Here is a 71151-nt window from a genome sequence, read left to right as displayed (position 1 = left end):
TAGAATTACAGTAATTAAATTCACACTGAAATGGTTTTTTTTTTTTTTTTGCTGTAAAATAAATTGCATGACTATATTTAATTTCACATTTATGTATTCTTAGCCGTTTTAAAGTGAACTTGGGTAAAGTCTATGTTTTTGGCGCTGCCTCAAATACACAGCGCTGTAGCAGTTTAAAAGTTTTAAAACTTCTAATTTCAATGGTTTTTCCTTTGTTTCTATTATTCCCCCCCCCCCCATACCAAAGACAGCTAAACTCTGAAATAACCCAAATTGAATTATGTAACAATTGTTTCATATTTTATGGTTTTAAAAGAGGCCTACTTTCTACCCCAGCTTCAGAAAGCAGTCACCCAGGATAATCTCCCAATGGTCTTTAGGAATATATCATCTCAAACCATCAATCTCCTACTGGGTCCCCCCCCCCCACACACACAAAGATTCAGTGTCATTATCAGGCCGAGCTACAGATTTCAAGTAGTAACTCCCTTCCTCTTGTTGTTTTCTTTGCAGCACTTTGCCCATTAAGTACCAATTCGCCTCCTCCACACTCTTCAACTCGAGATACGTCTGCTACTTGAACTCCGGGATTCACTGATGTGTTCCATTAATTGGAGATTTCTCGTTTTGCAGAGGAAACCTCGGCCTTCCTTCTCTTTCATTAGAGCCAGTTTCATCGCGGTGCTTGATGGTGATGGACATTTTTCAGATTAGCTGACCTTCATATCAATTTTAGGAGGAAATAAATGCCACACCTTGAGTTATGGCTCGTGTTGTGGAAAAGGCCTTTTCATGGATTCGCTTCGAAACGTTCAGTGTGAAAGCCCAAACACCTACTGCTACTTTTTTTCGTGTTGATTTACACTTTAAAGAGTCCTCCTGCTCGTGGCCTGTGAGTCGCTGGGAACTCTGGTCTGGCAGGGCAGCTCTTTAGATTTAAAGCATTTACAGTACATATAAAAATTGCTGCCAACATAAAGGAAACATCACAGAGACCTTTGTGTGTCACTGTTTCCTTTAGTTTTGGTATAACAGGTTTCCAGCTTCTGGATAAAAACATTGAAAGCAGGGGTGTACTCTTCACGGGAAATTGATGAACGTACCAGTTTGCTTTTCAACATGAGAAAAGGTTTTGTTCTCACTTAACTGATGCCACTGAGTTTTAATAGCAATAATTTGACCCAAAAAAAACAATGAGACTACAATTCACAATGTCTTTAGATCACTATAAAGTACATGCTCTGTACATTGGGAGGTAAATATACTTCATATACTCTGAAAGAAGACAAGGACCACGTCTCTTCCCCCTGGAATGATTCAGTATGTGATATATTTAGAGCAAATATTCAGAATGATTGTGTATTTACAGAAATGTGCTTTACATTGATGTTGTTTTTAAACTAGTGACTGGTTACTACCTTTCGTATTTTACATTACATCGAGTTTTACTTAGAGATCTTAAGAAAATGCTAAAACAGTGTCTTACTGTAAACTATCAAAATAAAAGAAACACCATGCAATGTAGTTTTCTCCGGATGTTTCCTTTAGTTTGGGTTTTTCAGAAAAATGTCATTTTCAGCTGTCGTGACATTGTTCCATCAGGGAAAATACATTCTGTGTGATTTCTTGTGGAAAGAAGATCGAACCCGTCATCACTGTGTATCCAGACAATCTTCTGAAACAAGATGTCGTGGTTCTTCATCGTCCTCTGAGACAGTGTGAACTACCCTGAGCTGTGCGTCGGCTTTTTACCGGCCACTGCACACAACAGTGGAAAACCTTTCTCAACCTTTTCAGCTTTTCTTCCTCTTAATTAATACTTAGGAGGACAACAAAATAAATGTGTTCACTCAAAACTGCACTTAAAACTGGGAATTTAACGTTCTGGCCACTGGTTCTCTCACCTGTTATAATACTGTGCTTTCAAATGTATTACTCACTGTAGTTTTTCTTGGAAGCAGATGTCTATGGATTGGTTTCTGCTACTTTCACCCACTGGGCCTGACTATATTTACATGCACACCAATATTCCTATAATAACCAGATTAAACCAATAGTCTGAAAAAGAGACGCCCATGTAAAGAGCAGTTTCTGATCACCTAAACCTGAATAATTTCATCCTCTGAATGAGCAATAATTGCGAAACATCGACTAACGGCCGATAACCAACTGTCTGAATAGTGGAATATTCTATTGGCAACTCATGTAAACTCCACAATTGAAATGATCTCTTATCCTGAGTACGGTCAATAGTCGGAATATTGGTGTAAACATAGTCCACGGCTCCTGTTTCTCCACATAGCAGATATACACTCAGCGTGCACTTTATTAGGAACACCTTTACGCCTCCTAATTCATGCAATTGTGAATCCAGTGGAACTTTAGTAGAGACGATGTGATGCAGTCATGTCAACATGGAGCAGAATATGTGCTCACTGAGTGTATATTGTATTTTATAAATGTGTCATGGACTCTCAGCTATGGGTAGGGTTGAGTTTTGAGTTTTGTCGTGATATTTAAAAGATAATTGCATTTTCAAAATTAACTTTCATGGACATAAACACATTTGTAAAATCTTAGCATCGCTCAGCCTCGGTTTTTCCTGTTTTTCTTTACACAAACGTAATGAAACCACGTAATAACACCACGAAACTGGTTGATCAGAGAATGTCCTCAAGGTTTTAGTGCAGTCGATGAATACTCAGAGAACATTAACATCCCATACCCATCTGCAGCCACGAGCTCCTGGTGGCGGCGTGTGGTGACAGGCCAATAGAGCTGGCGAGGGCTTGTTGGAAGTGTCCGGCGATTTGTTTTTCCGCTGTGAGAAAAAAGCTCAATCACAGTTATTAGACTTTATTGTGCAGCCACAGGTTCAAAGCGCCTCCTCTTCCCTGTGGGTCGGACTCTGGGCCTGATCCGGCCGCCACCACACCACCACAAACCTCCTCCCCTCCTCCCGGGGCTCCCAGGGATAAGTGGTGTCATGGATGCTCTCCAAACTGAGGAGAGTTACACCGGCAAACCATGGGAGTTAAAAAGTTCAGCTTTTTCTGAACAGAGCGGTGCCGCACTGGGTGAAAGAGAGCTGGCGAGAAATGGAGGCAGAGATACTGTAGCTTGGTCCCTTCATGAACAGAACTTAAACTACCAGACCACAAGGATGACCTGTCTTCTTTTCACCTGGACCATGAGTGTTTCCATTATCTTTGTGGTAGATTTAGAAAATATTGATTGGTAATGGTTTTATTCATGACTGCGAATCCCAGTGTTCCCAGCAGTTTCTAGGGTAAATGTTTGGCCCCTTCGTCGGTTCCACCCCAGTTTTACAATTTAGGTTAATAGGATGGATGGAGGTTCTCATGAATACTTTGCCTGGTGAAGCTCTCATTCTTTCCGTCAGAGAAAAGCACGTCCAATTTCTTTAAACTCTGCTGTCAACCATTCACAATGTCAATTAAGAATATGAGCTAACCAACCGGTGCCCCCCCCCCCCCCTTCTCCTTCTGTCTGTCTGAGCTATTTGTCCTCGTAAAGTCCCTGAAAAACAAAGTACAGCCACTCACTTTCCTTCTCTGTCAACACTCTTCTGTTTTTTATATTGCACCCATTCTAAAGCTGTGTTCTAAATACAGGATTTATTCTCACTGTGAAAACACAAACGGATCTGAAGAATCTGAATAAGCACCAGGAAAACAAGTAAACGTGCAAAGTTAGTTATGAGGGACAAACAACTTTGATGATAGAAGAATTAAGTCAGTAATGAGCCTCAGTTGTTCTTACTTGAATATATCATAATAACAATAATTATGTTGGTAATAATCCTTCATTTCTGTGGCGCTTTTAAAAACCAAAACTACAAGGTGCTGCATGAATAAAATTTGTCATCACTGACAAGTATGGTAAAAATACAGCAAAGGTGGCTGTGGAATGATGAAGTTAAATCCAATGTGTCTAGTTTACAGGGACAAGGTCAAAGTGATAAAAAGGACAAAGTCGATATTAAAAAACACTGATGGACGTGGAAAGACATTTCCACATTTTATCTGTGGCCTGCGATCAAACAGCAGACATAAAAAACAAAGAAACTAGCCATTTGTGTGTGTGGGCTCGAGTTTGATGTGAGAGAGAAGTTACTGTTTCAGCGAGCCATGCGTGTTGTGGTGAGGGCGACTGGAAAGAGGTAACACTGTGTTTTCTGTTGAGTGAGCGTGTGAAACTGTTTCAGGCATTTGACAAGAGGTTTCCGGACACGAAAATGAAAGAAAGGGAAGTGAACACGCTGCTAAATGCAGAACCAGCTGATGGGCATGGCAACGTACAACATGAAATCACTGAGCTGCGAAGCTGCAACGAGCTCAGAGCTACAACAGCCTCCCACTGCTTGAGCTCCGTAAGCGTCCTGAGGATTATTCCACTTACATGAAGTCTGCATCTCTGTTTGGGACAAAACGCTGCTGTGAACACAACTCCAAACATCTCACCGAAGAGACGCAGTCCCAGCCCTCGCATGACAGAGGCTAGTGTGATATATGTGTTCAATAGTTTGGCATGGCCCTCGAAGGAAAAAGGTTCCACATCCCTGACACACACAGTTAAAAGTGGGATGTTTGATTAGGACCATAAAAACTGGAAATCCACAGAAGATCCGGCACCAGAGTCGTCTCCAACGGTTCAAAGTACCAGACAATATCCCCAAGACAAAAGCAGAGAGAGCAGAGCTGAGATTAAGGAAATGAGTTTACTTCAGTCTTGCAGCCACCTTCTTCATATGGGGATTTTACTATCTGCAAATGGCCTATGTTGGTAAACGTGTCAAACAAGAGAGAGAGAGTGATGATTTTAATCTGCTGGTGAAATTACTGGTTGTATATTGCTCGGAAATGTTCCAGAGTAATTTTTCCGATCATCGACAAAGCAGAAACTTTGCAAAACAAATGTAAACACAGCCAGAGAGAGAGAGAGAGAGACACAAAGTGACATGAGGTGGAAGAGAGCATGAGGAGTAATGATTAATTGAGGAGATAGTGCAGAGGAGGGAACAGAGCGAATTACCCGAAAGCTTTTCAAATGTTCGTGCCGACTCTCTGAGAACAACTGATAATAAAGGGAATTGTTTCCACTTCATAACGTCTCTGCTGCGTTCACGTCCTCTGTGTCATTCTCGCAGTTATGTCTAAATTATACTCGTACTCTAGATGATGAGTTTTGAGGAATAAAACATGTTGTGACACAGCACGGAAAACTGCTGATGAGGATGAAGATGTGCACGATCACAGCACAGGGGTGTTGTTGCTCAACTTTACATTTTGATTTGATAGAACTCCATAACCGTCCTCCGACTCGGGAAATCAATCACGCTGCATTCCGGCAACAGCGACAGTAATTGAAAGGTGACAGGAAGTGGAGGGGAGACATCTGATTCTTTTATCAGAAAATGTCCTTGTCTTTACCGATCACGATCCGTGCTGCACTCAAGCCTTTCCAACCAAAACGCCTCTTCAATAAGTGTTGGTAGAGAAACACCTTGTTCACTGTGGAATGCCACACAGATCAAGGAAGAGACTTATAGAGTTGCCTTCTCCAGGAGTTGCTGAGTGCACTTGGGATTGAGAAATAGGGAGCTACACCACAGAGGGATAGCCAGTCTTTACATTTAATAGGGCACCGTTAAACAAGCTCAGGACCCTTGAGACAAACAAGAAGAAACAGTGGAGTCAGCATATTGGACATCTTGTCCATACAACCGCACCTCTAATGAAGCCACCGGGTTACTGCAGTACGACCTTATGTTTGGGCGTGAGGCAGGTTTGCCTGTGGATCTACAACAAGAAACTTTTCTCAACAGACACGAGGAATTGTTTATGAACTTGCAGAATCCATTGGTGCCAAGCAGGCATCCAAGTAATAAGCAGATGAGTCACCAGAAGGTTTGTTTCTCAGAGGCTATTGTCTGGAGACAAACCCTTGATTCAGAACTTGGGACTACAAGAGAACAAGTTGGCTTTAAATTCTACTGTTGTGCAGAGTCAGATAAAAAAACAAATTCTTCCTTTCCTCGCTGAGAAACGAAGGCTCCGATGGGTGGACCGTTACTGATACAACCGCTTTAGTGAAGACATGTTTTTTAATTAAGCAATCCAATGACTTCAACTAATATACAGTACTTCAACTCAGCCAAGTAGCTACTGATTCACATATTAAAAAACAAAAGGGCACTAAAACGTTCTTGTCTTTCTCGTCTTGTCGCAATGCTTATCATGGAACGCCTTCGTAGACCAGACTGGATTGAGACACAGCTATGAACAGACCCATCAAAGTTATTGCGCCAACAAGAAGGAGAGCTCTTCAGTAAGAAGAAAATCACACAAATGAGTGAGAGGGAGTAATAAAGTATCTGAGGAAGCACCAGATGAGAAATCTGAGATGGGAGGATAATGAAAGACTCCGAAGATGACAGAAAATGAGATGTGGTACGATCTGTCTGTCAGAACTCCAGGGGAATCGAGTGGATGAAGATGTGTCAGAACCATTTAGGATCTGGTTGTTCTACAGAGTGAGATGACCGGCCGATCAGAGGTGACTGAGTCAGATGGGATTTAATATATTGAAGAGGAAGCAGCAGTGTAATCTATTGAGACAAGTGGAGAACCGGAGTAATAAGGGGACGAGTGAGAGGCTGAGAGTCCAAAAGACCTGCTCAGTACAAGGAGACTCTGAAACTGAGAGAAGACTCAGGACTGGTCCATTCAGATTTTAGTATTGGATGTAAAGCAGCAAGTGAGACAGGTGTCAGACACTGTGTCTATCAGGAAATGGCTTGTTTGTGTAATGTAAGGTGTGTGTGCTCTAACACCAGCATCTTTGCCTCCTCAGGAATGTAACAGCCACTGCAGCACAATATTCATGCTTATTTATTTAGTCTTTATTTAACCAGGAAGTCTCCTGAGTTCCACTTGGTTAGTTAAGGCTAATATCTGTACCATCCTCCTCCAGTGTGCATGTGCAACTGGAATACTGAACCCCGAACTGTCCCTGATGACGTACCATCGGTGCAAGTGTATTTGTGCTTGTGTGTACTTGTACAGATATCTTTGCGAGGACTATTTTAAGCTGTTTGAGGGTTAAAGGTTCAGTGTGTAGGATTCAGGTGAAAGGAATCTACAGGCAGGAAGTGAATATAAAATAATCCTAGTGATGTTTTCACTAGTGTGTTTCATTTAAATTTGTACAAATTGTTTTATTTGCTTTACCCAAGAATGGGCCCTTTATAATTAAATATAAACCTTATTACACCTTTTGAGTTTTTATGCCAACTGAATGTACCACAGGTTTTCTTTCATGTTTGGAAGGGAAGGTGAGGTGAGGGGTAATCAGCTGCATCATGCAACTTCACCGCTAGATTTCACTTAATGCTCCACACTGAACCTTTAAGACTTGGTTTTCAGGATAGTGTTAGAAATAGGTTTAAGATAGGATTAAGTCCTGGCCATGGAGATCACATGGAGATCCAGGTCACGGGTTCCCCAGCTCATCTGGAGCAACGGGTTGCACCTGGGATCTCCCTCAGCTGGGGGCATTCACCTGCGGCTGGGAGGTTCATAAGGAGGTTGGGTTTCCGTATTCAGCTGGTTGTTTGCTGTCAGAGAATCAACACCTTCAGTTGGTCCGCTGAGTTTGTGTTGTTGGTTTTGTGTTGGTCACTACCCGTTCTCTGTGACTCCAGGTCCAATTTCTCTGTTATTCTATCTTTTGTTTTTCTTGTGTTGTATGTCTATGTATAGAGGTGCTGTTCAAGTGCATGTGTGAATGGGTAAATGTTATGTAAAACTTATTGAGGTAGCTAAGACTAGAAAAGCTTGCAGTCAATTTACAATTGTCTAGCATACTTGATATTCTCTTCTTTCAAAAGTAAAACAAAGTGCAAATCTATAATCTATGTATCATAAGCAGCCAACTGGGGTATTTCAAGAGAAATCCTGGCCTGATCTAACAGCACGTCCCAGTTTTTGCTGTAATTCTCTGTGTTTGCACAGTATCACGTCCATCAAGTGCAGACTGGCGGCTGCAGTCTCCTCATTTTAAAACTAATTCCGTCAGAGACGGCGGATTCAACCAACATGTGAAGTTCATTTTAATTAGCGAGCTGGTGACAGCCGATAAAATCTGCCAGCAACACTGGTCATTACAGCCGGGAAAGTGTCTGCTGTCAAGCTGCTGTGGAGAGATACTCTGCTAGTTCTGGTCCTAACTTCACTCTGTCTGAAGCAATTCAAAAGTTTTAGAATAATAGAGTTCTAAAGTGGGAGAGATGGTCGATTTGTGTTTTTCTTATTCTTTATTCCATTTTTTTTACATGATCTCTAGTTTTAATTGTTGGCTCTCTTTCTGTCCTTCAGACACGGCCGACAGGAAACACTGAATTATAAACTATCCTCAGACGAGCCTGTTTTTCAAAATGTTTCACTGTTAAATTTGTGAACAAATCGTTGCTGAATTCCTCCAAAATGTAGCCAGATTTCCAAAATAAACTGATTTAAGCTGCAGATTGTCGACTGTCACAGAATTTAAAGCTACGATCGTGTGTTTCTGCCTGAACTACAACCTAGAAGTGGTAGTTTTATGCACACATGTTTGTACATTTTGTAACTTTGCATTTATTAACAAGAGCATATTGACTTTCATGCCCATCATAGAGAGCTGTGAGTCACCTCCCACTGACTACTTGCAGACCCACTTATGGAACCTGAGCGGCCCAAAATAGCTCCTCCTACAGGGCAACACTGCTCTAGAGTCCTGTCCGCTCGCGTCTGTGTGTGAACTCCAGTAGAAACATCTCTGCTCCATCTCGCCCTCTTTAAAACAGCGACAGCAAAACATTAAAGACCACTATGAGCCGTTATCGCTATAATTTGTGGCAGGAAAAGCTCCCAACACTAAACACACTGAAGTGTAAAGAGTTGCTGAAATGTGTAATGATTCCTCCATCCTGCTGCTTTGACCCTGTGGGGAGCAGAGTGATAAAAGAGGGGGGGAATAACCACAGGTTGCAGGTGGCAGTGGCTCAAGGTAATCTTACGGGGGCGACCGCGACAGTCCACCAATAAAATGCTCAAATTCTTCTTCTGGCTCTTTGCTAAGAGACATTGCACGTCTCGCATGTGGAAAATGAAGCGTTTGACCGAGGGCGGCCCCCACTTATCTGAGCCTGACGGAGAGCAAACAATGAGATGGAGAGAGGCAACAAGCAGAGGAGGGACAGAGGGCTGCTGCAATTTATTGGTGACAAAAATAACTTTTCGTGGACTCTCACAGTTGCTCCACAAGATTTTAGCTACTGCCACTGTGCTGCGGCTGAGACGATCTACCGGACCAATTCCAAAAGCTTTTGTAAGTTACATCGTCAAATTTAGAAGCATAGTTTGGAAAAATATCGGAATTCCCCCTTTAAACATCTTGAGGTAGTGGGTGAAGCTACATGAACACAACTTGGTGTGAATGTTTGAATTGACAGCTGCTTGATGTAACAGCTGTACGTTTATTTTTCAGAGCAACACGATCTTAAACAGTGTCCGAAACATCCTCACGTAACTAGGAGCACCACGCTAACACTGGGTCGTTCCTCCCGTTGGGTTACACAAGACATTGAAAACTTTCCTCTGATCGTGTCTTAGGACCAAATGCAAAGCGACGGCAGCAGTGGTCCTGATCATTAACGAACATAAAAAGCAGAGTTTGAAGTGAAGCTTCAGCCAGAGGGGCCACATTATGTTTGCTGTGAGGTTCGGCTCCGCGTTAACACGACTGCATCACATCGTCTCCGCAGATTTGTCAGCAGCACAATCTCTCGTGTTCTATCACGTCACAAAGCGTCTGCTGGATTCACTGAACTCACTGTCACTCTTCATGAGACGGAGAAGTAGCCATTAGAAGATGGAGAACTGTGGCCATGAAGGAATGAACGCGGTCGGCAACAATACTGACGAGACTTCATACGTTGCACCACTGCCACATGATTGGCTGATTATCTCCTCGCAGGTATTCCCATGGTATACCCCATGGTATATGCCCCATGCTTTAGTCGCTCCTCTTCTGTCCCAGCATGCATGAGCGGAGTGTCATCATTTTCTTACTTGCACCATTTTTCTCATCAGTCTGAGCTGTAGGTGCTTGACTACTTCCCTGACGAGCTGCTGAGCCACGCTAAGCCGACACCAGTCCCATTATACGCAGCACCCCGACCCGAGTCCTGCTGAGTCATGGGAGATTTCTCAGCACTTTTGGGATGGGCCTTTTTTTTTTTTTTTAACAAATCTGCGTTGAGCGCAAATAATGCCAGTGTCCTTAAAAATCCTAAGATCCGCACAAAAACCTGACATGCCCTCCATCGTTTATACAAATAACGAACGATGTGAGAACAAACCAAAACACCGATCGTTCATTGGGAAATATCAGACGGCAGCATCATTAAGCCAATAGAACAGTTTATAAAATCCTGATAACTCGTCTCCCTCTTCATCATTAGGAATAGAGCGCAGGACTAAATGACGAATTCCTGTGTATCTATTCTGTGTCCTACTTTTCTCCCACAAGCTCGTAATTTTCTTGACTTCCTTCCTCCTCGTCTCTTTCTCCCTTCTCCCGCCTGTAATTTCCTGTCACCCAGATGTTTTCTCTTTGGCATCTCTGGAAAAATAATCTGCACAATAATCTGCTTTTCATAGTATTTTAACTGAAAGCTGTGAAATGGAAATTGTTATGAATGAAGCAAACCAACACATTTAATTTAATACGTTTTTATCATCTCTGGAGTAACATTGAATATTTGTAGCTCTGTATCAAACAAGTTCACTGAACTGTGGTGTGAAATAAACCGACGGAAAACTGGACCCATTCCAAAACACGGCACCTGAACCGACCCATGCAGAGTGAAACCTGCAGCATGATGCTTCTCCAGTTCTGAAGCTCCCATGCATTAGTCTACACCCGTCATCTACCTCAAACCATTAATCCTTTACCTCCTGTTAAAACATGCCATGCTTTAATTATCTTCTAAATACTGGGGCTGATCTCGGATTTTTCTTCTTCTCCTCTATGCTACTGGTGATACTGCGCTTTCACAGCATGGACACATTAGCATATGATGCTGTGCAGTGTGTAAAATGAGTGGCTGTGACCACAGTGTGAGAACGAGCAGCCTGTGCTGTGGTGGGTCCAGTCTGAGTCCGTGCAGCTAACCAGCAGAAGCTTGTTAACACGCGTCTCTGTACTGATTGGCTGACTGTGACAGACTGTAGCTGTGATTATGTCTGTGGCCGCGGCTCCGCTGTTCTGATAGTGGAGACACACAGATTTTAATTGGTGGCCAAGCTGTGCCCGGACACAGCTGGAAACAGCTGTAATTTGTGCTATGGCGTTGAGTTCTGTGCAGGTGAAAGAACGCCTGGTGCACGGTCTCATTTTACTGGCAGTTAATTTGTGGAATAAATCATGGTTTCACATCCCCTGCAGATGTCCCTTTTCACCAATCTCTTTCACTCACAACCCAATATTTTCTACATCCTCCATTACCGCAGAGTTTATCCATCCATCCATATCGTCTACATTTGTGTTCTTCCTACAAAATATGTTGCTGACCTCCACCCTTCATATTTATTTATTTATTGCTATTAATTCAATCAGATTTGTGACCTTTTACACAGTCCCATCCATTAATCCATCTATAAATCGTATGTACATCCAAGCGATCCAGAAAGACCACTTCCATGTATCATGTATGTATCCCTCCCTCCACCCATCTGTTTGTTTTTCCTCCATTTTCTCATCCCTCTGCTCGCATAAACCTCTATTCGCCCGCTGCAATTATTTTCCCTGTTTCTGTGAAACTATGTTTCCACCCAGTGTGTGTTTGTTCCAACTTAGTGGAAGCTGAGCAGCTTATACAATCCCTGGTCTGCACTCGCATTACACTCTGAGTCCATAGGAACCAACTGGGAAGACTGGCATTCATTTGCAAGATAGACAATGGTTGCTCATCCCCAGCAAACTGATGTGTGCTTTCTGTAGAAGGAACCTTGTGCTAAACTCCATTTCTCCATCCATTTCTCTCCTCAGCTCTCTTTCACTCACCTGTCAGCAGTCTTTCCTCTTTCCCCCGTTCTCCCCCCATCCATCCCACCCTCAGTCTTCTCCCTCCATCTCATCTTGTACCTATGTTTTTATACTGGCACAGCAGCAGGTTCTTGAAAGTCTTCTTGAATGTGGCGTTGCACAGTGCGTAACAAGCCGGGTTGATCGTGGAGTTGACGTAACAGAGCCAGTAGCCGATCGCCCACACGGTGTCGGGGACGCAGGACTGGCAGAAGGTGGAGATCAGCACCATGACGTTGTATGGCGTCCATGTGATGATGAAAGCCAGCAGGATGGCAAAGATAGTCTTGGTCACCTTTAGAGACGGAGAGGAAGAGTGAGGAGAACAGAACAAAGATTTAATTTCACTGCAGGGGTATGAAAATCTATTTGCGGATAAGTCCAGAATAAACTTGTTGGCGGTAGTTAATCAATGAGTGGGCCCTGTGCCTGATGTCTTACAGTCTATTATTATTATTATTGTTCACTTAACACACTGCTTCTATCCACCTTGTAGAATAATCTCCTCACCCAGCTACAAAGGGAATGGTTAATGATGTGATTATGGTCTTTGAAGCTGATGTTGCTGGTGAAGACGCACAGTGGAGCACAGCCCCGTGTGGTCCACTGTGTTCTGTTAGCACCTGAAGAGATGTTTCCTTCAGGTTCTATATGTGATGCACTGTAACTCCCACTTTCAGGCTTTCATTTTGCAGCACTGTATTCTGTTTGTTTAGTCTCAAAATGTGCTCGTGTAAAAACATGCGCTACGATCAGAGAGAGGCGGGGAACTGGAGGGTTCAAAGTGACCAATCAGAGGAGGGGAGCATCAGCCACTATCCCTGTCTCCAAAGTCTCATTAATTCAACTTGACGAGCGCTGGACCGCCGGGTGTTGTTGAGCAGCTGCGAGCGTGTAGGGAAGGAACGGGCTTGTGCTCACACTCGTGCACGTGGAGCAGAAATGGTTGGCTACCAGCGAGTATGCCTTTCCGCTCTCAGATACTGTTCTGTGCACGTGGAGAGTAGAAATGCTCCCATCCTGAGTATGGCTTTGCACCGGCAGATACTATTGTGTGGCCTCCTTATGTGTGCGGGTGTGGTTATGTGCGCAAATTCTGAACTAAATAAATACCATAGGACTGTGCATTTCAAATATGCGAGGTACTAATGGAGTATTTTGTCAACGAAGGTGATTGAAACCAAGGTTAATGGTGGGCAAGGTGTGACAAATGTAAAAGTACAACAATATATTTGTGCTTATTCTGCGGGTGGTGGCTGCATCATCAATAAAACAGTGAGGTACTAGTGAGGGCGAGGTGGAGGCTGCGTGGACACATTCATCTCCTCTGTCTGGATGCCCTCTCGCTGTCTGGGTCTGCAGAGTTCTGATGTACATATTCATAACATTTAGAAAAACTGCCAACGTCTCCCTCCAGCAGCCGCTCAACAAGTTGACTTTTTTTGAAGTAGAACGCTTCAATTTATTCAAGGCAAAGTTAAATATGCCAAGTGACTCTCTCAGCGCGCGTCAGCACTTAAGATTAAGTGCCTGACTTTTGCAGAAACACTAAGTGAACGCTCATTAATTGTTATTGGTGGGACTGAATTTAAAATGCAGACGGTTGAATTCTCATGAAACGGGACATTTTTTAATGAATGCATGAAGTTTAAAGTCGGTGTAAAGACTTGTCCTGGATAATTAAGATTGTTGATTTAGTAAAATCCCCCAAAATACAAATATCCTCTCTCGCTGCTGAGGATTTGAATTCGACCCATGGAGACTTTCAAAACATGGCCAGTGAGCCAGAAGGAAATTTCATGAATGTCTAAAACAAAGGGGGGGGGGGAGTGGTTGAGGATGCATCCTGTTATTTTAAAGTCTCAGTGGAACGTTTGTCAATCTGAGCCGTAATTAAGTGGAATGACTGCAACTCGTCTTAGGAACCAGCTGCTTCGCGCAATCCACAGTCGGGTGGATCGAGTCCCACCTGTAAAGCAGCAGCAGCAGATGCTGCCATGCAGGGACGCTCCTCTCAGCTGTCTCTGTTCTAATGATGAATGACTTCACTCTGCTCTGTCTGTCTGATCAGTAAAGATGGAACCTGAGTATCGCTGCAGCCCGCGTCCATCATCCACTCGTCAGACTTTAGAGGAACCTGAGTTATATTTTTAGGGACCGTTTGAATTAAACAGAGAGAACTCGTGAATTAAAGCCACAGCAATGCAAACAATAAAAGTACGTTAGTGTGTCTGTCATGAAACATACTTTCTTCTCTCTGGCGGCCATCTGTCTTTTCCTCTTCACTTGGCTCCTGGCGATGCTGGCAAACTTTCTCGCCACGGTGCGAGGGCGGCTGATCGGGATCGAGTGCCTCTCGGCTCCCTCTACAGGCGGGACGATCTCGATGGCCGTGATGCACTCGTCCCCGGCCTGCTTAGTCACGATCTTAATCTTCGACCACCGCGAGCTGATACTCATTTTGGCCATTGAAGGATTGGTTGTTGTCGTGGCAACCGGGCTTGGATTTGTTGCAGCCTGTAAGGAGAATAATGTTTTGTGCATTGTAGGGCGCATGACTCATGGATTTAAACTTTGAAAAACATGTGCACCTCAACTAAAATCTATAATCCTTTATCAGAGGGAGAGAACTGCAGCACATGGTATATATTTTTTTGTCAATATTTAATCTTCAGTTCATTACTGTTAACAAAAATGACATGTTCCCCCATAACTGAAGTTAAGACTGTCAGAAAGTGAAAGTGTAAGTGAAAGTGTACTCTAAAAGGCTTTGTTGTAAATACTTGGATAAACCAGTACTGAAATCTAATTCAGCACAGTTAACACAATATATAACACAAAATATGTTGATCAGAAGGTAACAGGATGACAGACTATGGGCAGATCGAAATATAGGTGAGTTTAATTAAAGGGACATGAATTTAGTTGCACCGACCTCAGAGATCACTTTGTTGTTGGCGGCGTCTTTCGGTTCTGTCGGGGGGATGAAAGCTGTGGACGAATCATTGGAGCTCTCTTTTTCCTCCTGGATAGATCAATACATATATTGATTGATTAGCCACAGCTCAAACACTGTAAATACTGGTGTGTTCCCACTGAAGAACAAACCGAAGCAGGGATGTTGTGAGTCAACACCTGTGTGAGGCCTGGACTGGGCTGTGCTGCAGGGTGCGGCTGAGCAGCTTGCGGCTCCTCCACTCGGCCGTTCTTCACGGCCTCCACCGCGGTGGTGGTGGAGTCCAGGCTGAGTTTGGGAGTGGAGCGGGGACTGGCCTGAGGACTGGTCTCGTTGTTGTTGTTCTGCTTCAACAGGTGACTCTTCATCAAACTGGGAGCTCTGGGAAAACAAAAATCATGAAACTGAGCAAAGAACAGATTTGTTTTGTTTGCTCAAATCCCCTGCATGTTATGGAATTCTCTGCACGTGCCAAAGACACTGGCCGTTATGTTCTAGTATGATGCACACATACAAATATGAACATTTATATAATATATCTGAATATATTATCTCCTTTTTGAGTTGTAGTAAATAACTTCTTGTTTTTTTTTTTACTGCTCTCATGTCGATCTCCCTGTGTTCAGCCCATTCAGTCCAGCCATTCCTTAAAATATAACGAAGGCTGATACTGTAGTTAACTGTGTAGATCATTATAATATTATGTAGGAGCAGTTTAATAAGGTTATATGGACATTTTGGCTCATTTCTCTCCTCAAAAACAACGAGTCATCATCAGATTGCCTTGTATCCAAAGTTAGAAATAAAACAACTTTTACATCCCCCGGAATAAAACATAAGTAGCTGCATAAGGAAAATGTGATTATACTTTATTCCCTTCTTCTCTTTCTTCTCTGGTTTGTGTTTGGAGACCCTGCTCCTGGAGGCCAGGGAGATGTGGATGTACAGGACAGTCATAATAATGACAGGAAGGTAGAACGCGGCTATCGCGGTCCCAAACGTCACTGCAGGGTTAGAGAGGAACTGTGGAAACAGAGGAAGGAGAGAAATGCCTCAGTCACCGAGTCATGGGGCGGCAGTGCAATGCAGATACAGGTCCGACGCTTTATCGGTATTTCGGAATCTGTCAATGTAATGAGAACGATGACACTTTTATTTATTTACTTGAAGAGAAACTAGCAAGAGAAGATTATTCATGTTTATATTTAGTTAAATTGTCCCTGATGCCAAAAACAAAATCCATAAAAGTGTGATGCACCGTACCTGAATGTAACACTCTCCAGGGGGCACTGTCCGTTGTCCCACGATAAACTGCCAGAACAAGATGGCGGGAGCCCACAAGATGAACGACAGAATCCACGCCGCTGCAATCATCAACCCCGCCATCTTAGTGGTCCTTCTCGCCGGGTACGTGAGGGGTTTGGTCACGCAGAAGTAGCGATCAAAGCTGATGATCAACAAATTCATCACCGAGGCGTTTGACACGACGTAGTCTAAAGCCAGCCACAGGTCGCAGACCACCGGCCCGAGTGGCCAGTAGCCGACGATGATGTAGACTGTGTACAAGTTCATGCTGAACGCGCCGATGATCAGGTCGGCACAGGCTAACGAAAACAAGAAATAGTTATTGACAGTTTGCAGGTGGCGATTCACTTTGATGGACAGCATGACTAAAATATTTCCGGTGACGGTCACGAAGCTCAGAGATCCCGTCACCAGGGCGATGAAAAACATCTCCAGAGCCTTGTATGGACTTCCTGCGCCCAATCCATCGTCCACCGGAGAACAGGATGACGAGTCATTGGTGGACACGTTGCACGTTGAGTTGGAGAACAGGTCAGCTGATTGGTTGACCGATGACCCTGAGAGAAGGAAAGACAGGAGAGGATAGACTTAGGACATTTTCATTCTAACTTCAAAACTACCTCTTTGTCCATCTCTCACAAGCACCCAACACCAAACATTTTGGCCAATATACACTTTTTATGATTAACATGCATATTCTTTTAATTATAGTCACACTTGATCTTTGCTATTATGCAAAGGAGCATGTGAATGCACAGTAAGCGTTGGATTTAAATTTACCGGCAGTTGTGGGAAATGATCTGACGTTTCAGTTCTGTTTGATCGTCTGATCACGACTAAAAAGAATAAAGTGAAGCCTGTGAGCTGATTTTTAGGCAGTCGAATTGAGTTTGCCTCTGCAATTGCTGCTCAACAAATGTATGAGGAGAAACCCTGACTGTGCGAGGTCACTGGTCTGAATCCAGTTTGGAATCCTGAGTGTTTCACAGTCCTCTCTCCTCATCACGACGGCTGTGCTTCAAAATATGTTTCATACTTCAAAATATGTTTTATACTTTAACGGTGTGTTTGGACGCCACTGATGACGGTACTTATTTACTGTCTGTCTTCAGTGGCTGGATTTGTCCAGATCAAATGAGTGATTGGACACAATGGGTCAATGCTGTATTCATTATGTCTTGGTACTTCAAGGTAAGGCGGCTGTATTTGTACAGCACATTTCATTCCATCAAACGGCATCAAGGCAAAACGTAAGAGATGGAAGACGGTGGAGAGAAGAAAGAAATTGAAAAGGAAATAGAAAAGTGATGGTTACTGTGCAGCGTAGGAAATTAATTATCTGATTTAACAAAGGGCAGTGGGAACGGAAAAGAGTTTAGCCTTGATTTCAAAGACGTCGCAGACATCAGTTTTTTCTGTGGATGTTGTGACTCCAGGTTTAGTTTGGCCTCTGGAGACAGAAGACTTTCCCTCGCACGATCTGAAAGGTCGCATCCATAACCATCCATAACCCAACATGACATTGTTTTAATTGATTTTTTGACAGACAGAGATCCAGTGTATAAATCCCCGAATCGACGAGTTGTTCAATCAAATATACTCCTGGCACACGAGCAGATATGAGCGTGCTCTTCCACTTCAGGCATTTTGCTGATACTTTGCCAGTTTGTTTGCCTCAGTCACTGTCGGTGTAGGTTTTTGTTCTGTTGCTCGTTTAACAGTATTTACAGTCGTGTTGTTTTGCTGGGAGCAGTGGGAGCAGTTAGGTAGTGAAAATAAAATAAAAACTAATTGTGAATCTGCTTTAATTCTAATGTATTTTTATTAATCAAGCAGCTTAGTCATGACTCACGGGCCCTCATCAGTTTAATGGTGCGAAGTGTTGGCAATTGCATATGTTTGTCTAGTATTTGATTGGAAACACTCCCAGCTTCGTATTGAGGAGGAACCTGCCTATATCAATATACATGATTATAATATTATCAGTCAATGGCTGAGATGAAATGCTCAAATCTTTCCAACACATCATGCTAATCAAATCTATTCGTATGCGCTTTCATGACCGGCACCACTTCAAAGCACTACACATATACTGGCAATTAATGCACAGCCCCCGTCCAATCTGCGCTGTGGATTCCTTTCATGCTGTGGTCGAAAATTCAGTGTATGGTTCTTTTTTTAACAAGATGCTGAGTCAACAGAGTCATTCAGTTGATATTCAAACTCATTTAACAGGGAGAGACTGGCTGCTTCTGATAACATTCACTGGGTGGATTTGGTGAAGAAACAAATGCTGCAGAAGGTGATGGAGAGCAGGAGGAATGGTCGTCTTTCATTTTTTTTAAACATTAAAGCACAACTCCGATTTTCCACCTTCGACGTCTTCTCCGATATACTGCCGAGCATTCTGGGAGAGTGTTTGAGCGACGCACCAAAGGTTTAAACGACGACAATAACACCACAGAGCAATGGACAGGTTGGAGTTCCCAAACGCCAACTTAAAACAAATCTTATCTTTTAAAAACTTGCCAAAATGGCAATTTCCACAACGATATACAATCAGAATCAAGGGTTTATTGCCAAGTAGGTTTACACATGCAAGGAATTTGCTGTGATGTGTTTGTGAACGTTTAAACTGTCACTTTTTGTAGTAATTTCACCTGTTTTACTTTAAATGCTTATATCATATAACTGCTGCCCCTACCCTGCCTCTGATTGGCTAACCTATTAGCTGACTGAGGTCCAATCACGTTATGAAGCGGTCTGGCAGATCCCATCACAGTCCAGTCCCACATTCATACCCAACAGTGCATGTGTTCCTCCTGAGCTCAGTAACACATCCAGGTACAGATCACAGGTTAATACTGAGGTAAATTTATAGTAATGACTAATAAAGAATACCATATGAGGATATGTAACCTGAGATAAATCACTGCTTTCTCTTAAAACCCATAAAAGCCATAAAACAGCCAATTTGTCTACATGTAGTTAAGAAGAAATATTTTGACTGCACCAAACGGGCTGTGCTTTCAAAGAGAACCCTCTATTAAGAAACTTTCTATTATTATAATCACTGTGTTGCGCCTTCACTTCAAAATCAACTGCTTCATACTGGTTGGCACGGAGGTTAAAACTGCCATTAAATGTACAAAGGCAGTGATTTTAAGTGGAGATAAAGGCTGAATAAAAGCTTTAAAATCTGCACAAAGGGATCTTGTAATTAGGCAGAGAGGAGTGGAAAATACAAGGCGGAGACTCAAATGGAGGCAGAATGACTTAAACACAATAGGATTGACTACAAAGACCAAGCTTGGCGACTTCTGTCTCTGAAAGTTTGCTTAAAACTTCCGCAGCTTGTCAAATCATCACATTTTGCCCATTCTTGCCCAAGGACACTTTGGCATGCAGATGGGGGAAGACTGGGATTGAACCTCTGACCTTCTAGTCAGAGGAGGGCGACCGCTCTACCCCCTCAGCCACAGCCGCCCCATTTAGATTAGATTTTAATCTTCAATTCGAACATTCAGTTTTCAAACCCTGATGTCTGCAGGATCACGAGAGGACCACTCACGTTGGGCATAAGGACGAGTTCACATTTAAACTCAAGGCAAGTGTTCGCGCTGCCAGTGGAAACCCACACAGATGAGTCATGCAAATTGCTACCATGCAACAGTAATAACCTCTGCATCATTCTACCGCCTATTGGAAATCATTGTAGCTGAGGTTCAGGCACAGGGTCACTTTTTCTAATATTAATAAAGCCGTCCTGCTCCCGTGCCCTTTTTGTTCTCATCCGCACAAAATCTCCAAACCTCCAATTCTCAGTGTTTTCAGAAATGTTTCTGCAACAAACCCAAATCCCACCAATAACTGCCACTGACACGTTTTAAGTCTTTAAAGCCCCTTTCCCACTTGTCCAGAAACCTGCTGACACCTGGCTTTTCGCAATGGGAATGTTTACAATCATAATACACTCCGGAGTAAAATGACTCTGGAGTAGACACAGGTTTTTTATCGACTTCATTTTTGTAGTCTAGATGCTGACACAGCACTTTTTTTTTTTTTTGCACAGCAGTAATTGAACTTCCGGGCATTGGTTTGTAAATAGCCATCAAAGTTTGCGTACTCATGGCAAATACAGCGAGGTGAGCCTTAAAGTTTACAGCACTAGAGAAAAACGGACAAACTCCTCTACTGGCAATGGGAGTGAAGTCAATTTGATTATAATTCAATTGCAGATGTGGAAGACTGGGGATCGAACTGCCGACCTGCTGGTTGTCAGATTTCAATGTGGTTTCCTGGCCTTTGCATTGCTCTCACCGGGTTGACAGACGTTCCATTTATCAATTCGGCTTTTCTTTCATCTGAATGTATTGACTTCCTACCGCTGCCGCCACCAGACTGCCAGTAAATCGGACTCATCTCACCTCACTTCAGTAGCCACCTGCTGTTTCCATTAGCATCACCAAGTAATGATTCTGCCCTCGCTTCAGTTACCTCCTACTGTTTCCATCACTAAAAATTGGGTAACTCTTGGATTTTCTGCCTTTTTAGTTCTACATCCCTCACCGGCACATGGCCCTACATTAATACTGAAACAATTCCAGCCTGTCTCTAATGTCACAGCCCCACAACACCAGTCTCCAGCCAACACACTACACAGGCAGGTCGGCCTAATGACTTACACGTGGTATCTTCAACACTCCAGCTATTCATCAGCGACTGAGAATTAAGCATAAACCCTGCAGTGTTCCTGTTCGTGGTGGTCAATTAATATTTTTTGTGTCCAAAATACAAATGTGCTCATTATAAAATAAGAGGTGAATCCCTGTCCTGCCCCATTTTCTGTGGTCTCTCCCTCAACAGTCACACTAGAAATTAATATTTCAGCTTCTCCCACATTCTGCAATGACTCCCACATGGATCAGAGTCAATCATTCATCCACCTTTTCTGCATTTCAGAAGAACGCCTTGCTTTTGTTAAATACGCGAGTCAATCAATCTTCGTCATCAAGTCTACATCAAAAAAGCCAAATGATCGAAAAGCAATAGATAAAGCAATTTTTAAAAACACCCTCAAGCCTATGTGTTTAATCTTTCAAGAATGACAGTGTGAGAAATGAACACGTCTATTGTTTCTGTCCTACTCCGATAAAGTATTTCACACAATGTAAAAACCTTCAATGTAAGAATAACATTGATTGTACTCCTGATGCAGATAAGGGGCTTTGTGCAGGTGTCCATTGTTCTCCCATCGCGGCAGACAGCTCACACAGACAGTTCACTGTTTCGATAGCAACTCTGTTCAATACAAAATAAAAGGTTGAAAGCCGATTTGATAAAAGTATTCAGGGCTCCAATCCGTGACGAGGTGCCTGAACTGCGGGGCCAGCGTGGCAGGAAACGATGACGCAATCACCCCCGCATTTGCCTTCCCATTGGTTCTGAGTCGTCATGGGACGACCAGCAGTGAGTAAACAGCTCCACCTCATCGCTGGTCCCGGAAAATAAATCCCTCATTTTAATTTTTCCCCATTGTGTTTTCTCGTATGTAGTATTTTCTGTCACTGAGCGAGTAACTGCAGAGTGGACAATCTGCTTCCTGTGTACACCAGCACGCACATGCCCGGTGCACGTGAATGGTCACTTGATATACGTTTTCATGTGTGTGGATGGGGATTGTTAATGTCCAATGGACAAGAGGAGTCAGAGGTCAAACCACCGACCTTCTCGTCAGTGGACCACTCTCTGTCTCTCTGTAGATCAATGGGGAATTTTGTTTTTCTATTACAAAATCAAGTGTGTAAATAGTGAAGGAGTACGAGCACATTCTGAAAGCACGGACATATTGATCATACACACAGTTCAGAAGGTGATCAGCACAACACACCCCTGCTGGTACTGCAACCATATAAAGGCATTGAGTGAGAGTGGGGGGAGCGAGCCTGTGTTTAAACATGGATGTAATGGATCCGCAGTGTTTGAATCATGTATGTGTATCCTGCATGTGCGAGGAGCACCATGCTGCTCCGTCACAATGATACACGCGCCGGGGAAACTGCATATATTTTAAATCTTAAACACTACAACTACAGAGCTGCTTGATCATTAGTAATTCATGTGACAAACCAAATAAAATAAACCTGCTCCGACTAAAATGTCTCTATTTTCCAGGGAAAAGAAAAGAACATGTTTGAGTTCACCTCACAAACTAATCCCCTCCTACTTATCTACACATATTTATACATTAAGTTATAGTTAGACATAGTTACAGCAGCCATATCTCATGAAGAAATCTGAAAATTGGATTAAGTAGGACAGGTCAGCTCTGAATATGAAACGGAGAAATACTTTATATATAATATATTGGATCCTGCTGGTTTGAATTTTAGGTGAAAGCTTTATTTCTCATTATGCATAAACAATATAACAGTCATTAGCCATGTGAAATTCAACATCAAAGCATGTCTGGCACAGTGTGACCGAGCTCTGTACACAACCATGATACTGTTCTCTCTTTTCAACCCCTTTAATACTCCGACTGCTTCACAGCTCACATGAACTCCTCTTCATCAGTGCTCGTGCTTCATGTGCAGCACAGTTTACTCAAAATACATATTTGGGTCCCGTTAATAAAGCTGCTGACCTGCAGGTTAACAGTCTAATAACAACGGGACACAGACGAGAGGCGCTCTCTGCTGACAGATGGAACGGACCCGGACGAGATGTACTGCAAGCTGTAATTAGACATAATCATCATGGTTGGAATAGTAATTAACAACGTGCGCCAATGCCCATGTGCAGCCACAAACGATGCCAACGCGGCACACAAAACAAACACCGCACACAGATGCATATACGTTATATGCTTATGTGCATATTTGGAATATTGTTTGGTTAATGGGCAGGAGATGTATAAAGGAAAATACGTCTGTGGGGTGTTGTAGAAACCAGTAATGGCTTAGAAAACCACCCCCAAACATTGCAAAGAAAATCTTCAATACAGGTTAAACATTAGTATAAAAAGGAAAGATTGGACATATATTAGTGTAAGAGAGAAATACAGAGAGGGAAGAATATATATTATAAATAAAGGATGAATAAGAGAATCTAAAAGAACTAATTTTCATTGCAGATCAAATGTTTAAGCTGCAGAGCATTTCTAATTCTCTTTCTTGCGTGGACAAGTGGAAAAAAGGAGGAAGCCAATGCATTTTCGTTCCACAACATCACCTGCTGCTGGAGACCAGGTTCATGTGGACACTGAGGGGTGAAGGGGACACTAGTACTCAGAGCAGGTACATGGAGGAAGACCGTGTTAGGAAGACGTTCTTACATTTTTAATAATCTTAGATCCGTGTTAATTCTGTTTGAATTTCTTACTCAGTGACATTGGGTCCGTGATGTTCTAAAGTCCACACAGAGCCACGGTCTTTGTTGTTGATGTAATACTCAAGTCTCTATGCTCAGTTATTTGCTCACTTGTCATGTGACCTGCAATAATGGTATGGACATGTATAACGGGGGCTTATAGAGACCTGTTGTGCCTCAGGGTTGATCTGGGAATGGCCTCCAGGCTTTAGGGCTCTGTTCCTGTGTGTTTCTGTGTGTGCGGCTGCTCTGTGTACAGGTGGGGGTCTTCGGCTCCACCTCTGGGTCCCCCCCCCAAAGGGCCGGATCCATGGCCTTGGCCTGAGTAGCTGTCGGCCACTGATTGGTTCCAAATCCAATTTCATCCAATTAAAAAATCTCCAGATCTCCAACTCCCAGAGAGACAGATTGGACAGCATCTAACCCCCGGTTCTGACTGATCACGGCCTCCAGCTTGTTCCTTATTAGCGTGAGGTTCTGTTTGGACTATCTTAAAAGGTGTTTTGATTTAACTCTGTGTATATCGATTACTTCCCTCTGTAAATAGGACTGAAACATGGGAGTGAAGTGCAATTCTCTGTGGCACTGTTTGGAAGTTAAGTTGAATATGTCTATCCTTTGTTTGAGTTAGTAAGTTTACTTTTTGATTTAATAGAATTTCTTTTGTTTGTTGTTTTGACCTGGGTTCATCCTGAAGTACTGTTTTCAGCCCCTAAGCTTTTCGTCTTTAGGCTGAAACCAAGATCAGACAGTGGCAGACAAACTTTTGTCCACTTCTCTGATCTTTCACTGTTCACATGGTGAATCTGCTGTCAGTACCCAGCTGTTATGTTTATTCTATTCTACTCCTCTTCCTGTCTCTCCCCGTGACATCTAGGACCACCTGTAGACAGCTGTACTGAGTCTACCATGGGGTCTTCACCCAATTGGATATGCTACAATGTTCGGGTTTATAAGATCTTACCTGGTGAGAATAAGAAAAATAAGATCAGCGGGATAAGCCGCAGGAGCCGGTAGCATTATTAACCCTCTGTAATTCGAGATCTGATTGTTCGAGAGCTATTAAGTTTGGATTTATAAGCCAGGATCCTATTGGTCGAGTACAAAACTTAAACTTGGCAAGTGTTGACTTAGAGACACGGAGCTTCTTCAAAGGGCACATACAACTCTCCACGATAAGATGCCCAAACCACTTCAACCATCTCCTTTTGAAACAAGGAAAAGTGACTCTACTCTGGATGTCTGAACTCCTCACAGAAAACCTCCCACTGTGTTGTGCATGTGTGAAACTCCGCAGCCGATTCTCCGGATTTTACCCGGAGGTCATGTTCTGAAAACGGCAACATCACTGAGGCTGAACACTCGACAGACACAACAGATTTCAGCCACTTGTATCCACAGTTTCATCCCGACCGCTTCACACTCTGTGAAACCGCCAACCGCCCCAGTGACGACTTGAACCCTATACAGAACCACAGAATTATGTGGTTTACCAGACCAGAGACTCTCTCTCACCCAGGCTTCCCATTAACACCACAAACAGGTAGAGGTGGTGAGATGCAAATCCAAAAGCAAGCAGAGTTAAATTCATTCATTCGTAATGTGCTATGTTTTCAAGACAGGTTCATAACCCCTAAAGTCCGTCTCAATTACAGTCTATTAGCACCTCATTGGGTCACGGTATGGTCTACTGCCACAGCCACATCAAATAGTCTGGATTGTACACTTCATGTTCTCACTATTCAGGGACAATATTCTTGTCATCCATAGAAGACATGGTCTAATACGTCTGTCCTCTCTTCTGGTTCTTTCCCAAAATAAAAAGAACAGGACACGCCCCTGCCCACAGAAGAACTGCCTTAGATCTTCTCTGAAATATACAACACAGGCAGATGAGAAGCACATTACCATTGATTTCATCACCATCATCTCACACACTCGTCTATACATAAACAACATCGCAGAAACCAGACTCGAGCCAGCGCACTGTTGCAACATTTATATCTCTCTAACATTAACACACACACACTGTGAAGAAAACTAGCAGCCAACAATCTACTGAAATATTCATCTAAAATAGAGATTATATTAAATTATACAACTGTAGATGTTCCAATTTCACTTCTTTCACCTCCTGCAGCTGTGGATCTGAAAAAAAAAATCTGAGTCTATGCCAAATAACATAGAATGACCTGTGAATATTAGGATGCATTTGAAGAATCCTGGAATAAATACTTTGCCACCCCATCATTTTTTGATATCTTGTAAGGGCGAGCTTTGTCTTCGTTTGGATGTGTTTTCAGAATATTTATGCTCCTTGATCTGTTACCGCTCCCGGCATCTTTTTCTTGTCTTTATTCCCAATCTCCTCCCCAGAGGAGGAAGAGGTGAGCAGTGAGGTTACCTCCCTCTTTACACCTCAATGCTGAAAGCTAAATATTCATCTTAAATTTGAGAAAAGAAGGTTTAAAATGAAGAAGAGATCCAAAATGCTCCTCGGGGAAGAACGCTGGTCCAGCAATTTTCTAGCAAACAAGCCCCCGTGGGGCCACTATTGTTTTTTTTCTTTCTCAGAAATGTGGACTAGAGCAAATCCACACGAAACCCACAGGGTCCCAATGCACAGCCCACAGTATCAAACTAATTATTGGCCCAATGGGTCTGTTGTGTGCAGGCGTCACTGGTAGAGAGAGACCACTGGTGTGAACAATGCTTGTTCTGCCAGAACAAGAAAACACATTTTATTACCTCCTACCAGATGGTAAAAAGTAACTATGTGAAATAAGATTAGTCTCTATTAGCGTGGCTGCATGATGAGAGTATAATCTTTGGTTTCTTTTACAACATTGCCTTTATTTTTGTGGCTTTCATCTTCATTTGTCGTGGCACTGAACTGATCACAGTAACATCAGGGGGAAACGCGTGTGGCGATCAGACCAGAGGCTCATACGTTCAGGAATGCGAGTAGATTTTATTCATCATAAGGAAATAAGCCAACTGGAGCAGAGAGAATGACAATACCAGTTCAGTTTTACAGACTGAATGATTAATATACACTATATGAATATATACTGAGAAAGTATAAGGCCGTTTGGAGGGGGTATAGTGGTACAGGAGCATGTAGGAGTTCTGCATTGTGCCAGTGGAATTACAATGATCAGCTCTGAGCCGTCTCTTGTTTGCACTGGACAGGTTGACAGACAAGGTCAGGCAGGGGTCTCCATGGACCGTGATGTTCACGGACGACACGGCGATCTCCAGTGCGAGTGCGGAGCAAGTTGATGGGAGACCTGGCGAGGCGGAGCTGTGGGAGTCAGTAGGAGCAAAGACGGAGGGGGGAAGATGGAAGGGGGACGAGTTGGGTGTCAACTGGTGGAAGGAAAGATGTAGAGGAGAGTGCAGACATGGTGGGGGAGTAGAGTGGAGTGTCGGGAGCGATTCGCGACAGAGGGATAATAGATTGTACTGACACGTGCTGGTGAAAAGACAGGAGGTGGAGCTGGAGGTGGCCGAGGTGAGGAGGATGAGGAGGAGGCGAGACGGTGAAGGACTTTAGGGTAAGATACAAATTTGCACTTTGGAATGTGCTCGTAAAAAATCTCAGTGTTGGTGACTTAAAAGACCATTTGTTTGTGGACGAGAGGTTCAAATGCAGAGGGAAAAGTTAGTTTTGCAACATTTCCGCATGAGTGTGGGCTGAGAGACGAGGTAATTAAAGATAAACATGGCGATAGTTCCACCTCCACCCCTCGCTCCTGCTGCTGGACGACACCATGCCAATCAAAATCTTTATTAAAACTCTGGAGTATAAATTGGGGGTGATGCAGTTTCTGCGGTGAACGAAGGTCTCGCGTATCCTCTCCCTTCAGGAGCTGTGGGACGAGGAGTGGGGAACGTGGATCGATAAAGAAAAGGGTGCCGGGTTGTTACCACGGATGTGATGAAGGTAACGGAGATGCCCAAGTGTCATGAAGCAAAAGCACTGCCAGAGGGAAATGCCAGAAGGCAGAAGTGGCAGAAAATCAAACCGTGTTGAGCAGCAGACGCTTTTGGGATTGAAACATGACTGAGCTTGCTGAAAGTTTTTCTTTTTCAGGGAGTGATAAAAAAAAAGTTTGATTACAGATTTGCAGCACCTTTTCATATGCAAAAAAAGTGCAACATTTACAGTATTTTAATGTGTTCGGTGAAGGGTGCAAAAATGTGGAAAAGAGGAGTATAAATTAATTTAAACAGATTTATTAGTGGGAGCGCTGCAGCAGAGGGAACTGTAATTACAAGTGTGGGTGTAGCAGGTGGAAACTTTACGGCAGAATTGAATACAGAGAGGGAGAGAGGCAGTGAGGAGGAAGACGGGTCTGACCTCTTCATCACAACTATAGTAACAGTTCGGATTAATACAACCGTGTGGAGTTGTTGACTCCTAGTTGCACAATGGAGCAGTGTCTTTAAAGACTGGATACTTATTAAAAAATATTTGAACATGCACATAAACAGGGGGATGCGAACCTCACATCGACTTCTCCTGGATTTCTATGGACATTAGCTCTAATCTTAGTGGTTGCATTGGGACCATCTATGTGGAGTGTAACTAGATGTCACTAAATTCTACACACTGAACCTTTAAACTGGTGCATTAAATCCATAATTCTTCTATTATATTACCATTATAGTTAATCACCAAGTTCAGTAAAAACCCATCCATGCTTTATGAATGATTGTGCACATACACACACAGAGGTTGTATTCCCTTTCAGTGAAGCCATTTGCTTCCACTGGCTCACACACAGCACGTGAATTACCTGCGACAGTATAGAGACATCAGAGGAGGGAGATCACACCCTCTCATACATGCTATCAAACCGGATCAGACTCCAGCTGCTCCGATGCCATCAGGAACAATGATCAGTGGGGATGAGAAGTCTGTATCACACTTCACAACCTGAGCATTATAAACCTGGTGCACACGAGAGGATTTTCAACTCTTCTAGATATAAAAAACATGTGTTTAATTACATGTTTTGCTCAGATTTCTACACATGTGTCTCCCTAATAATATTATTTCTATGTGGAGTGTATTTTTTGCTCTGTGAGCCTTGTAGGGAGCACTCGACTCCTCTGACATCCATAATCCCTGAAAGCTTCTGCTGCAGCGGCCGGGGGGGCCAGTGCAGGCTCGGTAACACGAGGGGTATTTCAGGCGTCAGGGCAGTGTTACACACAGATCCGGGGGTTTCAGCTCAGTGATGATGGGTTACCACAATCCCAAAAGGAGGAAGTAAAAATAAAACCAGAATTGAGTTAGAAACAAACTGAGGAGGCGAGGCGGCTTCCTCCGCTGCCACCAGTGATGATATTATAAAACACTACAGCCGACAAAATGGAGAGAGGCGGTAAAAGCACAGGCAGGATTCTACGGCTTCACACAGACGCGGCTCCACCTGCGCTGCAGTTTGAGTGACAGATTGTCGAAGGCGGCGCCTGCATCCTAGTTGATAACAGCCGGAGAAGAAACTTCATTAGCGTCATTAAGAGCACATGAGCTGAAGAGATTTTCTTTATCCGACAACTGTCAAACACTTATCTTGTGTGGACCAGGGCCTCACAACGTGGAAGCAGTGGGTGGCAGTGTGGATAATGCGCCGCCCACATAAAACAATCGCTGCTCAGTATAGTCTAGCACAAAAGTTAAAAAAACATTATTAGAATAACAAATAGAGAAAATGCAACGGGAGGAAGCAGCTCAAATAGTAATATAATAATTATAATAATAATAAGTACTAATAATCAGGCTCTAAAGCTCTGACACTCACACAACATCCATACAATTATTTCTATTATGTGTATATATACATAAGATTTTATATATGTCTATTCACTACTCTAAAGACCGGCAAACTGCACATGGCGAGACAGAAGAAGATAATTTCCTCAAATAAAATCATCAAATGTAATGCTTAACTTACCGAGACCAATTGGACAGAGGCCCAGTTTCAAAATAAAAGCCTCACAGAAATAATACACGGCCATGTGGAAACCATCTGAGGTGCAAGCTGTTGGCCAATTCTACTTTAGTTGGGCATAACACCTACGTTTCTGCGATGATTCGACAGATTCAATGATTTTTTTTGCACAATTTATTCCAGACTCGTGCACTTAGTGGCGCCCCCTGTTGAGTGATACTAAATTAGTTTCACAGATATGGCTCCACTCTGTTATGAACATGTTGTAATGACACTTGATCAAATGATCCACAGTTTGGTAGCGGTCGGACCGAACAGTTAAAGAGGAGATAAAAAAATCCATCCTGGCCAATAGTCTCAGAGTAAAAGGAGTCAGTGAGAGAGTGACTGTTAATTATACACAATCACCACAAACGGGCCCTGATCCTCAGTATGTGAGTTACGAGTTTACAGTAAGTTTCTTATTATATTGATTACAATACCTAGACCTCGTGGATCGGAAGATACCAAGTACCGATGCTGCCATCAGTATATCTACAGGAAACCATGCTTATTATATCATCACAGGCTGGTATGTCTGATGAGAGGGAATATTGTGTTTTGCTGGATTTTCCTCCCGTGTCAGTATTTGTGAGTATTTTAAAAAGAGGTGAGTTTAATATCTCCGAGTTGTGCTCATTTTCAGCCGGGATTTCAAATGAAAAATGTGCTCACCTGACAGGGGGATGTTTTTTTTCATCTTGCTGTTGCTCCATTCACAGCAATAAGTAGGTTATATTTGAATATTTTGACATTTAACGTGACGGCGTATATTCCTCAGCTTTAAGACAATACCTTTGATCACACATTCAAACAATGAAATCTACTTTGATGACGTGTGACCGAGGTCAGAGGGAGTTTGATCAAATTTGATGCTGTGATCAGGAACCTGCTCCCTCTGCCCCCCCCCCCCCCCCCCCCCCCCCTCACTCCGTTTGTCTCTCCATCTGCACACACTCCACTCTCTCCTCCCTTTCGCTTCATCTCTTCATCTCTTTTTCCTCTGGCAAAGGCAAAGCTACTGGTTCGTTCATGTTCCACTTTGAATTTTAAAAGTATGTGTGTGTGTGTGTGTGTGTGTGTGTGTGTGGCTAGAGAGAGAGAGAGAGAGAGAGAGAGAGAGAATGACAGAGGGGGAGAAAGAGTTGACACCCCCCAAGCACATCATAGCATTGCCAATCCATACTTCACAGTGCAGCCAGCAGCGATCTGCTCTCTGCATGTGTGTGTGTGTGTGTGTGTGTGCGCGCACAGCAACATTAGGTATTCTATTTGACACAGTCACACACAGTAATGGAGCCTCTCTACCTCACTACAAGCATTATTTCTCCAGATAACTTACTTAATACCTTTTTTCCTCTCTCTCTCACCCATATCTCCCCCCCAAATATTTTGTATTGTGGCCCAATTACACCCCCACTCCCTGAGTTTAAGTGCAGCCACTACACACACACACACACGTACACACATACTCATACACACACACAAGTGCATAATCCCTCAACACAATGGCTGGCTTTCCCTCAAGTCAGAGCAACATCTTTGATGCTGTTTAAAATGTGCTTCATCTGTCTCACACACTGGGTTCTGCACCGACTTCCATTTGCTGGCGTCTATTGCAAAACAAAACAAAGAGCCAATGGCCACAAAAGAGAGAAGCCATCCAATAGTTGTTGAAATGCGCCGGAACAACCAACCAAGACAAGCACGGCCAGAATGTATTTGTTTTAGAGTAAGAAGTCGAGTTAAAATGAGAGACGACAATTTGAAGCTGCCCGCAAAGGTTTTTTGTTTTACAGTTTTTTATTTCTATGAATGATTTTAGTTTTTTCTTCTAGTGGTGTGCATCTTCAATAGCCTCATGATTTATTTTAGACTGCTGCTGTTATTTCAAATCAAAAATCAGTGCTCCCCACACTGATTTGACATCCTACCAGTTTAGACTTGTTTGCTGGATCTATAGCCTTTACTGTATCAGGGTACCCCCCCCCCCCCCCCCTCGACAGCAAGGATGAGCATTACTCCGCTGGTCAACAAGAGATTCTGGTAAAGTTGTGTTATAATCTGCGGGAAGTACTTCTCTCCTGTCTGCAGTGTGTGTGTGTATCTTTGTATCGGCATGACTGGTTTGCCCATGACTGGTTTGCCCATGACTGGTTTGCCCATGACTGGTTTGCCAATTTAACAAAAGGTGTATTGGCTGAACCTTGGAGACACTCTCACCAGCCACCAGGAGCTCATCCTTGAGTCCCCCATGTGAACAGAATCAGCGGTTCACCCCCACATTAAGCCGGTTTCATCCCTCTGACTGCTCCTCTCCCCCCCGAATCTGGAGCTTCTCCACAACGGCCTCCAGAGTGTGTAAATCCTTCAAACTCCAGCTTGGTGTTTCCTTGGATAAACAGAGCTTTTTCCAAATGATGGCATAAGCCAGCCCAGTGGGTTAGAATCTGTGAGCCAGTAAAGCAAAAAAAAAGACAGCGCTGTTCTCATTAATATGGAAGTCTGATGTTTATTTTCTTAGAAGATTTGATTATCTAACCTCCACCTGAAAATGACTGCTGATTACTATTCTCTATACAGTGTCCTTGGTCGGTTGTGATAGCAGAAAACTTTTATTAAAACACAATAACAGACACAATGTGTGTAGAGGTGTCACAAAAAAAACAGATACATTATTTTACACGTTGATCCCATTGTATATAACAGCTGTTGACACTGATCAGCATTTATTCAGATTTGTAAAACAACGTCTTTTACCAGAATGATTGAATGTTTTCAACCAGCTGTTTGTTCACCGCTCCAGATGTTGGCGGTGCAACACTCCTTTTCCTTGCCAGCTAAAACGAGGGCAAAGAAGAAGAGATCTGGACGCATCTGAAGCCACAGCTAGAGAGACATGTGTCCACAGAGGCTGCATTTGAGGACCGATTGCATCACAGCAGCGCGACTAGGCCGTCCTATTTCTAAGGCTCCTTCGAATGCGTCCCTCCATCCCTGAGAAACTGAGGCTCCAATGGGGTGGATCTATCCCAGCCCAACCTGGCGGTCTTTGTGGGTAGAATTAATCAAACAAAAGATGCAGCCCCTCGATGGGGCACCACCAAAAATAGTTTTCACATAAAAACAGCGTTTTTTCGAAATTAAATACGCAGCACCGACGCACAAACTCCTGCACTGTTACACTCAGCTGCTCCTTCTACAACTACTGAGCCGGTGCCTGAACACTGCCTCGCGGGATCTCAAGTTTGATATCGGAGCTAAACTTAGTCCAGCAGAACTGTCACATTAGATTTGGGGTAATTAATGGCAACATTATTCAAGAAGCCATTAATCAGCCGTGTTCTGTTCTATGCTCGAATCCTCTAGAGCCGTTTTAACAGAATACTCTTAATGCTGTGAAAGTGCTGCTCTGTGATTAACATCAATGGCAACAATTTCAGCAGCACAAGTTCTAACGGAGCCGAGTGAGATGACTTTAGCTGCGTTATTTCTTCCATTGAACTCCCTCTGTCACTTCAGAGGTTTGCACAGACTCATTTCCAATGAAGCTGACCTTATCTGCATTAAATCAGCACAGTGCTTCATGTCAGTGTCCTCAGAGAAAGTCAGTTCTCTGCTTCCATCGGTTTTTGTGTCTGTGCCTTTATACACTGGGCGTCATTAGGCACCGGCTAATGGTCCGCAAACTTTTGATTTACTGAGGGAGGAGACAATCGTTTTCAGTGCTCTTCCTCAGATTTGTGAAATACTTTTAATATTTGCAAAAGGTTCGGTGTGTAAAACTAGTGCGTAATCATCTAAATTGTTGAAATTGACCCTTAACCCTATAATGGCCCTTTTATATTAAAATACTTTATATTTACATCTGGAGTGGGACCTCTCTATGGAGGCCGCCATATTATTTTTTTTACAGTAGCCCAGACTGGACAAACTAAACAGTTTTTATGACAACTGAAGGAGCCACAGGTTCTCTTTCCTCTTTGGGAGGGTGAGGTGAGGGGTATTCAGCTGCAACATGCAACTCCACCACTAGATGTCACTAAATTCTACACACTGAACCTTTAAACTGGTGCATTAAATCCATAATTCTTCTATTATATTACCATTATAGACAATTTTATGTTGATAATTATTATAATCATTTTCTCTCTTTATGAAAACTGTAGGAAATGCATGGTATATAACATATTTGTAAATAAGCCGTCAGAATGTATTCAGTTAAGCTGGAATTCAAATACCTTTCCGTAGCACTAATTCTATCTGTGCTATAACAGAATTAAGTCAAACCCACAGCTCCGTTATCCTGCCCTATTCATTTCCATCCATTAGTCGCTGTGAGGTTGCCGTCAATGTCGCACAAAACGTTGGATTCCCGAGAACGCGCATCACAATGAATTCCCCCAGAAATTAGGCAGACGAGGAGGAAACGTTGACTTTGCATCTGAAAAGCAGGTTTCTCCCTGAAATATGATAAATTATTCCTATGAATCATGTAAATGTGTGTGGGGGGGAGGCATGTCGCTGAGATAAGACTGTCAAATAAATCCCAGGTTCAAACGCTGACTGTTGAGGTATCTGTCAGTATTTGAGAATTAGTATTATTCATATTTCTGAAGCCCATTCTGCCCTTTTTTATTACATCTATACACACATAGGCACAATGTTTTATATTTAATGATGGGTAAATGAATTAAGAAAGATATGAGCAATGTTTGCACAATCAGCTCTAATCCTATAGCAGACTAGCTGTCACTTCTTGCTGTGAACAGTTGGAATAAATCCTCATCTGCCTCTCGTCAGACCCCTACCTCTTAAATCCTCTATCGGCCCCCTGCATCCAACACACTCTCTCCAACTTCACACGCGTCTGTGCCCGTTTGGATGCCAGCTCACAGGGAACGTGCCAGTAATAACATCTGGGGCTGACTCAGTCACTCCTGGACACAGATGCGGCCATAGAACATACATGTACACGTGCCAACTGGGGCCATTACACATTGGAAACAAATTAATAGAGTTGCAGCAAAACTACCGGTTGTATGAGACGATACTGGTACTGTAAAGGCGTCATTACAATATGCTATTATTCCTATGTACAGCTCTCCTCTGCCCCAGCGCCAGAAGATGAAAACACAATAATTCCTTCAAATTAATTAGAGGAAAGAAATGTGGGTCAGAGCCATCAGCTCTGTTCCCCTCCATTTTACTCTTCTCTTTCTAATACAGGAAGCAGGCATTTCAACTAGGATTGCAACTAACAGTTAATTTGCAATCTTATTTCTTTGATGAATCAATTCATAAAAGCATTGGAAAATAATTAAAAATACCAGTAATAGGTTCTGACTTCCGAAAGCAACATGTTCAGATATCTTGTTCTGTCTGAGCAACATCTCAATAGTAAAAGATATTTACTTCATAATGAAAACATCAAAAAGTGACAAATTGATCTGTACTCCCTGTCCTGCCCCAAAACCAAACACATAGAAAAGTACCTAAATGAGTCCCCTGCTGAGGGTTGGTTCTTCCTTGAAAAGAAACACAATACCATTTAGACTGCATTCAAGAAGGGGACTAATGGAAAACAGTGTTCAACACCTCTAGTGACCGTTCTGAGAACCTGGTCTTGCCTTAAGGAGTCCATAATGTCCACAATGTGTCGCAGGCTTTGGTGAAACATGTTTACAAATGATGTCCTGCTGGAGAACCATGCTTAGGTTAATAGCAAAGAAGTGTGTGTTCTGTCAACTTCTACAGTATGGGCACTTCAACTGGAACCACAATACCAATGCTGCTCCCTGTGGCTTGAGCATGTGCATTGTGCACCCCTGCCTCTTTCTTTTCCAGTCCCGACACCATTTGCCAGTTGGTGGCCCGGGTGGAGGCAGTGCTCTGACAGTGGTCATCATGGATGAACATCAGAAACGTCATCCGTGTGCCTTATCCTCCCACAAGCCATTGCGAGGAACTACGACACTAGGAGCAGTTATCTGACAAGAAAGGCTTTGGGGTGGAACGACTAGTTAGTTAGAGTAACCTTTTTGTGGTGTTGACCAGTTGTTTTTCAGCGGGTTCAGTTTCACTCACTCCAATCACCCAGGCTCCAGAAACAATAACTTGACGCCCAGCCAGAACAATGTAGAAAGTACACCAAAAATAAATGTGCCCTGTGGTGTGGATTTAGACAATATCGTGTTGACTGATAGAGCCCTCACAGAGCTTAAGTGGCAATGATGTAACTACAGCAGTGGGAGGCAGCGGTGCACTAAACCGTGCCTTGTTGAGAAGAGGAAGACGCCACTTTCCATTGTCATCAGCTTTCACCAGCAAACTGTGTGGAAAACGGTGGATAGCCCATGCGGTTTTGTTTGGAAACAATGACAGAAAGCGATGTACAAAATAGAAAAGAAGAGGAATTGGTAAAAGTCCGGTGCAACTTCGAGTATATGCACACACGGTCCGGCAAAAAGCAGATCTAAAGATTACGTCTGATGGAAGAATGTACCAAGATATATACTGTTTCTGTCTGAGCTTCATATTGTCCAATGGCCACAGCATTGGGGGTGTAGCATTATCAAATTATGCTGCTCTATTAATTGAAAACAAAAAATGCCAATGATCCAAACTGATCCAACCTCTTTTGGTCGGACCATATTTTGGTCCGTTGCTCTGGACCTTGGTCCCAGGCAGCTTTCAGACCTGTGCCCCTCTGTGCATGTATTGTTTCCATCACGAGCAGAAAGGGCTGAATGGCTGCTGCTGAAATAAATACATGTGTACGTGCTCCCTGTGCAGAGGCGGCTGTTGATGGACATGCTGGTGCAGTACAATTTCAATTCCTGTGAATTTAAACCATTATGCACCATCAAAAAAATGTAATAAGGCAGCATAACCTCTACCAGAATATACAAGCAACATAATTAAAGAATAAATATCAATTATGTACATGATGGATTGTTTTAAATGGAGGGAAAAAGAAAACCTCATCGTAAAATGACCTTGCCCATGAACAAATTCACATGCCTGCTACAGTAGATATACGCTTAAACACACAAACACACATTTACCCTCCTACATGCTTTATGCATATAATCATGTGCACACCCCCCCATCCAGAACTCTTTATTCACACTGAAGCATACAGATGCACAAACAAACACGCCTTTACACCGCGGGGATCTTTTCTGCCGCAGAAGCGAAGGATGGAAATAGGAGAGAATTAGGAGAGCAGAAGGAAGAGATGTTAGAGGTGAACGAGGGAGGCGAGGAGCCACTGATGGAGGGGAGGAGACGAGGGAGGAATCAGAGAAAGGGGGGGAAAAAAGGAGAAGAGGGGGGGGGGATGTTACATCAACCCCCTGATGTTTTATCCAGAACTCAGAGCTGTCAATCATTCGATCATACAGAGCCTTGCAGCTCTTCTCCTTCCGGGAGGAAAAAAGGCGTCTTTTGAGTATAACAAAGTAGTAACTCGTTCACCTGTCGTTTGTATGTGTCACCATGTCACCAGGGGAAGTGATGAATACCTTTGACTACACACTATCATAAACATGGTGACACAGAAGCACTGAAAACCAAGTCGCACAAAATCAAAACAACCAATCGAAACAAACCCCCCTGAGACACTTATTTTAGTTTTGAGGTTGTTGACTTTTTACCGTTAATGATTGTATTGATTGCTGGACGGCACTACGTCGTCGGGTGTGTCTAATATTGTGCATATTCTCCACATGGTAGGCAAAATATAAATAAGTCAGGAAAAAAAATGCACCAGTATCTTACAGCTTAATGCAAACACACCATTAAATACAACGTTAAAAACAAATACGGTTGAGTTGTTTTCACACGTCTGAAGTAACGGCCTCAACAACAACAGTCCCACCTCTTTAGGTCTGTGATTCTCACACACACACACACACACACACACACACACACACACACACACACACACACACACACACACACACACACACACTGTGGGATCCTCACAACATGTCAATCAGCTGCACTGAGCTGCACAGTGTGAATGCATTTACACCTAAAAACCCGCATATATGCATTTATTCCCTCTGGACTAATGTCTTTCGTGTACCTTCTCATTTCAAACCTTGTTACTGGTAAAGACACGAAAAGAGGAGGGGAAAAGACGGGATGAGGGGAAAGAAGAAGTGTTGAGGAAAAGTAAGAGAGGAGCGCAGCAGAGAGGGAAAAGGGGTGGAGGAGGTAATTATTCAGGCTTTTTAATCTCCCCAAAACCTAATTCTGTTGCTCCTCTCTCTCTCCCTCTGCTTCGTTATCACCTCCTTCTCCACCTCCTGCCTGCCTGCGCTCCGTTCTCTCCCTTTTTTCTTCTTCTCTTTGCCCTGAGCTGCCTTTAAACAAAAAGAAATAATAACTTCCACCGTTAACATAAAAAAAATAGATGTTGATATTTTGGGGATTGTGTCAGATTATATTTTACCTGTTGAGCCCTTTAAGAGGATTTTATCACGCAACCATTAGTTTTAAGGGTTGAACATGAATAAAGAATAATAAAGAATAATCATGGACCACACACACAGTCCCTTGTTCAATTATTCAAAAGATTACCACAATGCTGTGTCTTCCCTGTCAGTATTATAAGAATAATCATTTGATAAATGCAGACATATTAATTTTCTATATTAATTAAAAGGAGCACGATGGTTATTCCAACACACAGAAATGCACCAGTGTTATTAGAACTTTTTTTTGTATTTCTATGCATACTCTGGGGTTAGAATCCCACCTGCCACGCATTATTGACCCCCCCCCCACACTTCCATGCATGGTCTTTATGGTCCACGCTTTAAATGGAGAACTTCAATGATTTGAGTCGATCACTCACCGCTGAAGTTCCAGAGGGGCTCGACCCCCTCAGCTCCGGTGCTGTCGTTACTCATGGTGCATGGCGCAGCAGCAGCAGCAGCAGCAGCCGACCTGAGACCCTGGTCCTCTCTCCTCCAACTTTTCCACCAGTATCCCTTTTTATTTCTCTACGCGCTCATCCGCTCCTCCTCACTGTTGATCCCTCTCTCATCATGGCTCTTCTCTTCTCTTTGATTAGAACCAGTTTGTTGGGGCTGGTGATGAGGATGAGGATGAAGATGATGAAGAATCTGTCACAGGAGCAAATGATAGAAAGCAGAACAAAATATCAACTCGTCCCTTTTTCACTTCTTCGCCAGTGAGCGACTCTCCCGGAATCATGTGCGCGTCCGCTGCGCTTCTGCCGCGCGTTTCCAGACGCTCCAGAGCTGCGCGCTTCACTCCGAGCGGGCGGGCGAGCGCGTGCACACACACACGCACGGAGAGGGTGAGAGAGAGAGAGAGAGAAATAGAGAGAGAGACACACTTGTGATGTCATTTTCCCTCCGCCAATCCTCGTTGATTGAATCTTTGTTTTGGTTTGATAATATGTATTTGTTATGTCGATTTTTCATATACAATATATATATATATACAAACAATAAGATACAATAGAAATGCAATGTTACTTTTTCCATGTGCAATATTACCTATTCATGTGCAATATTACCTTTCATATACAATACAGCCACTCATGCAATTTTACCATTCATAGTATTACCATTCATGTTTAATATTATTCATGTGAAGTAGTTCCAGTAATGTGTAATATTACCATGCGCAACATATTAGTGTTTATTTAAAACATGTACTGCATATACAGTCTCACCAAAAGCTGTCACTTTTGTTCGCCACAGCCACGAAGTAAACAGGATTTAATCAATGTTTATATTATTACATTATTCATGAATTTTATTTGTTCTATCTGCATTTGTTTATTTATATTATGGAGTTGTTGTTTTTTTATTTCTTTATTCGTTCTTTAATTTTGGCAGTTCTGGTCCTCCAAGTCAAAGTAAGTGCTTTGTACAAATACAGCCTATAAGCTGGAAATCATGTCTAATCAACAACAGATACTGGAGTGTGTGTGTGTGTGTGTGTGTGTGTGTGTGTGTGTGTGTGTGTGTTAATGACATAGTGCCTTGGGGCTCTCGAGGCCTAACACTGACCTGTCCACAGCACAGACCCAGCGTCTCTCTCTCCTCTTCTGTGTGAGCTCCAATCAGCTCAAACCTCACATGCTGCGGTCGTCCTGGCAACAAATTCAAACAATCAGCCAATACTGCCACAGTGAACGGGCTCCACACATACATCCCTCTTCGCAATGCTTTCATATACAGCTGTAACATAGCTCGTCATTTCCTCAAGCCATGATCCGTGCATGCATGATGCATATTTGTGTGCACACACCGCAACAACAGCAGTGGAGGAGCAAAGCGTGCACAGGCTGCAGAACACTGTGTGCACCGACAGTGCTACTCTTTGATGGATCGGTTTTGGTACAACACTGGTGTTAGAATCTGCAACTCGATCTTCCAAAACAAAGATCAATCCGCCCTACTGTTTGTGGGAAGAGATATGTTGCTCAGGCTATACATGCATCAACAGCTGTCCGTGCTGGGTTGTGTGGCTGAACTTTTCACAGTGCACGGCCTGCTGAGAGCTCAGACGGACCGCTGAGCCCAGAGGAAAGAAAGGATGTGAACACACGCGGCTTAAAGCTGAGTCAGTGCTTTAATCTCAGTCAGCGTCTCATTTCTAAATCAAAATATGGTGGAAAAAAAACACTGAAATGTTTCACCCAGAAACTGTACGTGTTCATCTCAGCTGCCGTGTTTCCAAGTTACCCGTGTGCAGCATAGGGTGGTCTCAGCTGCCCGTGCTGGTGACGGGTGGGTGATGCATCATTCCACCCGTGGAGGATCCACACCCATCACACAGAGACATGGAAAATGTATTAAATTAATTAAAAAGATCCTCCAGGCTGTGAAGTCAGCATCCTCACACGCAGTGCTGCTAATAAAACATTTGTGAACAAAGACCCTGCTGATGCTTAATAAATCAAAAATACATGTTGGTGCTCCCATAACGTTAATCTTTAACATTTCAGACAGAGAGAGAGTGAGGGGAGGGGGGGTTTGAATCCAACTATTACAGCTTTGAGTTTAATGACTGATGATGGACACTAATGATGAAGCAGCTGTCGGTAAATCAGTGGGTCCCATCCAATCTATAGACTGTGACAAGAACTCTCTTTATGTGCAATACAACCCTGTGTTTGTGTCTGTTTTACTAATTGGCTGTTGGTTGTGTTTATGTTTGACTCTTGTCTGTCCTGTGGCGTGCAGACCCGAGGAGTCAGGGACCATTGACATTCCGGTTTGTGGCCGATCTGCTCGATCCCCCGAGCCACAGGATGGAGTTAAGATATAAATGATGATGTAAGAATCAATGCTCACTAGCTCCTTCCTGCAACAACATGCTCGGAAGTGGTCCATGATCTGTATGAGTTCCTCCACACCAGGGGGCGTGTCAAGGAAGTCAATCAGCGCCTTTTTCTATTACAGGTAAACATGGACATCAGTTAGATGACACCAAAGTGGAGGTGTAGCTCTCCTTACATCTGATCTCAGAACAGTATTCTGTCCTACAAAAGGACCTTATGTTTCCTATTTGCATACATTTTGTAATTTACTGCTCACTTGTGGTGGCAGCAGGCTGTCGTGTCTGGAAGTTATCTTGACTTCCAGCTTGTGTTACTCATTGTTTCTTCCATTTTTCCTTGGCATTTTGTTTTGCACATTTAGGATTAAACCTGGTATCTCTGATGGGTGATTGACAAGCACACTTTTCTGTAGCGAGCTATCGTCAAACTACCCTTGACTCCGCTTCCACTCTTGCTCACATTATTGTACACAAACCAGAGATGTATGTGGAAACTGTCCCGTTGTGTGTAGAGGCAGCAGTTGAATGGGGAAACAAGCAGATTACACCGATTTGTCACCTCCATGCAAGATCTGCAGTAAGTTTGACAAGTTGAGACAATGTACTACACGCACACAGAGGACAGCAGCTAAAGTTTGATTAAGAAGCTGCAACATGAAGTTTGAGCGGTTTGTCAGCGTATACACAACAAGACTAAAGACACGTTGACGTAGGCTTCATACCACTATCAGATGTCCTAGCTTAGCTGGCAACATTTCTCAGCATTTCTTCTGGTCCACCATCAACAACTGCTTGCACATACATCTATGACAACAGGATGAAAGGACTATTTAAATAGAACTGCCATCTTTTAACCCATAGAATGAAAGGACTCTAATTCTTCCTCCCCCCTCAGATACCCCTGTCGTTAACACAGCTCCAGCCCCCCGGCGAGGGAGTTCCGGGCTCTGAAGATGACAGCTCGGTGAAGATTTCCCTCTGGCAGCTGGTAAAGCAGAAGAAGGAACCTTCCTGTAATTTCTCCCTCCTTCTCTCTTGGAGACTTATGTTAATGTGGACAGCAGGGGATGGGGATCTCGTGGAGAGCTTCTTCATCTTTAATGAAGTCCATGGATGACTGCATCAAACAAAGAGGAAGTGTTCCACCCACTCTCAGCAGCTAAGGTCCAGACCCCAACTATCCCACATGGTGGAGCGTGAGGAGACCCCTGCTGCTTCTTTCCCCAGTGTGTTATGACCACAAACCTTCTTTAACCCAGTCTCTCAGACAAGTAGATTTCCAAATGCCTCAGCCCAAGATGTTTTACGGTGTAGGAAACCAAGCAGGGATAAAGGAGGTCAATCATCACACCAGAGAAACATTCAGGGGGAGTTGGGAGAAACAGTTGGGGGGTAAAGAGCTGGCTGGAGGACGATATGCCATAGACCGCAGGCTAGAGCTGGTTGAACGGCTAAGTATGATGAGCAGAGATCTACAGAAGGCTGCCTGTGATGGAAGTATGTAGCTACAGGACTTCTGTCCATGGAGAGCACTTCCCACGGCTCTGAGAACTTCCTGAACTGGGACAATCCACTCGATACAATATGGCCAACAGTTTTGAACACAAAGGTGTGGACTCAAAAGGCAAAAACAGAGGCTGCCATTGTTACAAACACTGACTTGAGCTGAGTTTGGTTCTCAGGCTCGCATTTTGCTGTGTGTCCTCGATGGCTCAGGTCTTTTTGCTGCAGTCAAGGTAGCATAACATGCTCCAATGAGCTGTCCAAATCTATTTATACCATTTCGAGCCCTTGCTGCCTCTCACACTCAATCACTTACCAGCTGATGTCGTATAGGTCTATGAGGGTTTAGGGCTTGAGTCCTTAGGGGCAGACATTGAGATTCAGCCTTAGTGACGAACATGGGGTCCTGAAGAGACAACACACATTATGAACTAAACTCCTGAGGTTGAAGTGTATCAGAATGCTGATTTTAAACCTATGCTGATTTTAATCCAGTGCCCAATTTGTGCCAATAAGCAAGCTATTCATTAAAGCCAGGACAAATGGTTGTTCAGTGAAGTACACTCAACAACAGCTTAGTTAAACTGACCTCTCATCCAATCAGTCCGGTCGCCCCTTATTGAGGGCAACAGACGGCACCCTCCTCTGTCCTCTAGTTACTACAGGTTATGTAATAGCAACATTTAGGGTAGTAAGGCCTTTACCAAAACTGGACTGTAACCTCAGTTCTTACAATGTGCTCAGACAAACTAAACCACTGGGCTGTTGCATCAGACACCTCCATGGTCACCTTTACAGGGACTTCCACTGAAGGAGAAGAACTAAGAATATGTGAATTGTGGAATAGAAAGATGTGCACTGTGTAGCAGGTTAAAGTCATATTTCCAGCACAAGGTTTACAGACACACTTCTCTCATCCATTTATAAAGTCATGGCCCCTGGTCACCTCTGGCCTCTTGGCCAACAGTGTGAGTGCTGTAGCTCTTCAAGCCTGCTAGAGCCCAGCCAGTGAACCTGCACCAATCCGACATGGACTCGCACTGACTGCAAGCTTCTCTCGCCCGCTACAACAGCACACTCGCTTCTGTGCGCTAGCGTTGCCTAGCAACTCACCCTTCATACCCATTGTGGCCTGCTGTAAGCTCCACTGAGCATTGGCTGCAGCCCGAGAGGTTCAAGGTCTGCCTCCAAGGCTGCTCCCACCAACTTTGCAGCATCATGAGAGCCAACTGTGCAGATGAGGCCCTTGTCCCACCAGCCTCCTCTCCGAACCATCACATGTCTCCACTGCACGTCTGTGTTGTGGGAAACTGCTGATGGACTGTGACATGCCAACATTTCTTGGGGCCAAGGCTGGATTTCCAACAAGATGGGGAAACAGCCCGGGGGCCCCGAGGCCACACATTTACTCACTGTCATTTGGATCTGTAAATTTGATCTGTCAAAAACAAATGTACCACTAACCTTAATTGAAACAATGCTTAAAGTGCTGAATGACAATGAAACTAGTAAACTACACAGCTCAAAAAGAAAGACGATAACTTATGATTGAAATATAACCCAAAATATGATGACAACCGTAACTATGGTTACACAGCTTATTCATTATTTCAGTTCCATGTAGGATTATTGATCGAACCGACATGATGCCAGGGTTGCTTGGTTTCGATTGTTTCCCACAGCAGCAGGAGCTTCGGAGGGGCGGCGTTTACCAAAAATCACATTGTGAATATCCCAACTACTTTTGACTAATGGAAAATATCCACATGTGCAGGGAGCATGCACTGTGTGTAGCAGCATTAGAAGAAGATCCATTCGTGTTCAAATGTTGAAAAACATGCTATATCACAATGTTACTTTTTGCGTAAATCCAGACTGAGGACATAACCTGCTTGGCTGAGGTAATAACAACTATTTACTGTCATCACAATTAGTATGTCAGAGAAAAGTGGATGAAACCCAGGACTGAGGAGGAGGAGGAACTTAAGAGCTGCACCCTGGCATCATCTTCATCATCATCATCCTCTCTCTCCTGCAGAGTCCAGAAAGTCCATGTTGCACACAGATCAGCGATTATTGTGTCAGTGTTCATGTTTGCCGTCTGTGGGACTGATAAGAATTATGAATTTTCACACAAATCCAATTTCATTTTTCACACAGTTACCACAGTATTTCCTTTTTGGTCCCAGTGCACCAGTGCTGGTCACTGTTCAGACTCTATTCAGCCGGTAAAGTAAAACAAGGGATGCAAACAGGCGACACTGACCCTCACCCGTGGAGGTTAATTGCGTGTGGCTGTGTTGGTGATTCCCTCGGGCTCTAGTGAGGATCGTGTTCCGTGTGCTGGTCCTTTCATCCTTCTCACCTCATTATTCCTCCTGTCTTACCATCCACAAAGCATTGCAATGTTATGATCAATGTTTTCTACTGAATATCCAGGTTTTGTTGTGGTTATTCTATCTTTGCTCGCATTTCTAACTGTTTTACCAAAGTCAGTTGATAAATGTCTGTGTAAATGTAAAGTAGGCAATTGCCTGAGGGGACCGCCAAGAACAGCTGATTACATTAGTCCACAGCAACAACAATTTTGTGAGAACACTCCTTAACAAGTCTGTGATTGGCTTTGTACAGGAGACTCCAATGACAACATGGTGGGAAACCTCCTAATGAGGCCCCATGCCACTAGTCCTCTGCCAAAAGCTCCATCGTTTTAAATGTTTAGTTAAATACTACAACGTCGAAATGTGTGAGTGTGATGATCCTGGGATGATGCACTTCAACTTTACTGTTAGGTGTGTGTGTGTGCACAGTATGGACCTTGTTTAAATATCATTTTGATACCAATCATTTGAAGATTGGAAAGATGTGGTTCTGTATCATACGTTTCTTTTTGGGGTTATTTTGATGTGGAGCCCACCAGGGTCCCTTTTGCTTGGGGCATTATTGGACAACTGCTCCACGATGACACCCCCCAATCAAACACCACCACAACTCTGGATACAACTCTATTAAAAACAGTTGTATTAAGAAAGTGTTCACACATCGTATTCTCCTGAATTTCTACCGACTTTATACTTGGAGGCCAGGTGGAGAAAGTCCTCAGAAACTGCATGGACTCTAACTCGGACATTTGCGTTCACACATGCACCTCCTCCGGATGAATCTGTGGAGTTCAGTGCATGTCTGACTGCAACGTTAATTAGTTGCCTCGGACTGAGGACAGCAAACACACAGTCCCCCTCTGTCTTCAGCCTGAAAAGAAGTGCAACCAGCCTGGCAGCGCAGAGGACCTGAGGGAGCGAAGGTTCCAGGCATAGTTCATAGTTCACCGATGAACCCTGGAGTAAGATTATTCAAGGTCTTATTGATTTAAGGGGCTGGATATGGACTTGAATCCTAAATTTAAAAAGGGGACTGGACATAAGCACTGCAGGAACACAGTCTGACAGATCTGAGCCATAATGTAAATGTCTTATTTTAAAGTAATTTGGGAGATTTGATGTCACAGGGACAAGAATACGTGTTTGGAAATGGTATGAAATCCCTGAGGGAGCTGGGACAGAATTTGGGGCTTGTGAGGCTGGGGGGTGTTGAGAGATGCTCTTACTCTGTTGATATTTATTTTTTTATCTACAAGGAAAAAATCCTCACAATCTGGCTAAAGGTGGGGATTATATGCTGGAGGCTGGTTTATTTAACAGAGGGTCAGCAGGTTTAAAAAAAGAAAAACCAAGATTGTGTTTGTTGGAGGCGATGAGATGAATAAAAGAAGAAGTTTGCACGTGTTTAATTATTCTTCACTCAGCAGGATCATCAAGTCTTTTCATTTAAGTGCAGTGGACAAGCATGCGGTGTTCCACGTATACGGCATGTGGATGTCATCATTTATCTGGGGAGATGTGGCAGATTTAGAAACCGATGTGGTCCTGAGAGGGGCAGCGGCTTCTAGAGCAGATGCACATATATCATTAAAGTGGTTAACCGTGTCATCAATATGCAAAGATGATGACCCACTTTGATTGAACACAGAGAGAAGAAGAAGAAGAAGAAGAAGAAGAAGAAGAAGAAGAAGAAGAAGAGAGTGCATCTGAAGACTAACTGCCAGTGAGGCGTCATTTTAAAGTGTGAGAGAGTCGGATGTAAAATGATATCAAAGATAAAAAACGTCTGTGATCACAGATAGAATCATCCAGTGTCAAGCCCAATGATTTCAGCTACACCAATAAGAAAGAATCACTCGCTGGGGGATTTGTTGTATCATCTACATGCAAATTAAAATCAGCAAACATAATCACTTTGTCGTGCTCGACAAACGCAGCAGCAGCAAAGTCAGGGAAATCAGATACAAAGTTACTGTGGGGTTTTGGTGCATGATAAATGGGAATCCAACGTACAGGAATAGGAACAGGCTGGGGGGGCACAAGAGGGAAGAAATACTATACTGTTGAGACAAGGGAGTTCTTCTCCAGCCCGAGAGAAGTCCTCGTCTGTAACATGAGTGAGAGATGGGGAGACGGGAAGTTGAGGGAGTGAGAGACAATCCCAACTACTACTACTAAAGTGTTTCCTGAGCTTTCTATCTGTATACAGATGCTCCCACAATGGGTTTTTTTCAGTGTGAAACCTGACCATTCATCATTTGTTCAGTATCACACAGTATCTAACGTCATCATTTGATCTGCTGGGCGTTGCTCTAATCTGCGTTTAATGATTTCTCACATTATTCAACCATTTTTCCGTGCTCAGTCTGCATGTTCTCCCTGTGTCTGTGTGGTGTTCCTGCAGATCGAGGTCAGATTAATCAGAGTTTAATTGTGAGTGTGAAGTCTCTGTACGTTGGCCCCTGTGATTATGCTGGAGATCCGCCCAGGGTGCACCATGCCTATCGCCCAAAGTCAGCTGGGATTTGCTCCTTGCCACCCTCAAGAGGATTTAGTGGAGATAATGAATGGATGGATGGAACCATCTGCAGCTGAATCCGGCCACAACAGAGGATATTGAGATCCATTTCAGGGAGAAGAGAAAAGGTCCACCTTCTCCAGGGATGTGGACAAGTTAAAGTCCTACAAGGACACGGGCACTTAACTGGACAATGAGCTATAGAATGGGCCACCAGCACCAAGGTCATGTACAGGTCCTGTTCAACACCATCCTCCCCATGTTCCCTTTGACTTGCTCGGGAAGAAGCATCACAGCTAAAGAATACTGGGCAGCACTTAAACCCCCAACACATGTAAGCCAAGTTTTGGGGTATTTTAAGCTCTTTTTATAACTGTTGGTGTATAAACCTTTGAAATTGGTCCAGCAGTTTGCCTCTGTGGCTACAATGTAATCTAATGGGACACCAGTGACAGTCCATGAAATGTTCATTATAGGTCACCAATAAAAGGCTCAAATTTGTATTCTGGGTGTTTGCCAAGCAGTCTGGTGACATTACATCTCGCTCAAGGAGATGCAGCAGCCCGTTGTCCCTCGTCACTGTTGCCTCTCTCCCTCTTCAATTTCTAGGAGCGCTTTGTTCATATACTCCAAACAAACCAGTACGGACAACCACTGCTGTCAAATGCTTCATGACATCTGTATAACGTTTCAGCTCATCTCAGTTTCTCTCAGTAAAATCCCAACTCTGGCAACGGTCGCTTGACAGTTGTAGGCAAACCTCACCTTGCAAAAATCAAATGTGGTGGAAATAATCTGCTGCTGTTGAGCTGTACTGGATTATACAGACGGGTTTTCTCTCATCTCCTTCAGTCATAGAGAGGGGGTGGACAAAATATAAACTTTTAATAATTTATTAATGCGTCCGATGGGAGGTAATGTTTTCTTTGAAACTTGAGGCCAAGATCTAATTAAACTGCTGTGACAAAAGGATGCTCGTACATTTCTAAGAACTGTAAGAGCTTCATACATTATAAAGGTACACGCACTTCTTGTTCCATGCAGGAGTAACAATTTGTGTTTGTATCTGTTCAAGCCGACGTGCTTACATAAGAAACTCTATGGTCTACTCACCTCTGCAACAAAACACACACACCACGTGTCATTATGGACTGAAGTGGGCTGATTTTGGCTCAGCCATTATCATCTTATACAACCCACTACAGTGAAGAGACAGAGCGCGTGTGTGTGTGTGTGTGTGTGTGTGTGTGCGTGCACCCACACTACTCATGTGCTTATGTGCCATTTTAAGTCATTTCTAAAATTGCACACTAATAAAGCAGCGCTCCTGGCCCCTCTCTGTCAGCAGGGCTGCTGAGCTGATGAAGTGTGCGAGTGTGAAACACACAACTGAAGCAACCACTTTCCCTGTAAAACCCACGAGCCGCTCAAACAAAGCCGACCTGGTGCAGAACCCTGTCATGGTTCTTATCGTCCTCACACCAACACGTACACTCATGTGATGTGTTTATTTAGAAACACATCACATATTCATCTCGATGCCCGTCCGGTTTTTATATGTATTTCAACCCAGTCACCACATGGTGGTGTAATAACCTTAGGGATGACTGTACTGACCTTCATGCTCAGAATGAAAGAACCCACTGAGGTACACCCAAAAAGAGGAAAACCTTCTGTGTAAAAGTGCCAACAGTTAATCTTGTAAACACATCTGTGGGCTGTACCAGACAAATGGACGTGCAAATGGAGCAGAGCTATCATCAGTGACCCTACGCTGATATCCATCTCTCAAAGGACAGGCAATTTCATGCTAATAAACAGGGACAGACACAGAGAGACACATTGTACTAATTATTGCAAGAAAAAGCAATGAAACATTATCTCCAAATACATCAACACAGGCAACTGTAATCCAGATACTCAAATGCCTGTTTATCTGTCTTCATAGATTATTAATTGCATTAAGAATTTAGCCTATATCTGCAGTTATATAATAAAAATAAGTTGTTTATGTGCAGTCTTGCTTAGAATCAAACAATCCAAGTAGGGGTGAAAACATAACCTCCTTGGTGGGGTGGCAATGAACCAATGGTACATGGGCAGAGAAAAGTGAACGATGAAATATGACATCAATACAAAAATAGGATTAGTCAGTGTAACTAAGAGCCAATGTCCCACTTTAGTCAAAGCTTTCATAAAATAATCATTTCAAGAAGGGATTTATAAAGACAGAATCTGCAAAGGTCAAACTTCAGTGATCCTCAGTCAGAATAAAACACAGAGTCTGCTGTTGAAGTTGTTTTCAGGCGTATGGATGCTGCTCTCGTTGGTGGCATATGGGGGGCTGATATCCCAGGCGAAGGGGGTGACGGCCTGGGGGGTGCTCGTTCCATCAGTGGGCGTGTCAGCTCTCGAAACAGGGTCTAAATGAAAGACGTTTTAAAATTGAGTGAACCATTAGCGAACCATATGTCAGATTCCTTGTGTTTTCATGACATCTAAACTTGAATCACAGTAGTATGACTTGAGCTTTCCATCCTGAGCATGATGTCAGAGGAAAAAAAGCCTCTAACATAGGAATATGGTCGATTGTTTCAAGACAGACATGAACAACTTCCAACAACCACTTCCTCTTTACCTTTTTCGCTCTGGCCGTGAAGGACGTCCTTGTAGAGACACGTCTTCCCGGCCTCTCTTCCCATGATGTCGTCTTCGGAAGCCAACAGGTTCCCCAGCAGGAAGTAGGTGGTCATCAGGCCTTTACCCTTCACCTCAATCTGCCCGCGCTGTTGTATGTTGAACCCGGTATCTCTGAGCTCACTGCAGAAAGCGTGAGGGGATGAGGGAAGAAGTGGGAGAAGATAAATGTACACACACACACACACACACACACACACACCTGTATGTGGAAGGGCTGAGGTGAATGTGGTCAGGTAGTCCATGGCTCTCCATCCTGGAGGCCGTGTTAACAGTGTCTCCAAACAGGCAGTAGCGAGGCATCTTCTCCCCCACCACGCCAGCTAACACCGGGCCGGTGTGCAGGCCCACACGGATCTGAAACCCACAATAATGCCGTGTCAGCACAGAAATACAAGCCGGAGAACAAGAAAACAATGGGACGTCCCATGTGGCCCAGATTCTGGTTAATGCACACTTTCTTTTCAGAGGCCTGAAGAGAGTGGAAGTTAATTAGGTAAAGATCTGAAGTGGATTATATAATATACCACCGATGTAGCATAGTCTGGACTGAAAGTAGTGCCGTGATATCGGTTCACAGGAGATCTGAGAGTTACCAGTTGCATGAGTTTACCAGGCCAGATCATACATCTTATACACTTATTTTTTATGTGGTTGGAACGAGAGCTACTACCCAGCTCTGTCAAGTCAGATTAAAAAGCACTCGACACACTCACCTGAATGGGTTTGCCTGTTACAGGGTTGGTGACCTCTCTGGCCGCTATCCTCATACCCAAAGCAAAGTTTGCCACTCTGCGAGCATGGGTGTCTGTCGGGACTGGAACGCCACCCACCACCATGTAGGCATCACCAATAGTTTCAACCTTTTTAGAAAGTGAAGAAACCTTTTATTCTATAAATCAACTATACTTTTGTGTTCCCTCTAAATCGTAATTTTGCTGATGTCTTCAGCTAGTAAAGAAAAAAGAGAACAAATGTTAGAGGAGCGATGATACCTTGTAGACGTCGTGTATACTGGTGAGTCGGTCGAACCTGGAGTACATGGAGTTGAGCATGTGGACGATGTGGATGGGCTCACAGGCAGCACAGATGTTTGTGAAGGTGACCACGTCGCTGAATAGAATAGTGCACACCTCGAACTCCCCTGGAAAAGACCAAACAATTTAACATAGCAACAGACGGATATGTACGATATGGTCGACTGGGTTGTTGCAGGCCGACTTACCCGCCTCCACGCTCTTGCCATCTTTGAGCTGATTGGCTACATGACGTGGAAGCATGGCATACAACAGAGTCTCTGTCTTCTCCTTTTCAGCCTCAAGGTGCCGAGACAGGATTCTTAGTTCCTCCTGTGGACACACAGGAGTTTTAGAGTGCATCACACCACAGAGATCATACTATCGCAAAAAAAAACTACTGTCCCACCTTTTTCCTCTCCAGCTGGTTGGTCAGCTCCATCTCAGCTAGGCGTTGCTGGTTGAGAAGAACCAGGTCTCTGGTGACGTCGTGCTGGGCCAGGTCGGCCAGGTGCAGGCCCACATCTTGAAGTTCCTGGAGGCTCCTCAGCTTTGGAGAACACATGTACAGCATGCAGCCGAGAGAATCCATCCACAGCATCTGACCTACAGATTACATGAATACAGGGGGTACGCATTTAGATTTTATTTTACATTTCTTCTATGTATTGCTGTGCAGGGTCACCTCTTAGTTGGAGGCTGGAGTTTGTGTCTTTGCAGCTCTTCAAGACAAACTGACTGTTGATGAACTTCCTGATGCTCTCAATGGTGATGGTAACCTGGAGGACAGAGAAAACCTCAAAGCTCCCGAATCCAAGATATTTCTGGCTTCAGGATTGTAAAGTTGGAGGAAGAGATAAATACCATCTTTTACCTGTGGGTGTACAATGATGAAATATTGGTCCAGTGTAGCATCTCTGGCCTGAAGACCTGGAACAAACTTCTGTATGTTCACACCAGTCTGCCTTATCTTCAGCTGTCCACAAGCAGACGGACAATACGCCGATTAATTTAATAGATAAATATATAGATCCAGTACTTCCACAAAGTTGAATGGAGCCTTACATCTTTGTCAAAGACGATATGAAAGGGAAAAGCGTTGCAGAAAGATTTCTCCTCCATCCACAGCTTGTCTGGGTAACATGGACTGAAGGTGCTCTGGTGGCGGCCTAGGGAGTAAATCAAACACCAATTAAATCGTGGCTGGATAATCTACTCTTAATATATACTGTGTAAACATAACTCCATTCCGTCAGGCATCAGCAGACTCATTTTAATGTAATTGTTCTTCATGTCTTACACGAATCTGTTTACTCAACTGATTATCTGTCTGCTAAGCCCTCCTCTCCAGCCCAGGTTACGAAATAAGGTCAGTCAGTGCGGCTTGTTTTTGTTTAAGACATTCATTCTAAGAACAAACATGTAGAGTTGACCTTTTTCTGAGAGAGCCAATGCTCTGATCAGGTCCCAGCCACTCTTCTTCCCAGCCAGTGACACATATCTGTCCCTCATTCTTTTGAAAAATTCCTCCTGGGGGAAGAAAACAACAACACACATACCATAAGTGGGCCAACAATCAGAAACACACATAATATACACATTCCATTTAAAAACAGAACATATACACTCACCTCTCTGTGACTGCAGAAGACCTGGACTGTGCTCTTGCAGGCTTGGCTGGTCTGTTTGACCAGAAACACAACGTGCTCCCTCTTCCCCGTCCGCTCGTCTTCTACCGATTGGTTCAGAACCTCCATGGTCACTGTGCTGTCAAAGAGGTCTCTGCCAACCGCCTCCATGATGCCTGCAGCAGGAAGGAAACATGGGGGGGGGGGATGAAAAGGAGTAACAGACACTGGATCAGTATGTTTTTGCAGGACATATATCCTGAATGCAGTGGAATGAGGACGTCACTCGGTGTGGTTGTTTTTTTTACCAGGCACAATATGGTGCAGACCCTTCCTGTCCGAGTAATAGTGAAGCAGCATATTCCCGTCATCTGTCATCTCCACCCGGAAAGATGGTGCATTCATTTCCTGTTTAAAAACGGAAGTTATGAAAATGTAACACTAATCATACACTAACTCCTGGTGAGAGGTGGATGCATCTTTTGTGTTTTCATGCCACTTTGCAGATTGGCCAATCCTATTAATATTGTTTGTTTAAAACAGACAGTAACGTCAGTACCAAGCTGAGGATAAAGAGATGGCGAACGTCTGACCATAGCATCCACACAGACTCATCTCTGCATAATATTGTGCAAAATAATGCGGAATGCTACACAAACTATTACATGAAACCTGTTAAGTGCCACAATATTTGAAATGGAGGCTGCATTATGACACTTTGACAACCTTGCTGCTGCATAGTGGGTCCACCTCACCCCTGACAATAAGACTGTTAAACTCCTCTTGCACCTTGTAATATTTGCACCAACACCGACGGTATTTTATTACTTTAGCTTTATTCTATTTATTTCATTTTTAATCAATTATTTTTTGCTTGTGTGGTTCTCTTTCCATAATGTATTTAAGCATGGTTAGAGGGAGCCAGTGACTGCTGTATGGAATTGTTGTGCACATGACAAATAGAGTCTTAGTCTTCTTGATACAAAATCCCTGAGGTAGGGCACAGTTTCAAATTAAACCATGGAGCCAACCGGCCTTATGTAAATAGTCCAGGCGTTTTCTTCATCCTTTTTAATTTGCATTTTATATTTCATATCTTTTCTTTTCATCTTAAGCCTTTGCAGCACTTTTGTCAATGTTGGTTGTGCTACACAAATGAGCTTTGACTTGACACGTGATACCCGATAGGACAGAGCCAGGTAGCTGTGGAGAGAATCCAGATTTTGGATGAAATCAAACAGATTTCCCCCCAGGGTCCTGAGCATGGTGTCGTATCCCGCTTTCTTACAGAACACAAAGAAGTGTTCTCCAAAAAGCTTCAGGAACACGTCCGCAGAGACATCTGAAAACACACAAGCAAACCCTGTCACGGAATTACAGGTATTAAGTCCATGTTGCACTTATCAGTTTGTCCTCTGGCTTCCCACTGCACATGTGTCTGTCTCATTAAAGTGCTGGTGCTGAGCACATATTCAATTACAGCCTTTTCCCCCAAAGGATTTACAGTCCAGATAATCAGACCCACAGGAGGAGCTGTTGACATTCTGTGAATAAACAATTCTTGTTTATGTTTTATGCATCTGTACCCAGAGGTCCCAGTGTTTCCATCCATCCATGTGTCTGTCAGACGTGATCCATACGTGTGTCAAGAAATAGTTTATGTGTCAAGCACAAAGCTTTTTCTGCAGCTGCCGAGTGTGTGAAAGTGTTGAGCAACTTCTGAACTGGACTAATTATCTATATCCAAACCATAAACCATTACAGACATGCATGATATGTAGCCAATACTGGAGCGGCTCTGCTGTGCAAAGATCAAACTGGGTCAAATTCGTGGAGTCTGATCATGCATCTGCAGCACTGTTTAGTCAGTGCCGTGTTTTTTTATTCACCCTCCGTGTTGAGGCAGTTGTCTGAATGTCCACTGGGCGACACCTGTTGGATTTCATCTGGGACATTGTTAACACCCGAGTGACAAACACAGACGAGCAGGTTTCACACCTCGAGCACCCACTGCACATGCTTTCATTTTGTTTTTGTGTAAAAGTGTAAAAATATTATTTACAATAAATATGAGATACTGTACTTGAAATACAACAGTTCCTACATTTATGAAACAAATTGACAAATGAGAAAAAGTATGGTCCAGGTCAACTGCAGACTAAAGAACAAAGAGAATTAGATGCAGCTCTTGATAGCAAAAGCAAAACGGAAGTCATAAACCATAAAAAACACAAAACCTGATTGGCTACGGGACAGACCCCATAATGGATAAGAGCCATAGCGACACAATTAAATCTAAGTTTTACATCGACCAAGCTTTTGTTCATCATGGATCTCAAACTCGTCAGATATATAATTAGACTGGTATGAAATCGTGAAAGCAATGACAACCATGATAAACACAGGAGTTTGAAGTCTTACCCAGCAGTGAACAGGCCTCCCCCACCAGGCTCAGCGTCAGTATATCGTCATAAACCGTGTACGTCATGAAGGTGTCCTGGACCCCGGGTAGAGAGCTGCGCAAAAACATGCACGAGCTTCATTAAATTTCAGGATAAAGTTGAAAGCATCATTACAATTGTCTTCCATTATAATCCGTGTGCAGACCTCAGTTTGTCCCACGTCTCTTGGCCAAATCGCTCCATCACCAGGGACTGGAGGCAGCTGTTGATGAACCCGTACTGCAGAGAACACAAACAATTCATTTAGCTCAGTTTCACAATCAGTTTAATGAGCATTTAGCCTTTATGTCTTCACAACGTACATAATAGAAAGGCCTTAAAAAGCAAAGTAAATGATCTCCAATAAAACTGTTGCTTTTAGTTTGGCTAATATGCACTTATTGTTGACATGCTGTGTTTTATGTACTGTTGTAATTTTGTATTACTGTATAAAACTTAATATGTAAGACTTAATTTGCTCTACTCTTGCTGATCTAAAGAAAAATGTCAAATGTAGTATTTACATTTTTAATTTCATATTTGGTAGCTTGAATAGAAATTGTGTTAACAGACGTTAAGTTATCAACACACAAAATGCATCAGTGGGTGCAACTTCATGTAAAAATACCACAGCCCACTTAACTGTCCTCCCAAGCATCAACAACTACTTGTATCACATTTCAATATTTAAAGTCGTTTCTCAGAAGCTGCATTTTAAATCTGTAACAACCGAGTATGTGGGAAACTGTGTCACTGCGCACCCTTGTATAATGAAATGTTTACGCTCTTACACTGAAGGAGACTTTTGAATTCAAAGTTTTCAGCAACGTTAAATCTTTGCCTCAACAACCCTCTAATTTGAATTATTACCCATCTATTAATCTGTGGAAATAGGACCTACTCACCATTTCTGTATCTGCCGTCACCTTTCTGACTTCTACAACCACGAGGGTGCAAATGTAGAAGAGACGTCACACAGCTCTGTCTCTCTCTCTCGACCTCACATGTGGACAGCTCAACTCCCACCCATTCTCACAGCCTGTCACTTTCTACACCCTTTCTTAAAAGGTGGTTGTGGAGGCAGAGATGTCAATTGTTGCTCCGTTGTTGAGTGGGAGTTTGTTAAATTGACTGTCATCATTGTATCTGATATTTAACTGGTTCTACATCCTGAGGGTCTCTCCCTCTTGGTAAAGATGTCAGACCATAATGTTCATTTTAGACGACACAATGGATTTGTTGTGCACAGAGACTTCTGTTTTTAATTACTACATATTTAACTTTAACTTTATTTTCACACTTTGAGGATTGACAAAGTGTGTTTTTTAAGAAATCCGTGCTTCCAGCCTTTAAATTCAAAAAGGTGTTTACCAGGTCTGCAGACACTTTAAAACCAATAGCCAGTATTTTTTACCGTCTGCACTAGTCTGAGGCTGCCGTGAAATCCAAGACAGTTAAGCACAGATAAGTAGGAAGTACGGCTCGGACACACATGGAGGCTGCACCGAAAATAGATTTAAATAGATATAAATCTGGAATAACCATTGCCAGTTATTTCCCCTCCATGGCTGCAGCTGGTCTCTGTGGCAGGATCAGCTTTTAAAGACTTTTGATATGATTTGGAGGAGGTTTTTGAGGACTTCGGTGTTCCAACTATTTGAAACCTTCTGTGGACTATTTGATTTCCATGTGGATCTTTTGTTGGGCTTCTTGTTGTTTTTAGGAGATTCATAGAGGATGCAGATAAAAATAACACAATAACATGTAATTAAAGTAACTAAAAGCTACTGTTTGACAATGAGAGGAACCACAACATGAGACTGATGATTACTGCCAAAGTGAAGGCAGGTGGAGCCACAGGTGACACGAGGCAGCCTGATGACTGACAGATGCAATTATCCAATAGGAAGCTGTGTATGTGTTTGGTGGGTGGGTATATAAAGTGGTTTGTTTCTCACTCACAGATGAGGTGCAGGCAGAACTGTTGCACTTTAGCTCAGTTTTTATTATGTTTGACTAAAGAAGACGATTTAGTCAGTGAGGTTTTGTTGTGATCGTCCAATTTGTTTAGAACTTGACACCTTTTAAATGTTGTTGCTTCATTTAATTCTCTTACTATATCAAAGAAGAACAAGACTCTGAGCTTTTTTTTAATATTCTCTTTTGACCTGTACCATGAAATATCACCAAACACTCAACTACTGGAGTCAGACTACAAGAAGTGCATCTTTAGATATTTGGTTTGGCTGAGCAAATGTGGGGCAAACAGCCAAAATGGCAACTAGACGCATGAATAGGGCTCCCATTGCCATTATTTCATATCTTTAACCATTAGAAATACTATAAATATAATGTATAAAAGAGTAAATGCTTGAAGGACTCTCTGAGCTGCAGCAATAAATGTTGAGAGCTGACAATCAAGGGTGCAGTACTCGATTTCAGCCACTAGATAGCAGAGTTGCAACATTTTATAAATCACACACAGGCACCAAATACAATTTATCAAAACGTGTGAACTTTATTCTTATAAAAATGTAAATAAGTCCAGAGGGTATTTTAACAACTATATGTAAGCAATTACAAAACGTCTACGTCCATTCTTTTATGTAAAAAAAAAACATTAGCTGGTGAAAGTTAAAAAAAGAAAATTACCATCAACTCTCTTGTCTAAATGTTTACACATTTCTTGGTATGGATTATTTCCTGGAGATGATTCATGACAGTGGTATGTTAGTCAGCGTTCAGTCTGCAGTTAGTTTAGAGCTTAAAATATGATCACAAATATGACCAGGGTGGGAAAAACAAACCCCGGCACTCAAGAGTTAAGATTCTGATGGATGTTTATCACGTTTGAGAAAACCAGCAGCATCTGGTGGCAGGTGGAGGCTTTAACATGCGACTCTGGGGTGAATGAGTTTTAAAACTTTAATTTTAAAGTTATTCTGCCAAAGTAGACATAGAAAGTATCTCACAGTATATTTATGTGAAAGAAATCAACAGTTTTCTGTAGAAAGTGTCCCAGGTTTACCGAGCTCATCACAGCAGGGACATATTTTCTTTATGGAAAAGCTGGAGGCTCTTTATAGCCACTATAGCTTTAGTTTGTTGTGGCTGATTCTGTTTTCTTTCTGGAACAGTGACCGATTCGGTTTTGTGTGAGGGGAATCAACTGAGAACCAACGTAAACTAGAAATGTTGGTTTGTAAAGATTTTGCCAAGAGGAACGTGAATGCAGCCTTGGATTCTAATAAATAAAATAAAAGTCCTGGCTGGTTTTTTTTTTTACAAAGAAGGAAAAAGAAAAATTAAAGTCGCTGGTTAAAGATCCATTGCACTTCAGGATACATTCTTATCAAACTTCAGTGAGCTGTTCGTCATAAAAATGCTGCAGTTAATCTTTACATTTGGTCTCTGGGGTATTATTTTGAGTATTATGTCCCACAGAGATGGCAAAATGTTCTGGTATAAGGATCCTGATCTGATGTTTAAATTCAAATTGGTGCCTGGAAATATTAATTTGATTTACGTTTTAAAGCCTTAAAATTCAGACAAATTAAATCCAGCTTTGCAGGTACCATTCATTTTCCTGTCATCTGGTGGCATCAAAGTGCAAATTTGCTTCTTGCAGCTTGAAGAAATTAAAACCTTACATTTCTCACAACTATAAAAAAAGCTATTAAAACTCCTTTGTCCCTGACTGCTCCCATCAAGTCTCTGTCCTACTTTCTTCATCTTCATCGACCGTCAGAGGTTCGTTGGTTTGCAGCACCATATCGGAGCAGAAAGGCTCCTCGTCGTCGTTGTCCATATCGTCATCGTCGTCCATCTCGTTGGTGATGTATGAGCCTTTATGTCTGGAAAGGCACCACATCAACACGGCGATTACACAGATGAGCGCGAGCAGCACTGCACCCACAATCCCTGCAAGGAGGAAAACACAAAAAACCTGAAAACCTGACATAATCAGATCGATGCACATATCTTACAACATTAAACAGGAAATACAGAGGCATGAAAACAAAGACATTGCATTAAGGGCAACAAATTAAATGGATGTTCCTTGTTTCATGTGAACAATATTGTTATTTAGTAGATAAAATATGAAGTTAAACTCTAACCTCCAATCAAGGCTGCAAGGTCTCCTTTGCCTGAGTTGGTGTCTGTAAAACAAAAATTTCATTTCAAGGTTGAATAAAATCATCTTTCATTAACTAATTCAGCTTTTAAATCACCATCATCATCTTGTTTCAATAAAAATTGTCGACAAGTTGCTATTTTTTTTGTAACTGAACTTAAAACCATCACACAGCTTCTCAAAGGTGATAAATCATACTGTCGGATAGGAGATTAAACTGAAGAGTTTTAATATATTAAATTCCTTCAGCAGAGTTTATATTTGGGGTTAAAACAGAAATGCTGCTCGATGCTCCTGCAGGAAATGGTCTGTTCAGAAACATACTTTTCAGGTGTAAAGCTAAAGCCTGGCTCTAGTCTGCTGCTCTCTGGCCCTGCTGTGGAAACCAGGGCCAGCTGGTATCGGTGTGTTGGCCTTTATCTCCACAGCGACAGACCCTGGAGGCCTTCCCATGCTCCTCTCTGGCACCAGACTGATGAGACACTCCCTGCTCAAGACACCTCAGCTGGTCCAAAAAACACCATGTGTGTGTTTACATCAAGTTGGAACTTTCTCCTCTGATCACATATTGTTAATCAGAACTTTTACTGAACCCCAAGATTTTTTAAAAAGCTGATAAAAGAAGAAACTCTCGAAACAAATTGAAAAAACAATCAGTACTTGGGTTGAGATCTTGGTAGAAGTGAATTTTTCAATGCAAATGCTAAATCATTTAAAGAATGTCTATTAAATCTTTTATTTTTTAATCACCCCTGTTGGTTTGTCTGCTTGTTTGTTTTGTAGCATGATTATAAACTACAGAACATATTCATATTGAACTCAGAGGCCAGAGATGAACTTACTTTTAACTGAACGTATACGCCAACGCATCACGGCTGGCTACATATCATTCGTCCATCAAATACTCCACTAACTCCAAAGTAGTACTCTGCAGCTATGTGTAAATTACGCTCACAACGCATCGGGTCGTCTACGTGAACCTTCATGAACGTACCCAGCGTCAGTGTCTTGGTCACAGCCTCTGGAGCAGGAGAATGGTTTTCCAACGGCTTTGCAGCCTCTAGGACTGAAGCCGTGAAAGCGTTCATGCTGACATCAACCTGAACAGAAACAAAAACAGGTTCTTAGGCACGACTGTGAAATAGTGACTGCTGGTAGAGAGGACAAGTCTGGGGATCATCCTCTGAGCACCAGGAACATTTATTTTCTGCAACAAATTGTTTTCAGAGGAGGGTAAACAACAAAACTGTCTCTCAAGCAAGAGACATTTATTCCAAAATGATCAGTTTTCACGGAAATTGAACCACAGCTCTCTGGGTTGATGCCTCTGCATCACGACACCACAACTGGATCAGAAGTGTCAGAGATTGTTTCTGTCATCCAGCTGCTCACAGCTGCACATCGGGACCAATAAACAAATGTGGAATGCACCAAAACAGACACCGATTTTTAGTCTCTTCGCCAGAATAAAACATTATTACCACAACAAAAAGAGGATAGGACTTCCGCTCCTCTTACACATCTCCTTTGACATAAGTCTGCTCTAAGTCTTAACTGAAAACATAACTTTATTGACTCATTACTTCATGTGACCAAAGGAGAAACAAAGATGCAACAGCTGTAAGTGGCTGTCGATGTGAAGGGGAGCTTGTTCTGCAAAATGCATCAAGTGAAATATCACAAAAGACAACAATAAAACTTTTATCTGTATAATAGGTAAAAAAAAGAGAACTCACCACTTCTGAGAATCTGCAGGCAGCTCCTCATTCACCAAGAAGAACAACAAGATGAAGAGGAAGCATGTGCTGCACAACACACACACACACACACACACACACACACACACACACACACACACTCAGATGGGTGTGGTGTCAGTCCCCAGGGTCCAGTTCCGCTCCCCTGTCGGCCAATTGTGCAGCTGACTCCCCCCCCCCCCCCTCTGATGCTAAACAGCCTGCAGATGTCTGAAACTGTGCAGCTGGCAACGACTCTTACATCATACGCTGTACAACACACACACAAATTACCCTGTGTGTGTTTAAACATCTTTCCTTCCGCCTGGTTATTAATACTAGTTATAGTTTTGCATGGTGCTGTTTTTTACATATGGCTGTGTCTTAACTTCGGGGACATGTGGAGGCCGAAGGGACACGTGTGATTCCATTGTTTTGGACATGATAAATCAATCAGGACATGTTCGGGGTTCATGTGGTTTAAGTTGTGTGCAAATAAATTGTAATGCACCCGCCTATGAGAGAGAACTGGTTTCATGCACTTTCACAAATGACCAGTAGTGGGCGACTCCAGTTGGTTGCAGGACCGACTCTACTTCTCACTTATTTCTTCACATGTTCAATTTGTAAATTATGGTCCGTTTAGAATCGAATACACAAAACACTATGCATTGGGAGCAGGTTGCTGGTGTCGGTGGGCGTGCAGGGTCCTCGACTCCTCCCACCGCTCCTCCAAATAGAGTTACTTCTGGTTTCAAGAGACAGGAACTTCCCTTCACACCTCAGGGTTGTTTGACCCTGGTTCCGTGGAACATAAAGAAAATGATGTAAACTGATCTGCTGTTGCCTTTAAGGCCTTTTGTTGACTTCTAATATTTGGGCTGTAAATGTGGCGTCACCGGGTAAAAGTAATTCACGGCACATGTTTGAATCCCACTACATGTGCTCACAAGGGAAATGGCAACACAAATGTTATTGACTAATGGCAAAGCAATGTCACACTTTTTAGTTCTAAGTGTTGTTATCAAAACCAGACTTTTATAGGAAAATGCCTGAAAACCCATCTCTTTAAAAAACAATCTTCTGCCCACATAAAATCTAAAAGTAAAGTGAACTGGAGCAATTAAAAACCAAACATTCATCTCTGTGTTAAAATGAGTGGTGATCATCCTGCTCGAAATCGCTGTTTGTTTGACTTTGTCCTGATTTCTGCAACTTTCTGAATTCTGTTTGTGAACTGGGAAACATCTGCAGTGAATATTGTTTATTTATCTTTTTATAGAGCAGCAGAAAAAGTGGAGACGCTTCGTCCATGTTTATTCAGTCTATGATTTTAACGAATCATTTGAATATGAGCATTAGCTTTATCCCACAAAGACAAACTCACAGTGATAGATTGATAATTTAATCATATCGCCAACGTCCAAACAAACCAGCAAATCTGCACATTTCAAAACATCCATCATCAAGTCACCAGACAGACTTCTCTGTTCCACACTCTTTTGATTAACACGTTCAGAGCTACATTTTCTCTGCGTGGAGAGTTTTTTAGATTGTTTGACAGTTTCTACTGGATTCAAACTCTTAACAGCGTCACAGCTGGAGGGAAAACTCATCTAGTCTACAAGCAACATTTTTTGATTAATTCAGCAGCCAACTCAACATTTGAAAATGTCTCAAATTATTATTCGTTTAGCAGTTACCTCACGAAAGAGACTTGCAAGCCATTTCGCAATTGTACCGGTCACTTTTCACATTTTTAACCGGATTCTACCAAATTAGCAGCGAGAGCAGCTCAAACTCACAAGACATTTAGAAACTTCTACAAGCCAATCAAGTGTTTTTTTCAAATATTGACCAACTTGCATCACTTTTAATGTTTAATCAACTCGGTCTTTCACATGCAGGGATCTCTAGAAAGTGACTCTTCTGGCTATAGTCTGTTATGGCCTCCTAAGATTTTGTAAACGCGTATGATTGGTGCATGAAAAAATCATTAGCCACATCCAAAATCTGCTAGTCATTTATAAACTTTATATATAATATCACTGAAATGAAGGTTGACTGCTAGAACAGAGGAGAGACATTTTTAATCTTTCACTAGCCAATCAACTATCTAAGGGTTATTAAAGAGAGCCAACATTTCAACTACATTAACTGGTCGACTTTCAGAAGTGAGTTTGTCGCTACACCAAAATCTTGACAACATTCGAAGCTATCTAGATATTGAGTGAGTAGTAAATAGTAAGATCTGGAAAACATGGTAGATTTCAGCCCAACTTTTCGGGCTAGATTCATGTTTTGCCCGGGCGTCGAGAAGGCTCTGCGTTGCCGGGCTTCTTGCTTCTTTTTTTCTTTTTTTTTACAATTTACTTAAGCCCCCTCTTTCAATCCCGTCCAAGGTCACCGCCTCGTTACTCGGCCTCATGCTCGAAAAACTCGTGGCAACAGACGGTAACCAGGGAGACGAAAGTCATGAACTCCTGGAAGTTGCACTCGGCGTCGCCGTCGGTGTCCAGGCTCTCCATCAGGCTGTCCATCTCGGCCTGGTCTTTCACGTGCTGCAGACGGGTTCAGATCAGGACAAATAGGACATAGATATCTGTGCTTAAACAGAAGTTACACGATTTAACAAAAATATCTTGAATTCAAATACAAATGGCTCTGTATAGTTTCCACTGAAGTTTTAATTCAACAACTGTAAAGGGTTGGAATACTGGTTTAGTTTAATAATATACTCCATGTTCTCTCTGCTCATTTAAACCCTGTTTCCTCGAACGTCTCACCGTCATCAGATCGGGCAGCTCGTCGTGCAGCAGGTCCTTCAGCTCGCTCTTCTTCAGTTTGTGTTTGTCTCCTTCTCTCTCCGAATACTTGCGAAACACTGCGATCATGGTCGCCATGGAGGTCTCCAGGTCGGTCATCGTTATCTGACTTGTTCTCGCCTTCAACATGAAAATTAATAAAATAATTTTTCCATAATTTACTTTCTATAATATATTTATAATTTACTGTCTCACATGATGACATGTACTTTAAAAAAAAAGCATTGAGGTGGTATCCATTTCAAAATATCACTGTATAGATAATTGAATTACTGAGTTGTGTTATGTTGATAAAAAGTTACAAACAGTGAAAATAATAAACACAATATTACACAGAATTCTAATTAACTTGATTGAATGACAAAGAATATTTTGACAAATTCAATTTTTTCCATCTAAACATGTTTTACCTACATGAGAGTACAACAAAGTGAGTCATCAAATCTTTTGAGAATACTTGATAAGCACTTTTTAAAAACATGCGATAAAGAGCACAAACTATTTGATGATTGATCATAAGTAAAAACAAATCATAATCCTAAGACATTGGCACAAAAACAAATATACTTAGTGAATTTCCTGTCATTTCCTCTAGATGATGATGCAGATGACCTCACCTCAGGGTCTGCCTGGTCAGAAGCTGTGTGCTGCGTATCCAGAGAGCGGAGGCTGAGGATGCACCGCAGCCTTTATACTGAGGCACTGTGGTGGGTGGCAGTGCTGAGGTCAGCCAGTCTGTCGCTGACCAATCCCGTCCGTCCACCTCCCCTCACTCCACTGCTGCAGCACTGATCTGATTCCTTAAAAACCCTAATGTGCAATAACATGATCCCTGTTCCTAATAATAATGAGAAAATACAGTATTTCTCTTACTCATGATACTTTAATTGGGTTTAATGAGTGAAATGGATGAATTCAGTACAATCGTAGACTGCATATGAAGATGGAGGACGATGTCGTGAAGCCAAATGATCCACATCGCCCCCTGGTGGCTGGCCCTCACTATATCGGTCCTAAACCCTGTCATCCTCCATGTCAGTGGGTGGGACATGTGTCAAACTAAAAAGTAAAAGGACACATCAACGTAGTTTCTATCATTTTAGGTAGTTCCTGATAAGTTCAGTGAATAAGGTGAAACATCGGGATTGACAGCTGAGACTCACTCACGATTGGTCGAGAGGGGGTATTAGCGGGACTGTGGCTCCACCCACCAAATCATATGGGGAACTGTTTAATAATGAAACCTAATGACTCATAGGAGCAGCAGGTCCTGAGGTACAGTACATTTACAAAACCTTGCCAAGCACCTCTGATGTGATCTAAGATTCGGACAAACAAGCGTAAAGGTGCCAAACACCTCGGTGTGCATTTCTGCCCATTCGTCCTATGCCCTCCATCTGCGTTCCCCCTTTGATCCGGCCCTGGCTCGTTTCCCTGTGTTGCAGCATCTGCTGGGCGACAAAGGCCCGTTTCAGAGGAAGTGGATGGTCGTGCATGTTAATGAACACGGCCTTTTCACTGCCGGAGTCGTCCAGACGTGTGCCTGACGCTCACAAACACTGCTGCTCCGGCCAAACGGGCTGAAGTTCAGATGGCCCGGTGCTTCTTGCTGTAAACAAACATAATGGAACTTTGAAATAGAGCTATATTACGTTTATTCAGTATCTAGGGATAGTAACTCAAATGCTTTTTACAAATGCAATTTAATTTGGTAAGTTTCACTCAAAGAAAACAATGTGGAACTTCATTTTTTGGGGAATTTATGGCATAAAGGAAAAAATATATAGAATCACATTTTAGAATAAATCCAGCCAAGTTTTTCTATGGTGGCCCCAATGCCTCAAAATACATATATACTGTTTATATATGTGTGTGTGTGTGTGTGTGTGTGTGTGTGTCAATGTGCTGAATTCCAGCGCCCTCCCTGACCTCCATCCACTCTGTATTTTCAGTCTGGAGAACAGAGCCATTTATGACACAATAAACTGTTTCTTTGTTCCATAATAAATACATTCACTCCTCACGCGCACGATTACTGACTGTGTGTCATTGTTTGCTTCAAACACTGAAACTCTGTGCAGGGAGACGGGCCGAAATCTGGAGTCACACAGCCGGGGCGAGAGAGCTTCATCCATCATGTCTCTCTCTCCTCAATCGGTCTTTTCGGTGTCAAATTGAATGAATGGATGTTGGTTTCAATAATAGATCAAAAGAGTGATCTTACATTTGACTTAAAAGTAATATTATTGTTAAAATATTAAAAGACTTGAACGTAAGACACAGTTGTGACATAACAGAGGTTTAATGTAGAATATAATGTTCATGCACAAAGCTTAAGAAGTTTAATAGTTTTGTTTTCACTGTTTTGGGGTTTATAAAAAAGCTTTATTTTTTAACTTAAGTCAAGAAAAGGCTGTTTTTTCTAATATTTTTGTTACTGGGAATATGTTGGATGTCATTATCTTACCACCATAGGAAGGAGGAAGAAATTGTGTTTTTCGCCTTAAAATATAAGAAAGTTCAATTTGGTCAATCTTCTCCCTGAGAAGTTGATACATAGGTTGAATTAAAACAAGTGAATGAGGTAATAAAAGGTATTTTTAATAAAAAAACAGAAAACCCAGACACATTTTACACCTCAATATTTCAAAGTGACCCTCTCTTTCTCCTCCTCTCTTGTGTCTCTTTCAGCATACTTGCTCCCGGGAGATGGCGTCCTCAAACGCCCCGGGGCGTCCCCAGAGCCAGCCGGGATCCTGGAAACCCAGCCGTCACCGTGGCAACCAGTCATTGCCTCCCGCTGGTCTGGAGAAGGTCTGCCAGGCCGCTGAGTCACCGCCTGGCATCATGGGTCAACCTGAGAATAACACACAGGAAGGCTCACACACACACACACACACATGTAGAGGTCACTGGTGTTTTTGTTCTTTCCCTTTTCTTTTAGGATTTCTTTTTTCAGTCTTAAATTTACTCTTCTGTTTCTAGCATCAAGGAGGTCGTGACCTCTGACCTTTAATCCTCATTATTCCACTTGGGATTTTTGGAAGTTTAGGAGTTTCAAGTCCCTCTGGAGGGAAAAAGCTAAAGGAAATAAATATTTATATCAAGAAATGTGTATTTATAATGGTATCAAGCGTTTGTTTCTACAGCACTTGTCGTAGTGCTAAATGACCACTAGATGGCAGCAGTGTGTCATATATAAATCATGAAGTTCTCAGCAAGCTCTTCTAATATCAATAATATGAAATTGTGTGTTCATCACTCTTGTTGAAAACTTTGTCTCCACCTTCTCAACAAAATGGTCAAATTAATCCTGAGCATTGTGACGCAGGTTTTACTACTGTATCCACTTCAAGGTTGTTGTTGTAATTCCGCGTTTCTTCCTCTAGGGGGCAATCTGAGAACACAATCTAACATAATCCTCCTAAACATTAAATAGAATTAAATTCAGAATTAGAATTATTCCATTCATTACTGCTTTAGAAATATCAAACTGATGCTTAACTCAACATAAAACATCTGCATTTAATGTTTAAAAAAATGCATCTTCTACTTTATTAGTCAGTTTTGCTCAACTTGTACAAAATCTTGTTTTCTCACTTCCTGTAGCTCAGAAAACTTGTTTCCACAGATTTTATTTTTCTATGTACTTGAAGAAAATAATACTTGAGACTCAGTTACAGACAACACTGGTTTAAGAAGGGTGGTTTTTGTATTAATATTTAAAAAGTCCTTGTGGAGAAACAAGATTATCTAACTTGAAAATGTGACCTTAAAGTGGCGCTACAAGACAGTCAGACTATGGAGATTAGAGATTATTTAGTTATGTGAATGATGGCAGTAGAACCAGAATTATACTCCAGTGTTTATTTATTTATTCAAATATTTTAACCATTGATGCCATTTTCCTGTGAACGTCCTTCTTCCTGGCTGCGGCCATGACAGTGACTGAAGCGAGCCCTGTTGATATTCTGCCAGGTGGTAACACGGTGCCCGTCCTGGCCGGTGTTTCCCTCCGCTGGGCTACTCCCTGGCAAAGCAAGCGTATGTCTGGCTGCTGATCACAGCATAATCCTCAATCTGTCATTCAAGCCCCGAAATCCCATCTGGGCTCATTTGCTTGTTCACACTGCAGCAGGCGAGCAAACCGCCATGAACCTGGGCGACACCGAGGTGGGGGGTGTTTTGTGAGGGGTCAGGACTGGTGGGAGTGTTACCTTGCTGGGTGTTACTCTGAGTTATGGCTGCAATCAAGCCACTCTGGTGATTTGTGAAGGTCGTCTGTTGCTGCCTGGGTCTCAGGGATGGGGGGGGATGACTTTCTGTCTCCTCCACTCTCTCCAACACACTCTCGCTACAAGAAAACATTCATCTTGGCAAGTTATTAAATCTCCCCGAATCTGATCTTTATTGAACCTTGACAACACATTTTATGACTTGAAAACTTGTATAATTTATAACAAACACAAATTCAACTTCCTCACAGGCACTTTTACTTGTGTTGGCAGATACAAGGGATTTAACTGATCATTAGTTTAATTACCTAAGTTTTTAAATGTCACAAGGCAAAATAATTGGCATCCAGTATTTTTGGTTGAAGTGATTAACTTATTCCAAGGAACTAAATGAAACAAATTAGCATGAGGGCTTATTTGTAAGAAAATGCAAGGCACAATAAAAGTACATAGCGCCCTTGAACTGCCTGAGTAAAAAGGGCTTAACCCTTTGGCCAAATTTGTCCTAAATATGACAAAATAAAGTTCCTGCTATTACTGGAATCACTTCAAAGTGAATTGGTGGAAATGTACACAGTCATTTCGAGGAACTTTTCTAGGTTAATTACAGTTCCTATCTGTTTCTAGATGGTATTAGGGAACTCGGGGACAAAGATTGTGTTGATTGTATTCTAGTGTTTGCATGAGACCATATAAAGGGCAGAAATGCTCTGCGTTCACATGTATTAAATGTCTAAGAATACATCTGTAGGCAAGACAATGTTAGATTATATTTAAATAAAAGACTTCAGCTTCTTTAAGATGCACTGTCATTGACTGACCATCGCTTTTTGGTGTTGTGTTGAGCCACTGCGACGACCCTGAGCGTGCCAGCTGCAGAGTGGCCATCTCATTTTGCATCTCACCCTCAGTAATCCCATAATCCTCTGCTGCCTCCACTCTCACACCCCCCAACCCCGATCGGATTATAGGCTCCTGGATCAGATCAGACTGCTCTATCCTGCACACACACACACACCCACACACACACACACACACACACCTGATGGCCTACATATCTACTACCTCCACTGACGGGAAAATAAACGGAGACAAACAGGTTTACAGACTAAACTCAGCTGACTGAACGAAGGTCGGTGATGAATCACTACGAGCAGCAACGTGCATCGTAAGCTGTTCGGTCTCACGCTGATCTTTTAAACCTTGTTTGAAGGATGCCTTCACTTTTTGAAAGGACAAATCAAGTTGCTTGATCTTCTTGACACTAGATGCATTATCTGTCTTATCTTATTCTTCAGAGACACACTCAGTTTTATTAATGACTCCAAAAACTCTTGCAGGATTTAAATCTCCAACATAACTTTGCTTGTTTCGATGCGGAAGAATCCTTTTGTTCTTTTTTTTAATAGATACAGATAGAAATCATCCAGAAACAACTTTCTGTTTTGTTTTATAACTTCGTTTTCACTTATTACTTCTTTTTTTTTATTGAATTTATTTATTTTCTCTTTTGTTCCTTGAGGGACAATTTACACAGTTCAAACAAAACACAGGAAAAAAGGCAGGAAAACACTTTCAAGCTACAGCAAATGAACAAAGCATTATTTATAAGTTAGTTTAGGATTATATATTTTTATGTTTAATGCAGATGGTTTGAGTTTCATTTGCAGACATTTTGTAGTAGTTTTTACAGCACTCTATTTTTTTATTGTGATGTATGGCTCCATTAATGTTCCAGGGGACCCTGGGAAGAGGAATTAGCCGATCGGAGGAATACAACGTCCATGATTGTTGGCGATGCCAAACGTCGGACGTCTTCATCCCCTCAACGTCATTGTCTGTCAAAAGCTGGCAGGGTCACCGCAGCCATTTTGAGCTCATTAGTCAGTTAATTAAGTGAATCAGCTCACAGACAGGTCTCACTGCTGGTGGAAGTCCTGCCGCAGAGGAAGGAAGCGCCGTGTTTGGACAAAAGCTCCTCTGTCGTAAGCGGCAGGCGTCGCTTCAGGCCAGATTTATCTGATCCCGTCCCAGATGAGGTTCTCAGACCAGTGACGAGTTTGTTTTGAGCTGAGCCAGCGCTCGTTACGTCCGAGTTACGTATCTTTGAATTGTGATAAGTTTTAAAGTCGTGTTGAATCAAATCAATCCCATGAGCAAGTGCCCTGAGTTTTCAGAAATGCAGAACTGTTCCAAGATTTGGAATTAACGAAAAACTATCCCTTCCATATTTAGAAAAATAGTTGAATAATTATATTTTATTTAAGCAAAACCATGCCCCCAAAGATTTCCCAAGACAAGCAACTTTATGCAGTTTCAAACTGTCAACATGATCTTATGTGGAAAAGAGCACTACATTCACTTTCTAATTTTCACTTATTCTCATGTATTTAAATCTAAAAGTAATGTGTCCGACACACGTAACATTTGTTTGCGATGTCGTCTCAGTCATCTGAAAGAGAGTGATGACCCGCAGGAGCCATGAAAACCCTCTCCTGTGTTTTGACAGAGTTGCAGTGAACGTCCAGTCTGACGGAAAAAACACCCAGAGCTAATCTTTCCACCGAAAAACCGCTCCTGACAGCCACAACACCATATGGTGATCGCTAAGCCCCCCCGTCAGGTCGTACAGTAACAGCACAGCTTCACGCGTGTCAGTCATCGGAGGGGATTACTGATGTGGAAATAACGCTGAGGTGTGACTTCTAATTTGGTAACAAAAATCACAGGTTCAGAGACGTGAGCCTGTTTCTTTGAACGGATCTCCTCACTTGGCTGATGTGTAAAATTAGGACTTTAAAAGACCAATTTCATACCTTTTGAAAAATGATGAATTTGGAGAAGACTTGAAAATAATCTGTTAATCAGGCTTTGGTGAACATTAATGCTAAACTCCGCAAGGACTAGAACAACAACAACAA

At 42.6% G+C, this 71151-nt stretch overlaps 4 protein-coding genes across 8 annotated transcripts; all 4 read right to left on the bottom strand.

Annotated features, from left to right (window-relative positions):
* Positions 1–11059: 11059 nt before the first annotated feature.
* Positions 11060–39073, bottom strand: chrm4a (cholinergic receptor, muscarinic 4a). 2 transcript variants are annotated; one of them, XM_034612132.1, is made up of 7 exons: positions 38651–39073; positions 16370–16968; positions 15975–16129; positions 15259–15487; positions 15086–15175; positions 14398–14667; positions 11060–12445 (listed from the first exon to the last, which is right to left on the bottom strand). In XM_034612132.1, the coding sequence occupies exons 1-7, from the start codon at positions 38703–38705 to the stop codon at positions 12200–12202; spliced, it is 1644 nt and encodes a 547-aa protein (XP_034468023.1). In that variant the 5' UTR covers positions 38706–39073; the 3' UTR covers positions 11060–12199. The 2 variants fall into 2 exon arrangements, with proteins under 2 accessions (XP_034468023.1, XP_034468031.1); XM_034612140.1 differs by having other exon boundaries at positions 11061–12445; positions 15286–15487.
* A 10493-nt stretch (positions 39074–49566) lies between these two features.
* On the bottom strand, positions 49567–56547 carry gucy1b2 (guanylate cyclase 1, soluble, beta 2). The gene is made up of 17 exons (XM_034614254.1): positions 56205–56547; positions 55466–55539; positions 55280–55374; positions 54040–54200; positions 53167–53266; positions 52862–53034; positions 52664–52760; positions 52296–52399; positions 52105–52206; positions 51916–52009; positions 51640–51836; positions 51440–51563; positions 51210–51358; positions 50931–51077; positions 50417–50571; positions 50156–50337; positions 49567–49940 (listed from the first exon to the last, which is right to left on the bottom strand). Exons 1-17 carry the CDS (start codon positions 56205–56207, stop codon positions 49783–49785), a joined length of 2115 nt encoding a protein of 704 aa, XP_034470145.1. The 5' UTR covers positions 56208–56547; the 3' UTR covers positions 49567–49782.
* Positions 56548–58298: 1751 nt separating this feature from the next.
* LOC117777115 (glycophorin-C-like) lies at positions 58299–61840 on the bottom strand. Of its 4 annotated transcripts, none has more exons than XR_004616559.1 (5): positions 61171–61838; positions 60429–60534; positions 59418–59459; positions 58932–59220; positions 58299–58883 (listed from the first exon to the last, which is right to left on the bottom strand). XR_004616559.1 is itself a non-coding variant. In XM_034611665.1 (5 exons), the coding sequence occupies exons 3-5, from the start codon at positions 60520–60522 to the stop codon at positions 59006–59008; spliced, it is 351 nt and encodes a 116-aa protein (XP_034467556.1). In that variant the 5' UTR covers positions 60523–60534; positions 61018–61087; positions 61171–61840; the 3' UTR covers positions 58887–59005. The 4 variants fall into 4 exon arrangements, 3 of the variants coding, with proteins under 3 accessions (XP_034467556.1, XP_034467543.1, XP_034467566.1); XM_034611665.1 differs by lacking the exon at positions 58299–58883 and adding an exon at positions 61018–61087 and having other exon boundaries at positions 58887–59220; positions 61171–61840; XM_034611652.1 differs by lacking the exon at positions 58299–58883 and having other exon boundaries at positions 58887–59220.
* A 1685-nt stretch (positions 61841–63525) lies between these two features.
* s100b (S100 calcium binding protein, beta (neural)) lies at positions 63526–64749 on the bottom strand. Its single transcript, XM_034611681.1, has 3 exons — positions 64613–64749; positions 63957–64115; positions 63526–63731 (listed from the first exon to the last, which is right to left on the bottom strand). Exons 2-3 carry the CDS (start codon positions 64092–64094, stop codon positions 63585–63587), a joined length of 285 nt encoding a protein of 94 aa, XP_034467572.1. The 5' UTR covers positions 64095–64115; positions 64613–64749; the 3' UTR covers positions 63526–63584.
* Between the last annotated feature and the right edge of the window lie 6402 nt (positions 64750–71151).

The sequence above is a fragment of the Hippoglossus hippoglossus genome, chromosome 2 (genome assembly GCF_009819705.1).
Source record: "Hippoglossus hippoglossus isolate fHipHip1 chromosome 2, fHipHip1.pri, whole genome shotgun sequence".
Lineage (NCBI taxonomy): Eukaryota > Metazoa > Chordata > Actinopteri > Pleuronectiformes > Pleuronectidae > Hippoglossus > Hippoglossus hippoglossus.
This window is presented reverse-complemented; position numbering and strand designations above follow the sequence as displayed.

Excerpts from the sequence above, each read along its gene's own strand:
- chrm4a (XM_034612132.1), bottom strand. The coding sequence starts at position 38,705 with ATGAGTAACGACAGCACCGGAGCTGAGGGGGTCGAGCCCCTCTGGAAC. Across the intron at positions 16,130-16,369 it reads CTGGAGAGTGTTACATTCAG|TTCCTCTCTAACCCTGCAGT; the intron begins GTACGGTGCATC and ends CTGTTTCCACAG. Across the intron at positions 15,488-15,974 it reads AAAGAGAAGAAGGGAATAAA|AGCTCCCAGTTTGATGAAGA; the intron begins GTATAATCACAT and ends TTGTTTTCCCAG.
- gucy1b2 (XM_034614254.1), bottom strand. Across the intron at positions 51,837-51,915 it reads CTCCAGCCTCCAACTAAGAG|GTCAGATGCTGTGGATGGAT; the intron begins GTGACCCTGCAC and ends TGTAATCTGTAG. Across the intron at positions 51,359-51,439 it reads TGGCAAGAGCGTGGAGGCGG|GGGAGTTCGAGGTGTGCACT; the intron begins GTAAGTCGGCCT and ends GGTCTTTTCCAG.
- LOC117777115 (XM_034611665.1), bottom strand. The coding sequence starts at position 60,522 with ATGAACGCTTTCACGGCTTCAGTCCTAGAGGCTGCAAAGCCGTTGGAA. Across the intron at positions 59,460-60,428 it reads GACCAAGACACTGACGCTGG|ACACCAACTCAGGCAAAGGA; the intron begins GTACGTTCATGA and ends TTTGTTTTACAG. Across the intron at positions 59,221-59,417 it reads CCTTGCAGCCTTGATTGGAG|GGATTGTGGGTGCAGTGCTG; the intron begins GTTAGAGTTTAA and ends TCCTCCTTGCAG.
- s100b (XM_034611681.1), bottom strand. The coding sequence starts at position 64,094 with ATGACCGACCTGGAGACCTCCATGGCGACCATGATCGCAGTGTTTCGC. Across the intron at positions 63,732-63,956 it reads AGCTGCCCGATCTGATGACG|CACGTGAAAGACCAGGCCGA; the intron begins GTGAGACGTTCG and ends ACCCGTCTGCAG.